At 42.7% G+C, this 72,089-nt stretch overlaps 1 protein-coding gene across 1 annotated transcript; it reads left to right on the top strand.

The window, feature by feature from the left end:
• Positions 1-29,477: 29,477 nt before the first annotated feature.
• LOC311230610 (CMP-N-acetylneuraminate-beta-galactosamide-alpha-2,3-sialyltransferase 1-like) lies at positions 29,478-63,165 on the top strand. The gene is made up of 7 exons (XM_084316939.1): positions 29,478-29,526; positions 34,821-35,077; positions 37,744-37,937; positions 56,587-56,772; positions 57,599-57,644; positions 59,079-59,198; positions 62,601-63,165. Exons 2-7 carry the CDS (start codon positions 34,832-34,834, stop codon positions 62,760-62,762), a joined length of 954 nt encoding a protein of 317 aa, XP_084173065.1. The 5' UTR covers positions 29,478-29,526; positions 34,821-34,831; the 3' UTR covers positions 62,763-63,165.
• Positions 63,166-72,089: the final 8,924 nt, after the last annotated feature.

Genomic DNA, 72,089 nt, shown 5'->3' with positions numbered 1-72,089 from the left:
ACCGTAGCCCTGCAGTGATATTACTACCACCCCAAATCACGCGTGCCTGCGACCACTGCCAATATTTCAGGAGTGGGAGGCACCAACATGATACCTGGCCTGGCGAAGGCGAGGCCGGGGAAGCCCGCACTGTGTGCCTCAAAGGTTTCGAGCCCCCCTGCTGACAACACTTAAGTTGACAGACGTAACACCAGGCTCAACCAACACAGCTTATGGTGTGGGAGCCGCTTGACAGCACAACATTCTCACGGACAGACCCAGGCTCAGCCATCAACTGGGTGTCAGCCCCTGTCCCCATGAGAAGCGAAAGGGGGGCCGCCCGCGCTTCAACGAAGGCACGCGGGCCGCAGCCAAAGGAAACAATCAGAGCCCACTTTTTCCGCTGGTGTTGGGGAAGGGAGTGATCGGAGAGCGGGCTGCTCGCGGCAGGACGGTGACGGCTTGTTTGTTCAAGCCGAACCCATCCTACATGGCCGATCCCTCGGCCGCCAAGGCTGTCGGGCTTGTGGACACCTGTCGAATCAACGCCCAGGATACCTCCGGCGGGGGAAAACATGGCCGCCTGTCGAGGGCCTCGTCATCGCCGCTGACGAGGCCGTGCTCTCTCTTCTTCTGGCTGCGCGGTGTGAGGCGGTGTAGGGCCTAGGACAATACCGCCCGCGCTCCAGCAGAAGACCAAAATCCCCTGCGGAGAGGGGAACCCTGAGCGGTTATAGCTTGCGGCTGGGTCAAAGCTAATAACGTCAACAACCTCGCGCAATGTGTCGACGTCGGCTGGCCCTCAAGGCCCCGCCACCAGACACAATTTTTTTTTAATAGAAAAAAACAGCAATTTGAACACAGTTCTAATCGCTGCCAATTCCATACCGTGGCGGTACAGGCTTTAACAGACCACCAGCCACTCGCCAGGCCGACCCACCCATGGCGTCGGCCGGGCGGGGCACTGTTTCAATATGTCAAAAACAAAGGACTGATGTTAACACGGAGCACCAGTGGTGGTTGCAAACAGCAACCTCCACTGTGGTGTGCACCATGAAAGGGTTAAATGAATAAAAGAACTAAACCACAAAATACTGTAGAATGAGCAAACCCATATACACAACGTTAAGGGGAGGCGGACCAGAGCGAACTAGTCCCGCCTTCATTCAAAATATTCACAACAGCACACCAGCCCTAGCTTAGCCCATTTACCAAAAAAGGTAAACAAAGCCCCCCCCCGCACTACTCCCCCAGTATACCGATTGACCGTCAGTATGAATGGTTGAGAGGAGAGAAAGCTGTAGCAAGACAGACCTTCTCATAGCAGAGTGACAGAACGGACCAATAGCCCACTACACAGGGCCCCCTCAGGGGGTGGGGGGCCTCGCGTTTAAAATCGCACAGGGCCTCACATTTCTCCCAGGCGGCCCTGCCCCTATACTACTACAGCCTAGCGTGAGGCGATGTGGAACCCAGATCAACAACCGCCTGCGCACAGACATGCAACATGTTTACCATGTCGGCTGGACCCATAGCCCCACTACCCGATGCCAATGTGGATAGGAACTAGCCAGCTGAGCCATAACCCGCCGTTAAGTCCCATCCTGCAGTAATATAGCTCTACTGCTACACCGCCGAGCTCACGCATCGGCCCCAGATGGGGGCACCGTTCCATAGACCCCGCCGGAACACAAGGTAACATACCTGGCTAAGCTACCTAGCCACGGCCTACCCTGTTGTCAACCCATTTACCCGAAAAAAGGTAAATAGGACTCAGCAAAAAAAAAAAAAAGAAAAAAACACAACAGCCACCGACTGACCTTCATTGATGAACCGGGCAAGAGGAGGGAGAAGTGACAACATCTCACGGCGGAGACATTAGAACAGCGTAGCAGTTAGTATGTAGCAGTAGTGGTAGCATGTGGCATTAGCGATAGCATGTAGCATAGCATTAGATGTTTAGCAGCACGCCCAAGACAGTTTGGAAACCGTTTTCTGCAGTGAACGTTCACCAAACCATCCTGCCCCCGGCGCCAACACACAACATGGTTGTGTAACAAAACAAACCAGCATTACTAACACTAATACCCATGCCTGAAGACACAGGGCCTACCTGGGTACAAGCTGGCCCGACAGCCAATCTTGTACAGCTGAACCTTGATCTGCTGTCATCAGACGAGGAACATCAACATAGGCCCGTCGTGTCGCCGAAAACATGCTTCGAAGATGCCAGGGGCCAGCAACCTCCGGTAAGCTTTCAACATTATGACTCTGATCTTTTTCATCCTGCTAGTTACGTATGGTGCACGCAGCCGATACGATGGAACGAAAATAGAGGAAGAGTGTTTGGTGACCAGAGTCATGGTTATATAGGCTACGCCTCCATAGGGGCGGGGCCCCATTCAGGTGTGGGTGCATGTAGTTGTTCGTTGGGATACAGTAGGTATCATAGGAGATAAGGGGTATCTCATAAGGCTCAGAGCGGGACGCGATAAGCAAATACGATATATAACTATAAATTTATGAGCTCAAAGTATGAGCTCACTGACTGAAATGTCCAACAAAAAGCATCAATTGTCAAATAATATTGATCACATTAACTAGACTAGATGTTTTTGAGGAAATTAGAAAGGGAACAACAACTTAACCCTTGTGTCTGATCAGATTCGTATTTGTTTGATAACTTTGCAGTGATTTTGTTTGTAGCCAACATAATATGTGGCATAATCTTTTAATTATCTTGTATTTTTTTTTTTACTCTTCATAAATTGTTTATTCCACTTCAGCCCGATCATAACCACCACATATTCGTTTTTGTGTCATATTTAACAACTCTTTTCAGAAAAGTGGGAGTATTTCATTACAAAAATAATATAAAAAATGGTTATGATCAGGGCTGAAGTTGAATAAAATATTTATGGAAAAGAAAGTGGGAAATTATTTCAACATAATCTTTTTATGGAGTTTTTCAATTTAGTCCCCTAATAAGAGTATAATACTTTAGTTTTCAGACACAAGGGTTAAATAACAATGGCAGAGGATTTGAATTTAAACACAGTGGAGCTTAGATGATCTACAGTTGTCCACGACTTATCCTCCAAGGCATCTGCTATATAATAATCTTCAGATTTACTTAAGTGTTATTAGTAGGTTACAGCAATAAGCATTAGTTTGCTCAGTCAATTATGGCCAATTCGTTTTATATTGTTTAATACAGTTAAATAAATAGATAAATGAAAAGCAATTTTTTTTGGATTCCCCCCCCCCCCCCCCCCCCCCCCACTGTACCGAAAATAATACCGAACTGTGTCTTCAAAACCGAGGTACGTACCGAACCGTGGATTTTGTGTACCGTTACACCCCTAATGTTTCTATAACTCTCTCCCATATAACTCTCTCCCATACCCTTAACACCAACCGCTGAAGTGCCCTTGAGCAAGGCACTAAACACCCAACTGCTCCAGTAGAGTTGCTCAGTGGCCAACAGTGTCAGACTGTGGTTGTACTGGGGCCTAACAAAATTAATAGTTTGTTTCAGGTTGGTTGTCAGTTTGGCCATGGGTAGGTAGGGAATTTATTTTATTTTATTTTTTTATTTTATTCTTTCCCACGGCGACTATGGATAGGGAATTTCTTTATTTAATTAAAATGTTCACAACAACATGGATGCATGTACTCTGCCAGCATGTTTAATATCCATAATACTAAATGTTTGACTAAGATTTCTATGAAACTTTATTAAAAAAAGAAAAAAAAAACAGATTTTTTTTTTTTTTATAATTTTTTCTAAAAACTCATAAAATATATTGGGTCGCACCTAAATCGGCAGGGTCGGTCGGCAACCTGAAACCAACTATTAATTTTGTTAGGCCTGGGCAGCTCCCAGGTGTGAATGGAACTCTGTGAATGTGAAGCAGGGCGTAGCTGAAAAAGAGCATCCGTGCTCAGCGAACCTACCCTGGGTAAATAAAGGTTAAAATAAAAAATAAAAAAAAATAAACACTGCAAGAACAGGCTGAAGCAGCAAGTCATTCAAGTAGATGCCGTCCATGGAAGAACAGTGTCCATGAGGGTAATTCCTTGTACTGTATGAACCAGGGAAACAGTGTGCTGGGGTACCCCAAGTTTGACTCTGGTTCGCTTGACTTAAGTTTGGGTCACTTCGGTTCCTTGAGATGCCTCCCTCCCGGCCTGGCGCATAATGAAGCCACTTCTTGACAGTTTCGCTGTAGTCCTGGTCGGTCAGCTTGGGGTCAAACTGTCGAGCAGCAGCTGATAGACACAAAAATAAAAAAGTGAGGAAGAGAGGTGAGATGATGTACGATGATAAGAGCACCCCTCACTTCACACGAGTGCGATTTTTTTTAATCACTCAATTACTCACTCTGTAGGTCTACAGTAACAAGCTACAGTCAGCATCCAGTTAAACTGGACAGGAAAGAGAATTAAGCAATCGCCTAGCCTGACACCATCTAGGCAATACAATGTGTATCCATGCACCTCTAAAGCTCACCAATTACGTTGTCCATTTCTTATAGGTTGCACTTTCATCACTTTATTCCAACATAACACTTTTTTTTTAAGTTTTTGCAACAGCATAATTATATTCTGAATCACCAGCATCACCAGCATCACCACCTCACTACCTAAACTTAACCTATGAAGTAGTTTGCAGGGGAGGAAGCTCACCAAACATGCAGGCTTGTAGTGTGGTGTGCTTGAATGGCTTCTTGCTTTCTGAACAACGCTTGTCTTTATTTCCAGCCCAGTTGAACCCACTGGCCAGGGCGTTGGTCATAGCAGTTTTCAACATCAGTCTGATCAGGTTCTCTGAATTGGTGCCTCTTACCAAAGCCAGGCGAGAAATCTAAATCAGAGAGAAGAAAATGAAGGCCCTGCGTTAGAAACAGCATAACATTTATTTTATGAACACAGAGCAACCAACTTGTTTATACACACACTTTATGCATGCACTGATATTCCAGCCCATGCCAGTCATTAGGTTTAACCACATTAACCCTCCTGTCCATATGTAAACGGTATATTTGAACAATTTCAAAACGTTTCATGAATAGCAGATATACAAGCTCTAACACGTTTTGAACTAGAAAGTGCTAAACACATTTTTCCCCTGAACAAGACCACACTGAAACGATCTACATTTGATAAATGAATGCAGTTCAATAAATTACCATCTTTTGACGGACTGATTGCTCCATCAGTAATGATTCTGCCTCATTGAAGTCTTGTTCACTGTCGATTGGCAGCTGGAAGGGGAGCATAGTGGTTGTGGTGGCCACCCCGTGTCCCCTGGTCCCACCAGATATGTTGCTGTGAAGTGCCACAGAACAACAAGTGACACTTTTGGAAATTGACATCCTGATTCGTTCCTATATAACCAGTATATTCTGAAATGCTGGTTCTGCTTAAAAAATGAAACTGAGCCTTTAATGTCTGCATAGAAGGTGTCTGTTGTCTGTGAGAGCAGGCCCCCGATGGGGAGTCAACCTGGGGAATGTGAGCAGAGGAGAGGAATCTGCAATGTTAACCCTCACAGAAGGGAAGGGAATTAAAGGTTGAGGTTGTGAAGTTTTAGAGAAACAGGGAGTCCTGAAACGATAGAGAGAATCTTAAAAACTATATAACAATTAAATGTTTAATGTGTACACTGTATACTATATATATATGTACTGTATTATACATGTATGTGTATCTGTATATATCTGTAGTATGTGTTGGGCTATGTACTATATAGCCAGCAGTCTCCCTCGTCTGCATCCCCTTGAGTTGGGGCGAGTGAGAACGAAGGGGGGCCCCTTCGGAATGCCATCTCTGAGCAGGGTGCTTTCCACAGCAGGTTGTCACACCCTGCGTAGAGTAGACAAGGATAGGTACAAGTATGTGCATATATATGTGTACACTGTATGCTATATATATATGTACTGTATTATACATGTATGTGTATCTGTATATATCTGTAGTATGTGTTGGGCTATGTACTATGTACTCATGCTGGAGGTGTGAGTTGCCTTCACTTCAATACTGCTTGGCCACTGAAGAATGTGAAAGACAACCTTGGAGCCTCTGGTCTCTGCTAAGTAACGGATGGGTATTTTCCAACACAAGGTAATCTGTTACTTCTCCAACAAAGAGGCATTCATGTTCTGAGGTAATGGGGTTTTCCTAGTAGAGTAGGATGGGAGGAGAGCCAGTCCCCACGTACCATGCATTGACTGGCTGGTGAAATGACATCACAGTGACAGCGCTGTATTTGGACCAATAAGCAAAAGAGATCTGGGGCCCTTTATAAAGGCCAACTGGCCAGATCACAGGCAGATTTTGGACTTTTTGAGACATTGGAAGATGGTGCTTGCAGACACCGGGCACAAGCCGTGCCAGATGAGATGTTTTGTTTTCTCTTTTGTAACTTGTCTTTTCTAATTAAAAATACCTCTTTATAAATTATCTTTTTGTATCCATTCTTCCGACCAGACGGACGGGTAAGCATTGAAATGTGTTTTGCATTGTAACTTCACCCTTTGCGTTCTGATTTATGATGTAAAGACTTTAGAAATCAGCCGACAACCACGCGGTCCCGTAATGTTTCTGATTTATGATGTAAAAACTTTAGAAGTGGGGCTTTATCCATACGGAGGCCTAAGGAGAAATATGTCAACCACGCGGTCCCGTAATGTTTCTGATTTATGATGTAAAAACTTTAGAAGTGGGGCTTTATCCATACGGAGGCCTAAGGAGAAATATGATTATGCATAAGGACTAAAGGTGGGTTCCGTATAACTGTGATTATCAAGTAATGCCATACAGTGGTAATACGGCCAACCTAGTAAGTTAAAGCAAAATAGAAAAATATACTCCGCAACTCCAATCAATCAACCGTATGACTGGGGGGGACGGAGGGGTGCATGTGTGTGAGCCTGGGTCGGCTGGGTTTAAGCCCTGAAGTTTTATAGACGCATTGAGTCCTAGACATCCCAGACGTCGCAGGACGCTGCTTGAAGCTGAGATGCGGACCAATGAGTTATGGGATTATCAATCTGACCTAGGCTTATGACTCGTACTTAACAGTTGCCCTCAGCCAACTCGGTCTTGATGAACATCTCTGGACAGATCCTTCACCACGACAAGTAATTCAGCAAGCATTGAATTCATCTTCTGGATGGTAAGGTCTTCAGAAGAAGAGTTAAAATCATTAAGTGAGAAATAAAAATAAGCAGCAAATCACACAAGGAATTACACCATGTCCAATAGACTTGCCTTTCATAAGCTGCCCGTCATCGCCGGCCATCTGTCTACGCTGTGAAACACCAGATGGGGTGTTGTGCCCTGAGCTGTATCCTGACATTGCTGTAGAAACAAAATCATAGTTATATATTTCACTATAGTTTGACTGCATTGGATCAAACTGGTGGTAGTTCCCTCTAAAATGGCATACCATTTTGTGCATGTTGTGAGAGACCAGGGGGACTGTAGTATTTCCCCGAGCTGCATCCCGACATCCCTGTAGAAACAAATCATTATATTTAAAAATACAAAATCTGACTTGTCAGTCAAATTAACATACATGTCATAATCACTAACACCGGTTCCTGACAGGCAGCAAGCGAGCGAACTGGAGACGAAATCGCACACGACACTGTCCTGATATGACGCAGCGCGTGTCCGAGTGTGTGTTACCTGGATTCTCGACCAATAAAAAGTGTTTAGGGGCGGGACTCGGCCGCGTAATCGCTCAACTAGAGACACAGCGAGCGAATATTTGAGGGGTGAACGACATCGCTGCTCAGTTCACTGTCGCTCGCGGCAGGTCAGGATAGTCTGATTGAAACGAATACATTTTAATCACTTTTTCTCGCTCGCTCGCGTCGCTCTATGTCAGGAAGGGGTGTAAGGAGTTGTATCCCCGTCTCTCAAAACACTGTTACTGAAAGAGTACAGTATCATACCACTACTTGCACTTTGTCGATCTTGCAGCTGCTGGACATGTGAGGCCTGCTGCTGCTGGTGGTACTGTACAATATCAAATCCTGGCATCTCGGCTGAAACACAGTAGGAAATACACAAAGTTATTAGCAAATGACGCTATTGTAATCCCCCATGTGAGAAAATGTTTGATTTCCATTCAGCTGATTTCACGTGCACTGCCAAATACTACTTTAATAAAAATATCAAAGACAATGCGAGACAATACAGATATTTTAAACATGCCAGAATATTATGTTATGAGATTGCTTGATAACTCACCATTATGTTGAGTTAGCGATTGCCGGTAGTTGCTAGTAACCAGATCTACAAAGGGGAAATGTAAAATAAGTTGCGACTCAAACATGGTGGAAATTGTGCTCAATATAAAAGCATTATGTACAACTACACATTTTTATTGTGACATTGCTTGCAAGTTGTGAAGGCTTTGAATTTTTGTAGTGGGCTGGCATGCACCATGATGCCAGCGACCTGCCAGCAAGCTCCTCACAAGAACACAGATATGGGTTCACTTACTGTTATTTGGATCAGGAGTCTGCAACAAATCTAAATAGCTGTAGATCATGCCACCATCCAAAGAATCTAAAAAAGGTAAGCCAGGGTGAGAATTGAAGATGCTGCAAATCATGTTTAAACAGTCATCTAGTTGGCATTTTAACATTCATAGCAACATACCATTCATTGTAGGCTCTTGGCCAACAACTGGAGGGTTGCCGGATCTTAGCGCCTTACGAGACCGGCTCGATTTTGGAGTCTGTCCTACAACATATTTTAGTTGGCATGTTATTCACAATGTATATATTTTGGGCCAACTATAGAATAACTGCAAGAAATGCAGAAGTCCAATCAAATTAAAATGCTCAATTTGTCGGTACATGGTCAGACTAATTTGTTTAACTGTTTATTATTATTATTATTATTATTATTATTATTATTATTATTATTATTATTATTATTATTATTATTATTATTATTATTATTATTATTATTATTATTATTATTATTATTATTATTATTATTATTATTATTATTATTATTATTATTATTATTATTATTAACTGTAGCAGTGATCATTTCCAAAGTGCCTATATAAAATAAATGCATTGCATCAATACCTGGGAAACCCCTTTGGCAAAACGTTTTCTTTTGGCGTCGCCACTCGAGTCATCAGAGTCCGAGTGCACATACTGCTGATTTGGCCTAAAAAAAAGTATATATATACACACATGTAATAAATGTAGTTATGATACTACGTTTATTAGTCAAGGCTAAAGTCTGAATACATAGGCCCTCAGGCCACTGTGTGTTATCCTTTTAGCACTACTTGCAACTACAACAGCAGTGCCATTATTTACAACACCCTAGGGAGAGTTGTCCCTTTAACAAAGTGAACACTGTACCTGGATCTTCTTTTCTGGCTGAGATCTCCTTCGTCCTCAGATTCAATTTCAGAGGTTGGACACATAGTTGAGGTGTACTTGGTCTCTCGTTTTTTGGCCTCATCATGGGTCTCTGGAAAGAGCACAGAGAAAATGACAATTAACATATCTGCAGTCCAGTGTTTAACGAAAAAATATATGTACCTCTTATCATATGTGCATCGTCACAATTTGCATCCTCACTTTTTGTGTATGTGTTGCACGAAATACTCACCACACGTAGTAAGCTCACGTACATCCTTATAGGTGATCCATTTATCATCTGGTTGCAGTCCATCTCGAAGGGCTTTTGTGAGCTTTATGTGTTTAGGGGGCCATAACACAGTCTGGTCTTTAGCATTAAACCAGCTCTCTAGAACTACTGCTGTCCCACCATTTGGGAACTGTACAACTGACCACAGCACCACCTCACCATTCATCTTCAAAGGGCTGAAATGAGAATTTACGGTACTAATAATGATCTCTCCTTACAAGCCATTCCCATACCGTCCTAAACCAGCCACAGGACCAAAGCAATATAATCCAGCCGAAAAGGGCTCTGTAGTCGTCGGTGTAGGTTATCCAGTGTACATATCCACACGGTTCTCGTCTAGGGCTCCTCGGATGGCGGCACAAGGTTAGGCCGCCCAGCCTGGATAAGCACACTAGCTCGGTACGATGAAACGTTGGTAATGCTGGTCACTGTAGAACGGTAGCCGCACGATACACTATACATAATAGACTAATACTTAATAATAGAATAGGTCGAACTCGACGATACAGCGTTAAACTCTGACACTTCAGCTATCAATTTGCACGCGGTCTCAAGGCTCTATTTTGGGGCAAAACGGGCCCACTTCACAGCACGTTGTATCGTGGTGAAGGCTTCAACTTATTGGGGTAACTAACTGCTGTATCCACCTGCAACGTATTTATACGTAAGGTGAATAATCTATAGTACCAGCCTTATTTCTGTCTGTAGTCGTCGGTGTAGGTTATCCAGTGTACATATCTACACGGTTCTCGTCTAGGGCTCCTCGGATGGCGGCACAAGGTTAGGCCGCCCAGCCTGGATAAGCACACTAGCTCAGTACGATGAAACGTTGGTAATGCTGGTCACTGTAGAACGGTAGCCGCACGATACACTATACATAATAGACTAATACTTAATAATAGAATAGGTCGAACTCGACGATACAGCGTTAAACTCTGACACTTCAGCTATCAATTTGCACGCGGTCTCAAGGCTCTATTTTGGGGCAAAACGGGCCCACTTCACAGCACGTTGTATCGTGGTGAAGGCTTCAACTTATTGGGGTAACTAACTGCTGTATCCACCTGCAACGTATTTATACGTAAGGTGAATAATCTATAGTACCAGCCTTATTTCTGTCTGTAGTCGTCGGTGTAGGTTATCCAGTGTACATATCCACACGGTTCTCGTCTAGGGCTCCTCGGATGGCGGCACAAGGTTAGGCCGCCCAGCCTGGATAAGCACACTAGCTCGGTACGATGAAACGTTGGTAATGCTGGTCACTGTAGAACGGTAGCCGCACGATACACTATACATAATAGACTAATACTTAATAATAGAATAGGTCGAACTCGACGATACAGCGTTAAACTCTGACACTTCAGCTATCAATTTGCACGCGGTCTCAAGGCTCTATTTTGGGGCAAAACGGGCCCACTTCACAGCACGTTGTATCGTGGTGAAGGCTTAAACTTATTGGGGTAACTAACTGCTGTATCCACCTGCAACGTATTTATACGTCTTAGCGGTGACTTTGAACTAGACATTGGGGGTATGGCCGTGGCGCCTAGGGGGGTCGCTGTCCAATAGGAGAACGAATATTATGGTCTGGCCTGTACTAGGTAAAGGGATATTCCGTGTATATGTACAAAGAATATACAAGGGATATCAGACGATATACAAATACTATACAATATATCTCAAGTAATAAATATATATATTCGGTTTAATCTGACCCTTTGTAACAGCCGCCTCCTAATTAGTCCGCACACATTGCATTTTTGAAGCATTTAAAGGAAAACTCCAACATTTTGTGAAATTAGCTTATTTGACATCTTCCCTGGAGTTATAAGAAGATACATACCTTTTTCGTCTCTCTGCATGCATTGGGCTTAGGGAACGCCTGGACAGTTAGCCTAGCTCAACTTCATCACTGGAAGTGGGGCAGACATCTAACCTAGTTCACTACAGTCAGGAAATATACTCCAAATACAATCAAAATACAACTCCCAAACGTTCCCGTAAACATGTTGTGACCTGTGTATTTACCACGTCTCCCAGTCACACAAGTCACACAAGTCTCCCAGTCACACAAGTCACACAAGTCTCCCAGTCACACAAGTCACACAAGTCTCCAAGTCACACAAGTCACACAAGTCACACAAGCCCAAGTCTCCAAGTCACACGAGTCACACAAGTCTCCAAGTCACACAAGCCCAAGTCTCCAAGTCACACGAGTCACACAAGTCTCCAAGTCACACAAGTCTCCCAGTCACACAAGTATCCAAGTCACATGAGTCACACAAGTCTCCAAGTCACACAAGTCTTCAAGTCACACAAGTCACACAAGTCCAAGTCTCCAAGTCACACGAGTCACACAAGTCTCCAAGTCACACAAGTCTCCAAGTCACACAAGTCACACAAGTCCAAGTCTCCAAGTCACACGAGTCACACAAGTCTCCAAGTCACACAAGTCACACAAGTCCAAGTCACACGAGTCACACGAGTCACACAAGTCTCCAAGTCACACAAGTCTCCCAGTCACACAAGTCTCCAAGTCACATGAGTCACACAAGTCTCCAAGTCACACAAGTCTCCAAGTCACACAAGTCACACAAGTCCAAGTCTCCAAGTCACACGAGTCACACAAGTCTCCAAGTCACACAAGTCTCCCAGTCACACAAGTCTCCAAGTCACATGAGTCACACAAGTCTCCAAGTCACGCAAGTCTCCAAGTCACACAAGTCACACAAGTCCAAGTCTCCAAGTCACACAAGTCTCCCAGTCACACAAGTCTCCAAGTCACATGAGTCAAACAAGTCTCCAAGTCACACAAGTCTCCAAGTCACACAAGTCACACAAGTCCAAGTCTCCAAGTCACACGAGTCACACAAGTCTCCAAGTCACACAAGTCACACAAGTCACACAAGTCACACAAGTCCAAGTCACACAAGTCACACAAGTCACACAAGTCTCCAAGTCACACAAGTCACACAAGTCTCCAAGTCACACAAGTCACACAAGTCACACAAGTCCAAGTCACACAAGTCACACAAGTCACACAAGTCTCCAAGTCACACAAGTCACACAAGTCTCCAAGTCACACAAGTCTCCCAGTCACACGAGACTCATGTGACTGGGAGACTTGTGTGACTTGTGTGACTGGGAGACGGGGTAAACACACAGGTCACAACATGTTTACAGGAACGTTTGGGAGTTGTATTTGGAGTATATTTCCTGACTGTAGTGAACTAGGCTAGATGTCTGCCCCACTTTCAGTGATGAAGTTAAGCTAGGCTAACGGTCCAGGCATTCCCTAAGCCCAAAGCATGCAGAGAGACGAAAAAGGTATGCATCTTCTTGTCCAACTCCAGGGAAGATGTTAAATAAGCTAATTTCACAAAATGTTGGAGTTTTCCTTTAAGCGTTTCAATTGGCCAGCCAAACATGTTATCTGTGTACATGTAATATTGTACTAATTGTGTATTTATTAATGAGGTAAGTTATGCCCCGAAATCCGACGTTAGAGTCAGTGTGTCAATATAGTTACTGCACTTTAGCTTTGTAGGGCAGTATGGTTATGCTGTTAAATGAAGTAGTGGTATTGCAATGGCACCATCTCCGTCTGGAGAGAGAAGACATTTGCGCTTGATATAGCGAAGTTTACCTATCCCTATATCTTCTTGCAAGCCACTGACCTTGTATGTACCAATGTATGATGATTCACAGGGATACATGTAGTATGGCTGTTTGTGTCTGTACTTTCTGTAAATTATATATACCTCTTCCTCTGATTTAAGAATATTCTCTACTAATGCAAATCCATCTCCAACCTCAATACAATTGTCTCCTTTCTTTGTGGACAAAGTAAACCGATGAGTGGAGACCTTCCTGTACTGTTGTGAAGAAGTAAACTGTGGGGGGACAGGCCCATCAGTGTGAATATTACGCAAAATTGGATCATCTGTGGGACATAGGGATCCAACATGTGGAATTTCAGACAACCTTTTCACTACCTGTTGTAGAGGCTGATGTGGCTTGCGTAGAAGATGCTTAATTTGTCCAAGATAGTTCTCAAAAGGGAATCCTGAGATATTATCTAGAGTGCCAAACTTCCTGTATTCCTCAGCCAAATGAATAAGCTGGTGTACATTGTACACAATTTCACCTCTTCCATACACTGTCCCAAAGTGTTCAACAAAAGAAACCATCAACTTGTGCGCAAAGGCCAACATTTCCTCAGAAATACTAGGGGACAGCAACAAGTACATTCCAACAGAAAACAACATGAAGTTGTCATACAGCTCACTGGGGAGGGAATCCTTCAAAACAACAGGACCCCAATACAACATGAAGGATCGCAACTCAGTAGCTTTCCAGCGATCTAACTCTGACAGTTCCCTTGGTTTACGGTTAAATTCACAAGGCATGTAGGGACGTAGCTTTAGCAGTTTACCTGAAATGGCTTGTACAGTTTTGGAAGGGACCCTTGTTGCCAAATTCTTCCCCTTTAACCATATATTAAGCAGTTTCCTTGTAACTCCGAGACAACAGAGATGCATGTAATCAGTTGGAAACATAGAAACCATCTTAACTAAACCTGTTAAAGGGCTCGTCCCATTGTGATGTGCCTCATCAACCATGTCTGAGAAACTGGAGTCTGTCCTAAGTCTGACTTTTGTTTCAGGATATGTCATTTTATTTCTCCATACACCCTCCTGAAAACACTTGTCACAACCAGAATAGCCATTAAATGCCTTGGTCTGCTTAATATAAGCTCTAGCCGGGGCATCACAAATGAAAGAAGAAATCTGTACATCAAATTGCTTGTCATTATAAATAATGCCATTAGACAGTACATTCTGAAGATCTTTGACAAACTGCTCTAGGTACTCAAAAACACTCTTTGGCTTGCTTAGACCACAAAAAATGCCAACAACAAATGGGGACTTTGTGTAGTCACATTTGAGACGTCCAAGTATGGGCCAAAACTGAAGTTTAGAACTTTTGAATAAAGGTAAACCATCTATATTAAACTGTAAATTAAGAGTTGTCAGAGTTGCCGGTAAAATCAAACATGCCAACCGTGAAAGCACCCCTTTGACTAAACCAAAATGATAGTATTCTCCCCCTTCAATCTTAGTGGTAGGCACATGTTTTTGTGTTCCTAGCAATGTTCTTCCATCTTTAGGAAGGGTGGGGTGAAACATCTTCAAAATGGACAGCAAAGATGATAGTGCAACCAGAGAGACTGAATAGGATGTTGCCCAATATTTTAAACTTGTCATGAGGAAATCTTCATTATGCTCATCACTGTCAAAGACATGTTCAGGTTCAATTTCGTCATCCCCAGCTATACTTTCAAAGTGTGCATTTGACTCACCTGGTGAGTCAATATTTTCACTTTGATCACTGATAGTTAGTGGTCTGTTTAGTGGCAAGTCTGAAGTTGATAAATCTAGTGGCAAGTCTGATCTAGTTGTTAAATCTAGTGGCAAGTCTGTCTTTGGTAAATCTAGCAGGCACTCAGTATAGGCTGTGACAGGATCTGTGTGTGTTCAGAGTGATGGTTTGTCCTTGAATTAGCAGCAACAATTAACTTATAATCAGTGAGGATAGCCTGCTCTGTCTCTCTCACTAATTTGTTGACTCTACGTCTTTTAGCTCGAGAATAAGATGACATAGTGATGAGGTGCTGTAGTCAATGTAATGGTACATACATTGTGCTATTTACTTGGCTAGAACAGGTCTTTGCTTCAATTGCTGCAACGTGCGGCTTCTTGAAACTGGTACGTGATTCTGGAAAAAGAAAGAAAAAAGGGGGGGTCCTGATTAATGTGCTGCATTGCAATGTGCAGGGTGAAACGCTTGCATAATTCTACATTTTGATCAATATCAAGAGAGTTCATTATTATATTATTGTTATATTGTTCATTAGAAAATACCGTGCATATAACCAAACGTCTAACTGTATACTATCTGTATGTCATGCATGTCCCTCCCTATGCCATAAATGTCATCATGTGTATGTCATAAATGTCACTATGAATTGAAAATGGGGGACCCTGATGTAAACGAGACAAAAACGTCTTTCTCTGGTCTGCATCCCCTTAACAATTGTGTGTATTGAGCCATATTGTATTGTACCCCTTCTGCAATCTGTTAAATAAAGTTTTCATTCATTCATTCAACATTAGCAGGACCAGTGGCACGCCAAACAGCCTGCAAACTACCTGGCGTTCTATCGCCATGCTCTAAGACAAACTCTAACCTTAACCAACTTAGAAAGAGTGCCTAAGCTTAAAGGGGAGATGAAGCATATAGCGATATAAACATAGTCATAGCATCAAATTAGTATTTAGATAAGCCACAGAAAAAAATCACGTTATAAAAATAAGTAGTTTCTAAGAAAAAACGATTTGTTATGTGAAGCGCTTTATCAACATGGGCGCCGCCATTTTGTTTGGTGACATCACCGTCGCGGTGCATTTAGCTAGCTGGCTACCTAGCCGCAGCCAGGATTCAAAGCCAACTAGCCGGCTAACCCAGCTCGCTAAATACTGCATGTAGCTAGCAGAACTGTAAAATTAGTTTGAACAGCCAGGAGCAATACAAAAAGAAACACGCGGTCCCGTTGTCTGGTAGGCAACGTTGCATTTACGGATCCACGTGTTTACTAGGCCAGCTAGCGCGTGCTTCCTTGACTACTTCCTGTTCACCCAATAAGCATGCTTTTGATTGGCTGAGTCGCACAACGTCATTCAGTACCAACGCACGCAATTGGACCACGCAATTTCTGTTCGTTTGGCGCTAGAATATATTTACATCGAAATAACTTAAACAACCGTACGATTCCACTTGCACACTCTCCAGAGTTATATTAAGCACACGCTAACGAATATTCATGAATATTTATCTTAGTTGACGTATATATATATTTACCTACCAAACTGCAGCATAAGCACATGCACAACGCCGTCAAGATCCACTGGTCACACTCACAATAACGTTATTTTTCACAGAACACAGTTAAGATAAAAGTAATAGCCAAAACTTACTGTAAAGCACTCAGTAGAATCAAATCCGGGGGATCCAGACGTGCTGTTCTGTTGCCATGCAGTTCACATTGAGAGAGTGCTCAGCTGCATGCTGGGACGTACCATATCTGTTTAAATTGGGGGGGGGGGATTCGGATCGGTCCAACGTAATGACGACAAACAGCATACGTTGAACAGCATACGTTGATTCAACATTTATTAGATATTGGCATTTCAATCATTAAAATGCAACCACAAAACAATATTGATTCAATGACATGTTTTCAACATTAGTCAATTGCTTCAGCGGTTAATGGGTGATTCACCATCAATCGTCGACCTTAACCAAAAATCAAGCATTTTGACCATAAATCAAAATTGAATTAACACCTTTTGCTATCTGGGTATACACCCATGAACACAACATTTGTTGAAAACAGGGAAATCTCTGGTAGTAGTGAGAAGTCAAAACTACACTGGTTTGGTCTTGAGGTCTAAGACATTTGTTTCTCCTATTCTTTGTTCGCCACGTGTAATTGTGTAATAATACATGTATAACACTGTAACGCACAATCATGTTATATACATTTTTGTTTTCAGAATATTTATGCTGCAGTCATGTCACATAAATATGTGCAAGCCATTCTGAAAAAGGTGTGTTCACACCAAAACGTCATGATATGATTTCAGGCTGCCAATAAATTTGGAAAAAACTGGAGTGCGTGCCTGAACATTGTTTCCCTATTTTTATGTCACATAAATAACAAATGTAAATTGAATCTCTCTGAATTCTTTATGAAATCACCCATAGAACACTATAGAACCTCTTGCACCCCATGCAATTCGGGTTCCGCACCCATCATTCAACAGAATCAGCAAACTGTATGTTCTTAGAAAAAGTTAAATACTCACTGGACACACATTTCTGTGTTGGTGCCGTCTTCGTTGATTTGAAGCGGGCATTTGATACTGTCAACCACCAGGTTACATTGTCCAAACTTAGACATTTAAATTTCTCTGAAAGAGCTCTCTTGTGGATGAAATCATATCTATCCAGTAGAAAGCAATGTGTTTGTGTTGATGGTGTCAAATCTCCCTACCTTGACTGTTATACAGGCCTTCCACAGGGTTCAAGTCTTGGGCCAACACTGTTCTCATTATTTATCAATGACCTACCTGATGCATGCCAAAACACCAATGTCCAAATGTATGCTGATGACTGTGTACTTGTGAAGTGCCACAGAACAACAGTGACCCTTTTGGAAATTGACATCCTGTTCGTCCCTTATAACCAGTATATTCTTTATAGACTTTAAAACTAAACTCTGGTTGGAAGATAGTGAAATGATTGTTCTGCTTAAAAAATAATTGCCTGGTCTGCATAAGAGGTGTCTGTGAGAGCAGGCCTGCAGTAGGGAGTTAACCCTAAAGAATGTGACCCTGAGATGCAGCAGGAGAGGAGAGTAAACTGTAATGTTAACCCTTACAGGGAGGAAGCAGAACAGACATGCATTTATGTTCTGAGGTGATGGGGCCCCAGAGGAGAGTAAAGGCTGAGGTTGTGAAATTTTAAAGGAAACAACCGTCATGTATACAGAGTCTTGAAACGATAGAGAGAATCTTAAAAACTATATAACAATTAAATGTTAAATGTTTACAGTAAAGTTTTCATAATGTCATGCTTATAATTAACTGTCAGTAGAGAATAATACTAAATGATGTGTAAACTGTTTTTCTGGAGGAGGGCATCTCTGAAGATTCTCTGCTATAACCTCTAAGGAGTCTTGATAAGAAATCTTATGGATGGCCTCGCCCGGTACTGCCTGGTACCACATGGTTACCACAGGCAAACCCTTTGTTTGTTCTGAAAAATGGAGGGACTTTCTCTTACTTAAAAACACTAGGTAACTAAAGGTAACGCGAGTAAAAGGAGGAGGAGAGTCCATCCTGACTACGTATTGTATTTTGGTTTGCTAAGCGAAATGACATCCCTGTGACATCACTGTTTTTAGACCAATCGGAATATGATACAGGATCAATATAAAAATTACTATTGCCCATTCAAGAGGCAGACTTTTTTGAGAGATTTGAAGATGTTGCTTGCAGACACCAGGCACAAGCCGTGTTAGGCCTTTGAGATCTTAAGAGAAGAGATGTTTTTGTTTTATACTTATTTTAACTGAGTTGGACATTTCCAATGAAGTCTCTTTTGTAACTTGCTTTTTCTAAATAAAACAGCTTTTTCTAATATATCTTTTTGTATCCATTCTTCTGACCAGACGGACGGGTAAGCATTGAAATGTTGTTTGCATTGTAACTTTACCCTTTGCGTTCTGATTTATGATGAAAAGACTTTAGAAGTGTGGCTTTACCCATACGGAGGCCTAAGGAGAAAAATGTATATGTATATGGACTAAAGGTGGGTTCTGTATAAATGTGATTATCAAGTAAAGCCATACAGTGGTAATACGTGTAACCGAATAAGTGAAATGGATATCCTATGAATAGGAAAAGTCCTTCTCAGTGCAAAATAAAATAAAAATACTCCGCAACTCCAATCAATCAACCGCATGACTGGAGGGGACGGAGGGGTGCGTGTGTGGGCTTGGGTCGGCTGGGTTTAACCCCTGCAGTTTGTAGACGCATTGAGTCCTGGACATCACAGACGTCGCAGGACGCTGCTTGAAGTTGAGATGCGGACCAATGAGTTATGGGGTTATCAATCTGACCGAGGCTTATGCCGGCACTTATCAGTACTCTTTACATCTGCAAAATCAATACAAGATGCCTCTGCAACTCTGACATCTGCAATGACCCATGTTCAAGACTGGCTAACAAAATCATGTCTTTCACTTAACACCAAGAAACAAAGGACATTGCAGTCCCTGATGTCCCTCTGGAATTTGTAGAGCTGCTGAATGAAAATGGAGGAAAACTAGGCTCACAGTCCACTGTGATATATATAAAGAAGCCATGACTGCCTATAACAAAGAAATAGAAGTGGCAAGAAAGCAATACTTTTCTAAGATTATCACAGAGAATGCTGGACACTCTAGAATATTATTCTCAGCCATCGACCAGCTACTCAACACTGCCCCCACCCCTCCGCAGTCCTCAAAATGTGAAGAACTAGCATTATTCTTCAATACAAAAATTACTTAAATTAGAGCCAGCATTAGTCCTGATGCAAACACATATACCATCTGCAAACCCTGCAAAAAAATAACCATAGGAAAACTGTTGAAGTCAGAGGTTCTAGGTAGGATTGTTATTAACTGTCTAACTGCATATATAACTGTTTCCACTAGAGGGCGCTCTAGGCGGAGCCATTCGGGACACCACCAGGTGGCGAGTATAAATAGGGATGTCTCCTCCTACTCGACCTCTCTCCACCACCTACCTCTCACCTCACAGAGAAGGACTCATGTGTTACTGCTCATACCATGTGAATAAATAAACCATGCCAGTTAAAGGCTGAAGATAGAAACCATGCCTCTTGACCACATTATTGTCGCCCTATAGCCTGATTCTGTCAACAAAAATGCACTTGCATTACATCAACTGAGCTCTATAAAACTGTCATGGAATGTACCTCCTCCTGTCACAATTCTCCTGTTCAGCCTGGCCACGTCCCCCCGCCAATTCAGAGACCCTTCCCTGTTATGTTCTGGTTACTGACTACGGTCGGGAACCACCCACCATTCTGTCATCTGTCACCTGGCTACTGTCACTTGTCTTTCCTGTCATTTAGTGTTGTCACTTAGGGGTTTGGTTCCTGATTGGCTGTCACAGGGGTGTGTGTGGAATGTTGGTATTTGGTGTCTATTTAACCTTCTTTCCTTCTGCTTGTTATTCGTCAGGTCTTCACTATAGGCGTTCGGAGATAACGCGGGCGGTTCCAGTTCTGGACCACCACTAAGCTCCCTTATCTTATTCGCTCTTCATCTTGCCCCTCGGCATAGTATCCTAGTATTACTCTTGTGTTCTTTACTATTAAAGTCGAACCTGTTCAAGAGTATACCATCTCCGTCTCTGTGATTGCCTAACACAATTGGAACTCACCTACCTCCATCCTGACACTTCCCTGCACCCCCCTTTCCCTCAGCCTCTCTTGGACAGCTCCCCTCTCATTCTGCTCCCATCCCTAAGCATGTGCCGCCATCTAGTGGACGTCTCCCATTACTGCCGCTGTTGGTGGCTATTCATGTTTGTATTATCAATATGTCCTTAATGTTTAATGTAATTTCTGTCATGTTGTTCATGTTGCCCTCTCTGTTTCCTGGTCTGGTCTAGTGTGTTGTCTCTTGTATTTGTATGTATTATTATTCAGTCCTGTCTTGTATTTGGTGTCACTTTGTTTGTCAGCTTGTGTCTTCGCCCATGTGTGTCTCGTTGTTAATTAGTCTCCCTATATATGCTGTGCTTCCCTGTTACTCCCCTGTCGGTTCGTTATCTATGTTGATTTTGTTTCCTGTATCCTGTGAACCTGTCTTTTTTAATCTGTTTGCTGCCTTGTGAACGATTTTTCGTTGAACTACACCCTGTCATGTCCTGCCTGTCTCTCTCTCTCGTCCTGTTCTGCATATTGGGTCCACACCACCACCGAACTGTAACACCTCCACTTCCTGCATTGACCCTATAGGCCTACCCACAGCATTTTTAAAGCAAATATTCAAGAGTATTTCAAGTCATATGCTAAAGATTATGAATACATAGCTTCTGAGAGGCATTTTCCCAGGTGCATTCAAAACAGCCATTGTAAAACCCTTACTAAAGAAACCCAAACTAGATTGTAATGTACTGACCAACTATAGGCCGATATCCAATCTTCCATTCATCAGCAAGATACTGGAAAGAAAATTCTCAATACAAATAAACTCCTTTCTCAAAGAAAACAACATCATGGAGGAATTTCAATCAGGCTTCAGAACATACTACAGCACTAAAACTGCTCTTACTAAAAATAATTAGTGACCTCAGACTAAACTAATATGCAAATAAAGTCTCAATTCTCATCCTTTTAGATTTAAGCGCAGCATTGAACATAATATAATGATATCCTAATAAATCCTTCATGCAGACATCCAATAAACACACACGTTGATTCTGCACAAATTCCTCTACAGGTCCTCTACATGGTCACACTGACCGGTAATCCAATACTTACAAAACACTACACTCTAAAATGTTACCTGCATGAAACCATATTCAACTACTTGGGGAGACTGGGGTAAGTTAAGCAAAGGGGTAAGTTGAGCCACAATCACAATTACAATTATATTGAGTTTTGCTTCATAGAGGTAATGGACAAAATTACAATTGAACTTGTCAATTGTGGTGAGAATTGGCAAATAGTTTGACACAAACTTCCTGCAGGTATTTACAGTAACCTCTTAAGCCTGAGCCATATTTTCAAAAAAATCTCCCTAAAAGTGCATACCTAAGTAGATGGAAGATTGCTCCACCTCTTCAAGGTCCATTTACATGTTATTGGTATCTAGGGACATCTATGGACCTCAGGGAATGTATTCCAAGTGTCAGAAATATTGTGTCTGTTACTAGGCTTGAGTAAATTGTGATAAACAAAGGAGAATATCAATTATTATTAGTTATATTTGTTTACATCTTTGACGGTGAATCAATGAATGAATCCTTCAAATATTGGTAAACATTTGATATGAACGTACTCCTGTTGTTACTGTTCTATTCATCTATAGAGCCCCCCCTCTCTGCTGAGGCTAGCTCTATTGATAAGATAGCTGACTCACTCCGTTATTATTCCGATGTTATTATTCCGCCATCATACAAAGCATACTCACCTCTTCAATCACAGTCTGGTACGGTTCTGCACAAAAACTCTCCATTCAAAAACTTCAGTGCATCATTAACAAGGCCTCCAAAATCATAGGATGTGACCTTCCCTCCCTGGACTCCATCTTCACCTCCCACACAACCACCCGTGCCATAAAAATTGCTAAGGACCCCTCACACCCAGCACACTCCCTGTTTCAGCCCCTGCCCTCAGGTAGGCGCTTCAAGTCCATCCCCTCAAAAACCACCCGCTTCAAGGACAGCTTCTTCCCAACCGCCATTTGGACCCTGAACTCCCTTGGCCCCCCTCTTCCCCTCCCCCCTTACACCAACCAAGCTCCTGACCTGATGGACTACTAGACTATTCTGTGTGTTTATGGGTTGTGATGTGTTGTGTTGTGCTGTGCTGTATTTATGTATTTATCGTGTCATGTTGTGCTGTATTATGTATCCATTTGTATCTATGTTCCAGTTTATGTAATGTAGAGCTATTACACTCTGTACCGACCAAGAATACCACCAACCTGGTTGTGTGTCAATAAAGGAATCTTGTACCTTGTATCTTGTTGAACTGATTGTTATCGGTGACTTGATATGGGTGCTATGGGTGACTTGAATCAAAGGACTAAACCAGTCTCAACTAGAAAATTGTTGGAAAGTTTATAGCCCTAGGAAACCTTATGAAAACGACTATATTTTTCGCAAATTTTCTGTATTGCTCTGTTCAAGCCATTCAAATCTACGGGAGCATGCAGGACTTAATAACAAGAGTAGCAGAGAATACAGGAAGGATCAGCTTGTAGCAGAGAATACAGGAAGGCACTGGCCAACATCTTCCACCTATTGGTTTTCACAAGGGTGAATTACTTATGAATAGTGACTTTCAAACAAATGTCAAATCAGGGAAAGTAAAACATACATCATATAATCCCATGAACACAACATTTGTTAAAAACAGGGACAATCTCTGGTAGTAGTGAGAAGTCAAAATTCACCAGGTGTAATTGTGTAATAAATAGATGTATAACACTGTAACGCACAATCATGTTATATACATCTTTGACAATTAAATACATTCTAACTCTTGATACATAAAAAGTAGTGCACTGGCCAGAAAAGCAGCTTGTTAGAGCAGCTCCTCCTCTCTCCCCACCTTTACCTTTTTTAATCTTATTTATTTTCGATTATACTCTCTTTTTTCGCTACTTTAATTTTGTAACAGTACATTGTTTTTGCTAAGGCTAAAAACGTCCATGAAGTTAGACAGCTAAGAGTTAGTTTAAGGTAGGTTTAGTCGGAAACAATGGAACAACACAACGACGACGACGCCAACAACAATAGAGCCGGCAACACTACGAGAGAGATATATGAACACACAGAATACAGGGCCAACACAATAAATTACAGTTGATTGTACACACTTGTTTAAGTCATTTACAATATGGAATTATAGATAGATAGATATGGTAGAATTGGTAGAATAAAATGGTAGAACAGGGAAATGCTTGGTTCTGTATGAGCCCCCTGAGAATGGGGGTTGGGTTAGGGTTGCCATTGTGTTGTCATTGAACATCATGATGAATGAATGAATGAATGAATGAATGAATGAATGAATGAATGAATGAATGAATGAATGAATGAATGAATGAATGAATGAATGAAATGAATGAATGAATGAATGAATGAATGAATGAATGAATGAATGAATGAATTAATGAATGAAAACTTTATTTAACAGATTGCAGAATGGGTACAATACAGTACGGCTCAATACATACAATTGTTAAGGGGATGCAGACCTGAGAAAGACGTTTGTCTTGTTTCCATCAGGGTCCCCCATTTTCAATTCATATAGACATTTATGACATACACAACATACATGACATTTATGGCATAGGGACATATAGGTATTTAGTACTGATACATTTGTGACATAAGCGGTATTCAAATATACAGTACTGTTACCCCTAGATCCTGACAGAGTATATACATATGATGGGGAGGGGACTGTACATTAGGAGGGGGTGGGTGGGTGGGTGGGAGGGAAATATACATACGGCGGGGAGGGAATATATACATGCGGTGGGGAGGAGACTGTCTATTAGGAGGTGGTGGGGGTTTTGGGCATTTACGGTGGCCAGTTTCGAATTGCAGCCTCCAGTAGGTGCTCTTTAAGAGCGGTTTTGAATGTGGGCAGGGATTCACATTCCTTTACGGCTTTGGGTAGGGCGTTCCACATTGTTGTGGCATAATTGCGAAACGTGTTTAGTCCCTTGTTTGAGCCGAATCTGGGTTTAACATGATTTGTTGAGCTTCCTCTGGTGTAGTGGTTGTGGTATTCACTGACCTTTGGGAAGTATTTTGACATGTACATGGTCACCCCGGTCGTATAGTGTATCTTGTAGACCAGGCCCATTGCAAGTTGCTGTACTCTGTCGTCTACTCTAAGCCATCCTAGGTTGTCAAAGTGGGCAGGAAGAGGTGGGTTCTGGGGTTCAGGTCAAGTAGTAGTCTGACCAGTTTGTTTTGTGATGTTTGTAATTTTGTTTTAAGCGCCTTTGAGGTGCTTTGGTACCATGAGGTGCACGCATAGTCAAAGTACCCTTGAATGAGTGCTCCTGCCAGAGTATTCAGGGTATTCTTGTTTACCAGAGAGGAGATCCGGTACAAGAATCTAGTTAGTTGGTTGACTTTTTTTATTACATTGGATGCCATTTTGTCACAGGAAAGATTTGCCTCTAGGATGGAACCCAGGTAGGTAATTTCGTCTTTCCTTGTGACAATATTGTCACCCACTGTAACTGAGAAGCCGTCGGTCTTGCTGAGTTTGTTATTTGAACCGAAGAGAATGGACTCTGTTTTGCCCATGTGTAATGATAGTTTGTTATCAGCGAGCCATATGCAGATTTTGCCTAGTTTCGTGCTGAGGGTTTTTTCAACCTGCAACTTGTTCTTGTCAGAGACCAGCAGGGCTGAGTCGTCCGCAAACAGGAACAAGTTGCAGTCACAGGCTGACGACATGTCATTTGGATAAATTAGGAAGAGTAGCGGTCCTAGTATGCTTCCTTGTGGAACACCACAGCTCACTGTGAGGGGGGGGGGATAGAGTACCGTTTACCTCTACCATCTGTTCTCTCCCCTCCAGGTAGGATTGCATCCAGCTCACTGATAAGCTATTCAAAACCAATTGCTTTTAGCTTGTCCATTAGAATGGAGTGATTGACAGTGTCGAAGGCCTTTTGTAGGTCCAGCATGACCATGCCGCAGTATTTGCCCGCGTCCACCTCTTGTTTGATGTGGTCGTTCAAATAGAGGAGGCATGTGTCAGTGGAGTGGGACGTTCTGAAGCCAGATTGGAATTCGTAGATTCGATTTTTTTCCGCCAGGTACTTTTCGACCTGTTCGTAGACTATTTTCTCCATGACTTTCGAGATGGAGGTAAGAATAGAAACAGGGCGGTAGTTGCCTGGGTCTAATTTGCTGCCCTTTTTGTGCAGAGGGGTCACTCTCGCAATTTTGAAGTCCTTGGGGACGTGCCCCTGTTTTATAGAGAGGTTTATTATGTGTGTGATGACTGGGGTGATGGCGGCTGCTGCGTCTCTGAGGAATTTGGAGGGGATGTTGTCATGGCCAGTGGCCTTGTTAGGTTGGAGGGCGCTAAATTTTTTGAGTACCTCATCGGTTGTTACCATTTCAAGTTTGAAGTCGTCTTTGTGGACCCCTAGGTTTTTGTAGTATGCTACTATGTGTTCTACCCCATAATGCCCTGAGTGGGAGGGTAGTTTGTTTACCAGTGTTGTGGCTATGTTTGTGAAAAAGATGTTTAAGTAATTGGCTACATCCAGCTTGTCTGTGATGAGCGTGTTGTCCGTCTTTATGTTTATGTTTGAGAATCTGGTTTTAAGTTTTTTACTGCAGCCTAGTTGATTATTGAGTAATTTCCAAAGTTTGCGGGGTTTGTTTTTGTTTTCCTCAGTTTTGTCGTTGATGAAATTTCTTTTTGCGGTTCTGATCATGGTGTCTACGTCATTTCTTAGTCTGTTTCTTTGAATTTTTAGTTCAACCACGTGGGCTTGGAGTTCACTGTTTGAGCTTTTGGAAAGCTTTGTCTGACTTTTATGAAGTTCAGAGCATTTTTTGTCTCTGGTTTTCATAGCGGCCAGTATTTCAGTGTGCATCCATGCCTCAGCGCGATTTTTAACCCTGGTGGTTCTTATGGGTGCCATGTTGTTGAGTATTGCTGTGAATTTTGTTTTGAATCCAAGCCATGTTTCTTCAACCTGTGTACCACTGAGTTCATCTGACCAGTCCAAGCTCCCCAGTTCTAGGTTAAAGGCCTCTCTAGAGTAAGTTTTGAGGTCTCTAGATGTGACTGTTTTGTGACAGCCGGCCTTCTGTTTTAGCTTTTTGCGGGTACAGAAAATCATATAATGATCACTTAACCCGCATGCTATCACCCCTTTATTGGAGATCATTGACTTGTCAGAGGTCAAAATGAGGTCAATGGTGGTTTGTGTCGAATCGCATACCCTTGTGGGTTGGGTGATTAGCTGGCTGAAACCGTGCAGATCAGAAAATCTACTGAAGGCCTTGAAGACGGGTGCTGCTTTACGCAGCATATCCGTGTTCCAGTCCCCAATAAGAATTTGTTCTACCCCCTCCACCCCAGCTAAACACCCATCAAGTGTGTCATAAAAGCCACTCTGTTCTGGTGGTCTATAGATTGTGCCTACTAGTACTGGTTTCGCCCTGTCTAATAAGATTTAAATCCAAACAGTTTCAATTTCCTCATGGTTAAGGTCAGTACGGTTGATGTATTTGGTATCCTTGTGTATATACACACAGACGCCACCTCCATACTGGTTCCTATCCCTCCTGACTATTGAGTAGTTTTCAATTTCAATCTCTGGATCCTGTACAGATGAGTCTAATTTTGTTTCTGTGAAACACAATATGTTAGCCTTACCGTTTAAAAACAACTGTTTGATTTCAGTCAGTTTAGGTCTCAGGCTATTTGTATTAAGATGAAATATGTGAAGTCAATCAGCATCATGATGGCCTGATGCTCTCAGACTGAAGGTGTCAAGAGGGGGGGGGGGGGGGGGTTATACATTGCTTTCTGGGTAAAGTAGTCATTAACCTCTTAGCAAGCGCCCCCAAAATTGGCCATATTAGTTTTCGTTTTTGAGGACTGCATACTTTTTTTGCAAACCAAAACAACATTTTATACTTATAGCACATGCATGAGCCTGGTCTCTTTTGAAAGATGACATTCGAAACTTTCTGATTCCGAACATTCACTTTTAGTGCTAATGTAATAGAGTTACATAGGTCTGAACTTGAGTTGTAGAAAAACTTGTTACTCAAGTTTTTCTGTAGTAGTTAGTAATCCAGAGGTAGTATTTCCCCAGAAGGTGGTATGGCTTACAAATCCAGACTGAGCCATAGCCTGAAGCCTTATGTAGTACATATCCAAATTTCATAAGGTTTCCATTCAGAAATGAGTGATTATGAGTGATTTTGGTAAACTGTGTACAAAGAAAAACTCAGTTTTCCCATAGACTTCAATTCATTCGGCTGTTTTGCTCTTCCTGTTATCGTGTTTTTCGTGTTTTTTTTCTTTTTTTTTTAGATCCCCATGTGGGGTATCATTGGAAAGCCACACTCATTGGCTACAACGATCCACAATCATTTTCGAGATCGGATCTAGATTGACGGAACTACTGCAGCCTGAGTCAGGAGTGGTATTTTGCGCAATACCGTGTACTTTGCACAAGCCTCAAATACCGGCATGTAACTCGAGAATCGCTGAATGGATTTTGTCACCTGAAAGGGCTATCCACAGGCAACAAATGGGGATTTTATTCGATATATATATTGTATTGCAAAATATGCACACCCGAGCCACTAGGGGTCGCCAAAGTGTCGATTGCTAAAAGTCCGAAAAACGTCCCATATGTGGGACGTCGCATTCGGAATGGCTAAGAAATGGCTTTGGTATTTTGGAAACCCTGTTGCTCAGGAATGAGTGGTGTGGTATCAGTATGATCCATAAGACATAGATTGAAAAGTATCCGTCGAAATTGTATTTGAAGCTTGCTCCATATGACCCTAAAGTCTGTGCCTGGTCACATATAATTAATTATGAATATATATTTATACCTCCTCATATTGTACTTGGCATCTGTAATTGTGCTCTGTCTCTCTTTATTCTTATTTTTAACTAAACTAAGTTTTATGAACTATCTGAAGTTGACCTCCCATCTTTTACTGGGGTACATTGAACAATCAGAAACTAAAAAGCATTACAGCATTACATAACAGTAATAGTATACGTTCCCTTTTTTGCTTATGAGCAAATGATAGAATAGAATAGAAATACTTTTATTATCCCAAGGGAAATGTGACACTGCAAATCGCTCACATTAAACATTTAGACAGAACAAGTCACGAATAAGAATAACAAAACAAATAGCCTAAGAATAAGAATAGAATAAAATAGGATAAAAATAGAATAAAATATACAGTAAATAAATACAGTAAAAATATACTGAAGTCTACAGTAGGTGTAATATTGCACAGTGCTGTTTCAAAAGTAAGAGTCCAGGAAGATGGTAACTGTCACTCTGTGCTCAGTGATGCAGTGAGGCATAGTGATGCATTGTATAGTGATGTATTGTATATTACTTAAGAGCGTCAGAAACTTAGTTTAGTTATTAAAAATAAGAAGTGATTGTGACATGTGAGAAAATTCCTGAAGACATTCCTACACATCAATCAATCAGATTTATGCAACTACATGGTTACTACTCTACTCTGGTTACGACTCTACTCTACGTGTTCAACTCGTTTGTACGCTCCTGGCGGCCCTCCACAACACAGGAATGAGGGTGGGACCGTTGGTCATGTGCATACGTGTAACTTTGGTTTGTCCCTTTTTGAAAAGGCAGTAAATAATTACACTAGTAGCTACTCCTCCACTGCAGCTGCCTCGTCGCCTGTCCTCCACCCAGAAGGGCATCACCAGGTAGGAAAACATTTTCATATTCTCAGAATGGAATATTCAACTAAAACACAATAAACGTTAATCCAAAAATAGACAAACAAACAAATAGTCAAACACACCAAAATGCAAATGTAAGGTTATTCACTATATCTTATCTTATCTTATCTTATCTTGTCTTATCTTATATCAAGTAGGCTACATTTATCACACTTGTTTTCAATACTTCTAAATGGACATGCAAGCTATACAGTTTGGCAATAGCCTAAAACGCAGAGGAGGCTGCTATTGCCTTGCTCTGGGACTTTTCAATAAAAAATTACGGTCAAACTAGAAATAACTTTTTTTATCTTGTTTTAAATATATATATATATATATACGTATATATTATGTGCGTCATATACCTTTTATATATGTCTTTTTTGCAATCCGGGGACAGGGTTACAGAAAGTAAGTGAGTGACGTTATTATGATATAATAGTGCTGCTACACCTGGATGGTGATGTTAGGAGTAGCATATTAGCTGGACCTTTATTATAGTCATTCAAGATTCAAGAGATGTATTTGTCACATTCATACACAAGACATGTAGTGAAATGAAGGTGGCCATGCCCGCCTTGATTATGCAAAAAAAGACCAATAATAATAGAATAAAATAGAATAGATAATAAAATAGACATGATAAAAAGTACTAAGATAAAATACAATACAATGCTAAGCTTACGAATGAAAGGTAATGAGTCCTATATACACTACTATACAATATACTATACAATATACAGTTATACTATATAACTAGGAGATTGTGTGATCCTACACACAGGAGAACAGGGGTTAGATATATATATATATATATATATATATATATATATATATATATATATATATATATATATATATATATATATATATATATATATATATATATAAAGACTAGAAGTCTTTATTTGTCATGCAGTTTTTAACACACACACGCAAGATGGGCGACGCACAGGAACACACACACACATGCACTGAGTCACCGATGAAATGTCTCTCTGCACTTTTCCCATCCCGTTGTCCTTCCCCCCAAGGGCAGCCGGGAGCAGATAGGGCGTCAACGTGAGCCAAGTGCTCCTGTCCGTCTTCATCAAGGACGCCACAGCGGCAGCGATCTGTTGTGCATGTTTTTCCATTGGGTTTATCTTATCGGGGGGGAAACCCTTGCGAGCACGGGGAGAACATGCAAACTCCACACAGAAAGGCCTGGGAGATACCCCACCTGGGTACCTGGCATCATGGAAACCTGGTCCCCAAGCGGGAATCGAACCCTGGACGTTCTTGCTGTGAGGCGACAGTGTTAACCACTACACCACCGTGCCGCTATAAATATATAGAGTATAGAGGTCCAGATAAGAGTCCTAATACCAAGACAGGTGAAACAACACTCAGACCAGGAGTGGCAGGGCAGGGGCGGGCTAGGGGGTGGCTACTTGGGCTCAAGCCCCGAATGTTTTCTGAAAAGCCCTGAATCTATTTTCAAAAAAAAATTTAAAATGTTGGACAATTAATCATTGTTACATGAAAATATGTTTGCACCAGATTTAGCAGAAGCTAATTTCCATCTGTAGCCTATCCAGCTGCTAACTGTATTTGAGTGAGTTAAGTCTTGGTGTTATGGTAGACTCAGACCTAAGCTTTAAATCACAATCAACAAGTTGACAAAAACGTAATTCTTCCACCTTAGAAACATAGCTAAAGTACGGCCATTTATAAATCAAAAGGACGCTGAAAACCAGATCCATGCCGTTATCTCAAGCCGACTCGACTACTGTAATGCACTCCTTACCAACCTCCCGAAAAAATACGATAACTATTTTATTGCAATGCACTATTGCATTATTTTATTCTATTTTACTAACTATTTTATCGAGTTAACCCTAGATCTTAGATCCTAATATGAAAAACGATGTGATTTAATGTTCTATGTCTTACCTTGACTTTGTCTATTTTACTGCTATCTATTTTATGCTTTATGTCTGCACTTTATGCATTGCTCTTGATCTGCCAATGTTGTGCTCATTTTATGCCTGTCTTTTTGTACTGCTGTGAAGCACTTTGAGCTGCAATTCTTGTATGAAAGGTGCTATACAAACACAGTGTATTATTATTATTATTATTATTATTATTATTATTATTATTATTATTATTATTATTATTATTATTATTATTATTATTATTATTATTATTATTATTATTATTATTATTATTATTATTATTATTATTATTATTATTATTATTATTATTATTATTATTATTATTATTATTATTATTATTATTATTATTATTATTATTATTATTATTATTATTATTATTATTATTATAAATTATTATAGCTTGCTTCATTAATTAAAGGGTGTGAATGTAAGTCTTCTCTAGTGCCTTTTGTCCGCTTTAAGGTGGTGGTATAAGTTAAAGGTTGTGGTGTCGAAGTAAAAAAAATCCTATCTGGGCTAAGCCCCGGATCTCCTACAATCCTAAATCCGCCCCTGTGGCAGGGGTGCAGGCCTCTTATCCTGGCTCAGTGATGATGAGATGTGTCTCAGGTGTCTAGACTGGCCCAGGTAGGCAGGCTGAGGGGGAAGCGGGAATATGGAGGGACCCATATATGGTAGCGGGGAGGGACCTGCTGATAGACAGGGGAGAGAAATGCCGCGTTCACGTTACGTGGGAAGAAGCGGAAGAACCAGCTTCCGACTGGGAAAAACCATTCACGTCAGCCTCCTAGTGGTAATTCCTACTAGGACATATGGGATTTTTTTATAGACCCCGATATCTCCCACTTCGCGTCACGAATTGCTGAAGTATGGATGTGGGCGTTTCATCGAGTCAACGCGTGAAGGCTTCCTAGTTGTAGCAACGCGATGTGCTCTGGTTCTTCCGCTTCTTCCCACGTAACGTGAACGCGGCAAAAGGCCCTGGCTGTGGCTGTGTAACACCATCAAAATGTCACAAATCAGGTTTTCAGGGGAGCTTATGTGTTATTGAGAGGAGCCAAGCTCCCTGGGGCTCCACTTTAGGTCGCATTCTTTCTTGCTCAGACCTATTTAAAATAATATTCTCGTTATTCAGATTGGGATGGTTGGTCCTGAGAGGTCCTCCCTCATTTATCAACAATTCTTAGAAAGTGTTCTATCTTTGTTCTTAAGCACATAATTTAGAATGTGTGTACGCACAAAAAAAACTGGATTTATCACACGTGCGTACACAGGTCGTACGCACACCTGTCTTGATAAATATCACTTTGATCCTACGCTGCAGCTCGTGCACGGTTTTACGTATTTGCATACCAGAACCCCCCCGATTATCCATATATGGTAATGGACACCCCCATGGGATGTGAAATAATGGACTGACCCGAGCGAACTCTGAGAGATTGTTCACAGAGGCGCTGCCGAACCAAGAAGACACAACCGGACAACCCGTGTGTTATGGGATAATAAATAAAATGCTGGCGGACTTGTACATGGTGAGATATCAACCACTCCCTAAAAGACCATTGCTGTAATTCTGCCTGGACAGCTCAAAATACTAATAAAGACCGTTCGTTAACCACTGTCTGTTTGGCGCATTGGTGTGTCATTATTATAACCATGATGGAATATGGATTGGCTACCGGGTATAATATGATGTGTGTAGAGGCATATGATACAATCTATTTTGTTGTCGGTATTAGGTAGCCTATATGAATTACATATAATAGCAGCCAGCCCATAGCCTACATTATGCAACAGTAACTTGCACATTATATAATAGCACATGACACAGCCCTGCGAACCCTGCACAATAAACTAACTTGATCATTAATCTAGCTGTTGTATCTTTACGCTTATGAAAACATTAAATAATATGTATATAGGCCGTCGCTTTGCATTAATTCTCAAATGGTATTTAATGGCTATCCGACTCCTCGCTATCATCGCGGACGGACCAGTATACCTTATATCATATCATATTCATATCATAGCCCACCCAGCATGTAATACGTTCTTTGTTAGAACTCAACTCGTTATTATTTTGCGCATAGATTGCAGAAATACGGGAACGTTTTGATTTAGGCTTTGACATTGTAAAACGAAATAAGTGAAATTCTGTAAGCAGAATACAAGTCATGATACCACCCACACGATATAGAGATAGACAGAGCATGTATTTTCATTCATTTAAGACACATTTATTGCAAGGGTTTTGTAATACACATACACTCAACAAATAACCTCTGTTCTCCTTGCAATGTGTTTTTTATTTTTTCTTATACAGTAGGAAGGGGGAAGAACACCATATCGTGGCCCACGATTCGTGGGTGTTCATATGACTTGTATTCTGCTTACAGCTTCGGGGTTCCACTTATTACGTTTAACAATGGCAAAGCCTTTTAAATATAATCAAAACGTTCCCGTATTTCTGCATCTATGCGCAAAATAATAACGAGTTGAGTTATACGCGGAGCGCAGTCAGTGCTTATTTCTGCGTTGTAAACATATTCTACCACCGGGCGCCAGCTACGCATGCTCCGAGCTGTGCGTAGATATAAGCACAAAGTCAAGCACAAGTTCAAATTGATAAGTCCCACACTTTGCTTAGAAATGATCGTACGCACAGGTTAAGCACATATCTGTGCGTACGCAACGTTGATAAATGAGGGCCCTGGAATGGGGGTGGGTTTAGGGGAAATGGTGTCTTTTACCATTATTTTTTTAATGTTTATATATATTTTATTTGTTTTTAAATCTTTTTATTTTTCATGAGGTTTCACATTCAATCGACAGCTTTGTATATAATGTTTTTCTATTTTTATAATTTGTATATATATAAATTATTATAATTGTTCCTGTTCTCTTCTCTTGTGACCCCAAATGTTATTGTTATTGTCTGTTCATCATTATCATTCTTCTTCTTCTTCTTCTTCTTCTTCTTCTTCTTCTTCTTCTTCTTCTTCTTCTTCTTCTTCTTCTTCTTCTTCTTCTTCTTCTTCTTCTTCTTCTTCTTCTTCTTCTTCTTCTTCTTCTTCTTCTTCTTCTTCTTCTTCTTCTTCTTCTTCTTCTTCTTCTTCTTCTTCTTCTTCTTCTTCTTCTTCTTCTTCTTCTTCTTCTTCTTCTTCTTCTTCTTCTTCTTCTTCTTCTTCTTCTTATTATTATTATTAAATAAATTTGACTGCTTCAATTATTCTTTACATTATTTATTATTGTGTTTTGGTATGTCTTGTTGTATGTTATGTAAAAAAGAAATTAAAAAATATTTGGTAAAAAAATATATATATATATTCTCACTATCCACAGACTGCTCTGCTATGAAGCCCACAGCCAAGATGAATGTCAAATACATAAGAGTCTTACTTACTGCCAGTCTGCTGAGCCTCGCCATCACCGCCTACGTGTTCTTGGGAGGACAATATTCTGAGATTCTGGACGGAACCACATGTTGTGCCTGTCATACATGCATAACAAATGACAACGAGACACGTTTAAAAAAATCTATTGATCCCTTTTTGACAAGAGAAAACAAGCATTCGGGGAACGCCCACGTGTGGTGGAAGGTAAGCGACACGTCTTTTGTACAGATACCCCTGTGAGTCAGTCTCATCTCTATCCTCATATCTCTATACCCCTGTGAGTCAGTCTTACCTCTATCCTCATATCTCTATACCCCTGTGAGTCAGTCTTACCTCTATCCTCATATCTATATACCCCTGTGAGTCAGTCTTACCTCTATCCTCGTTATGTTCACTCAGGTGTGAATATATCTTAAATTATGGCTATGGGTCTAATACACACGTCGCTTATCAATGAGTTCCTTGCAGTCAACATGTACGAAACGGATTGTTTTTTCATCTGTACATTTCCGTTTTATACCATTTTGAATACGAGTATAGTTTTGGTGATTTCTAGTAATTCCAGAGAAAGACGCGATAATAGCCCTTTAGTGGAATACACAAAACACGTTTTTTGATTTATGAATCGTTTTCAAATAAATGCTAGATTATCGAGAGTATATGTGTCCTCATGCACGATACAGAAGCGGTCTGAAAAATCGCTTATCCGTGCATTGGTCGGCGCCAACGGCACGCACATACACACACACACACACAGACACGGTGTGATCGCTGTGAAAGAAACATCTTATTAACCCAAGATTGATAACATAGAGTCCTTACCTCACATCTGATGTCCTGCAAAAAGATTAATCCAATTCCTGATCGCCATTCCAAATATTGATCGCGTTTATTGATCCAACGTTATATATCCAAAACACATAATCCACGCTGCTCAGAGTGTCCCCAGTCAATGTGGTATACGATACTGGATGCCCGAGAAGGAAAACCTGGACCGGACTTTTTTTTTTGATGCACAGTCCCAGCCAATCCAATCCAATGATGTGCAATACCATCCGGGAGACGATAGGCGGCGGTATTTGCCCTTTTGGGAGCTCAGACCCATTCCCAACGATAACATCAGGTTGGATGGATGAAAATGAATGGATATCGCTAATAAAAGAAATAACGATTAAAACCCGACTATACTCGTGATTGACGCTCAAGCATCGGTGAGTTAACCCGACTATACTCGTGACTGGCGTCCAATGAGTTAACTAAAGCAAATCAAAAGTACACAACGAAACTTGTGTGCAGGTGAGAAAGGAAACCATACAGGGCTGATACAAAGTCCTCACCTATATAAAAAAAACACACAAGTAAGATTGCTAATTAAATAATGTTCAAGAATATAATTATAATAATAAAAGTTTGAAATTATTGAGAGAAGATGATGAGTTGGCAATATGCCCTCAGAGGTGATCCGGGATTTACTCATTTTGATCTAAACAATGTTGTAATGTAGGCTAATCATGGATTCATTACAAAATAGTTTTGACCCCCTCCCCCCCTCCTACACACTCTGTGTATTGAAGCCACATGTCTTCTGAGTGAAAGACCCCAGGCGGTCAGGGTGGGGGGTCAGACCTCCAACACCATCACCCTGAGCATCGGGTCCCCCCAGGGCTGTGTTCTAAGCCCCCTGCTGTACTCACTCTACACACACGACTGTGCGGCCAAGTTCAGCTCCAACTCCATTGTGAAGTTTGCCGACGACACAGTGGTGGTGGGGCTGATCTCGGACAACGACGAGAAGGCCTACCGAGAGGAGGTTGAGGTACTGGAACGTTGGTGCCAGGACAACAGCCTGCTCCTGAACATTGGTAAAACGAAGGAGCTGATCGTGGATTATAGGAGAGGACAGCAGGAGACACACACACCACTGACGATTAACGGGGCTACCGTGGACAGGGTGAGCAGCTTCAAGTACCTGGGGGTCCACATCTCAGAGGACCTGACATGGTCAACACACATAGACACAGTAGTAAAGAAAGCGAAGCAGCGCCTCTACCACCTGAGACAGTTAAGGAAGTTCAGAGTATCGGGGAAGATACTCCAGTCCTTCTACTCAGGAGCTGTAGAGAGCATCTTGACCGGAAACATCACTGCCTGGTATGGGAACAGCACGGCACAGGACAAGAAGGCCCTACAGAGAGTGTTGCGCTCAGCCGAGCGTACCACGGGTATTGCGCTACCCCCCCTGCAGGCTCTATACAACAAGAGGTGCAAATCCAGAGCCTGCAGGATAATGAAAGACCCCCACCACCCCAATAACAGCCTGTTCCAGCTGCTGAGGTCAGGCAGACGCCTGCGAACTCCAGCTACTAGGACGGAGAGGCTTAGGCTAAGCTTCTTCCCCCAGGCCATCAGAGCCTTGAACAATGAACATTGAGAGACACAGAAACTGAACTATCCACACACAAGCACATACACGACACGCACGCTGAGCACGCTCACACACTAGCAGCCACTTTAACACTCATGCCGCACACATGCACACTTATGGCCAGAGGAAAGGCCACTTAAAGTAGTATAACATCAGGAACAGTGTATTGCACTACTAAAGCTACCTAGCATGTCCTATATGCTCTGTAAATACTAATGTACAGATACCGAGATGGCACACCATGTACCTGTTTATTGCACTGTTTTATTGGATTCTATTAATATGTTGTACCACTGTATTTTATTGGATTCTATTATATGTTGTACCACTGTATTGCACATCGTCGCGGGCAAGACCAGCCGCATTTCATTGTATACCTGTATGCCGTGACAATTAAAACTCTTGACTTGACTTGACTTGACTTGTCTTGTTTGGTTTGTGTCAGCGTTTACAGGCTGACAGACACGATGTTTCCTACGAAGCCGCTGTGGAAAAGCTGTTCAACTTCTTCCCAAACAATTTGACCTTCATGGATTCAAGCCCCCGGCGCTGCAGGACGTGTGCCGTGGTCGGTAATTCAGGGAACCTGATTAAATCACACTATGGAGCCATCATTGACATTCATGACGTCGTCATAAGGTAAACCATAGACATGTGGTTCCCAAGGTGTGGGCTGTTTTGATTTGATTTGAGTGAAGGTTATTTCAAATATGCAACATAACAAACAAACATCAAGTACATATATAGCCTTAAGCCGTTCAAATAATAAATGTATATAAAAAATTAAAGATAAAAAAAGAACAAAGAACAAACAAAAAAGTCAAACACATTTCTTTTGTGTCATTTACAAAAAAAAAGGAACCAAATAGAATGCCTCACAGAGATCTCAGCTGGTATGTTGACAGTCAGGTACTGTGCCTGATTGAGGAGCCTCAAGCACTAAACAAAAGGTCGGTGCAATTGGATATTAGACCTGCAATTAGACCTTGAACTCAATGCTCTAAAGACAGTGGAGATGGTAGTGGACTTCCGGAGGAAAGCAGCCCCGCCCCCTCCCATCATACGATGCCTTGAATTCATGAAGATTTTCTATCTTCTAGCATGTCTCCACGGTGAACGTAGAATAAAGAAAACTGTAGAAATACTTGATGAATTGAAGTTATAGGACATTTGGCTTAACCCTTTTACTACCACACTACAGAAGGTTAACCTTTCACTTGGTTGTGAAAGGGTTAAACCTTTGTCGTGTGGCAGTGAAAGGGTTAACGTTAGGTTATGACTATAACCAAGTTCTGTTAACACTAGTGGACGCTCAGCGTCTCATTGCATATATCTCGCTTCAGCATATATACAATGAATACATTTCAAAATGTACCTTTAAATGCCAGCATTCATCTGGCCACACCCCCATCCGCTTACCTATATAAGCAGGGGTGGTGCCACACAATCTCCTTCCCAACAAATTTCACCCCAATGAAAAATCAAGGGCCGCAGCAGCATCTAGACGCTGAGCGTCCACTAGTGTTAACAGAACTTGGTTATAGTCATAACCTAACGTTCTGTATCACACTAGCTCCCGCTCAGCGTCTCATTGCATAATAGGAGCTGAGCGGGAGCTAGAAGCTCGACAAATACACCCCGCTGAAGGCCCCCCACAACCATCAGAACAGGGAGGGCCGAGCCCCCCCGACCCCCCCTAATGGAGGGCACCCCCCCTATTAGAGGTTTCCCGGGAGGGCGACGGACCCGACCGTGCGAAGAGGCACTCAAGCAACTCAACGCACAGGGTGAGCAGACCGTGGCCTGACCCCACGACTACACACACGCACAACCCGCATGCCACCCGGGAACGAACGGAGGGAACAACCTCGTTACTGCCCCCTAGAATCACGGGGTCAAGGGTAAACCCAACCCCGTGGCAAGGCCGTAGCAGCGGAGCGCGAAGGAAGACCCAGACCCACCAAAGGGACTGGACCCCCTGGAACGGGGGCCCGGAGAAGTCCATGATGCCAGCATCAAGACCCCACCAGGTGGGCACTTAGTGACCCCGCCCCCCACATCGCCAGCGTATTCGGACAAAGGCCCCTCAGCCGAGCGGGCCCTGTCCCCCCAATAGTACACCGCCTGGCACACTGACCCTGCAGAACAGGCAGTCAGCATGGCCGTAAGCACACAAAAAAGGTTAACCAACGGAAGCAGGCAGCGCACCGGGGAAAAGACAGGCGCCAGAGGAGACAGCTGAACACAGCCGCCCCGGCGGAAGGGGCGTAAGCTGGCGGTGTTGCATGACCAAGCCTCCATTAAAAAAAACCCACCCAGAGGGGTTGAGGCAGAAAAGGCTGACACGATTGGCAGACGTCATGAACGTGCAGGGGCACCCTCAACCGGTGAACCCGGGAGTTGACACTGCTCCAACACACCAGGGAATCAACCACCTTGGTGTTACTCAATGCGGTGGTTGTTCCTATAACCCCTCAAGAAAAAACTCCAAAACACACCTGCGGGTATACACCGGCTATACCGCAGTACAAGTGTTTCAGTTTTCAAAAAAGGGTTAACCCAGGCCTACGGGTCGACGAAACATTACTTCGGACCGGGCCCGGCGATACGGGAAGCACAGGGTCACCAGAGGAGGTCAAAGACCACCCCAACAGGCCCCTCTTCGCCATGCGTGAGAGAGGAACGAAAAAGAATGGAGAACCAGCCCCAAGCACACCGTACTTGGTATTCCCAGGCGGTCTCCCAACCAAATACTAACCAGGACCAACCTGTGTAGCGGCCGAGATCTGACGAGATCGAGCGTGTACAGGTTGGCATGGCCGTAAGCCATTACGACAGTGCTGAGTAAAAAACGTACCCAACCAGGGTCTCCATAGTGCTTAACCCTGTGACGGACCGACCTGGTATTTTTCCCCCTGAAAAAAACCCAAGTCCCTCAGGGTACCAGAACAGCAGATCTGCATCCCCGGCGGACAACGGGTTCAACTGATCCGGACCAGCGTGACCAGAACCAGTCCCGTGCCCTAACCACGCCGACATGCCTACTCCAGGAGAAGGGGCAGATATGCGTGTTGATCTTAAACATGAAAAGAAGGCACCACCCAGACGTTCGGGCGAACCGCGCCCGGTGGCCCACCCCCAGGGCGTGAGACCCCTCTACATATGTTCAGATCCATTCCGTCATCATCCCCCAGATATGAACGAGAATCCGTCGATAACCAAACCAGGTCGTCGGATTTGGTCGTCGGAAGAGGAAAAACCTCCATCCCAGTTGCTTTATAAAAACGCCGCTTTAACCTCAAGCAACCAAGGCGTGCCAGTCAGTCGCCTGTTTACAGAACACCCCGAGCTAGCACTATACATGCGTCGGGACACACCCACATCAATGAACAGGCTGTTTAGACCTGTCATTGAATCCCCAAGGCGCCCAGGGGAACAACAAGAGGGGTGTGACACTTCCTAACTCCAACTCCAGGAAGCACCAACAGTATGTATCCCAGTCTACACAGCCGGGGGTAAAATATTTTCACATTTTTACATCCCACCACCCTCCCATAGGAAGGAGACGGGAATCCCCAGAGAGACTTCCCACGCGAGCTGTACAGATTGAAAAGAATATATTGCACCTTGAGCCATGAAAAAAATTGGTTTTAGGGCTCTCCGGGGAGGAGGCACTGAACCCATACACACTCAATAATCGAATTGAATCGAATACATACACAATAGAATAGGACTCCTTCTTGAGGGTCCACTCACCTTGACAATCTGAGGAGGAGGCTCTGTACTCTGAAGGAGGCTCCCTCACATGGAAGGAGGAGTCCCAACTCACAGAAGGCCCGAATAGGAGCTTGGTGAGGAGGAGCCCTGACCACCCCCCCAAAACAGATCCATCACATGGACCTGAACAGCACACGGAAGTCCTACCAACAGAGACGCGCACAGTGACGTACTCTATGGCGGGGGAATTTCTGCGGTGCACACGCCCAATATTCCAGGCCGTGGGACCAGGAAACTCCCTCCCACCCCTCCCCCCCTCACCCTGTAACGTGCCGAACCGCAACGTGACAGGAACCTTGAAGGACAGGGGGTTTACCCCTGACCAACAGAAAAAAGGGGGCAGGAAAGGTTACCAGTTCACCCCTTTACGACCCCACACCCATGATACGATGTAATGACAAAAAGAGAGTATGACACAGTCATAGTCAGCTCCATGAAGCGTCTGACAGCTTCACACAGCGCATGAGCTAACCTGCTATCTGATTTTTACTAAGGAAAAAACACAGAATAGAGAGGGCTCTTCAAGAGCCCCGGTACCAAACTTACACATGTGCTTCTGTGGCCAGTCCAACCCAGTTGTAGGTCACATGACACACACAACCCATCATCACCTACAAAAAATGGCAAAAACACTCTACAGAGGAACGCCGTTTTTCATAATGAGAGAATACATAATTCTCGATTAGTATCGGCCACAGGCCTTGCTAAGCACACACGAAAGCGACCAAACAATCTTTTCTTTTAGGAAAATAAAGTTTCTCCAGCAGTTTTAGCACAACCTCAGCAATCAAGCTAAGAGTTACATCGTATCCCTACCACACAGTGACACAATGTAGTGCAACAACATGTCTGATAGGAGGATGAAGAAGTCCCCAGGGAACCGGGGGGAAACACAATCCTCCTACTTTACCCTTAATACGGCCAGTTAAAACAGGAAAACCTGTTAATATGTGAACACACTGTTCATTGTCATTACAGGCTGAGAAAAGAATCATTCTTTACTCATTTGTCACTAAGCATAGCTTTATAGGTCAGTTAACCCTCTTAGTTGTGAGTACACGGTACATATAAACACACATGATGTTTCTCAACACAACAAACCAGATCATTTTCACATCTGTAACAACAACCCGATTTGCATGGAGAAGCTAAATACCAGTGACAAGACAATTCACACATAACTCGCGTCGTATCCTAAATGTAGTGCAGCAACACTCGTTTTGGAAAACATCGTTATTTACAAAACATTTAGAAGGGAAAGCCAGAAGAAGTGTATAAGGTCTGGCCAAACCTTGCCTACCCGGAGCGTAGATCAACGAAGTGCAGTCTCAAGGCACCGTAGTAAACACAGCCGTTCTGTGTTGCCGACCCGGCCGCGTGAATATTTTAGGCAACCAACTTGTGTAAAGCGTTTCTCTGATTGGCCAATACGCCCATGTGACCACGGCAGCGCGAGAGAGCGGCAGCGCGGAAATAGGCTGTCTATTGCCTCGCGCTGCAGCGCGGAAATAGGCTGTCTATTGCCATTCTCTAAGTCAAACTCTAACCTTAACCAGCTCCTTAACAGCGCCTAAACTTAACCCTTCTAACCTTAAGCAACTCCGAAACAATGCCTAACCTTAACCAACTCCGAAACAATGCCTAAACTTAACCGGAGAAATGAATGCACGTTAAAAAATATTGCCATTCTCTAAGTCAAACTCTAACCTTAACCAGCTCCTTAACAGCGCCTAAACTTAACCCTTCTAACCTTAAGCAACTCCGAAACAATGCCTAACCTTAACCAACTCCGAAACAATGCCTTTTTTTTTTTTGATCCACTTTTTCTCCCATTTTTCCATATTTTCTCCCATCCCAATTTCGTATCATCCAATTCAACCCTCCCCTGTCACGAACGCTGTTTCTTGCCTCCCACAAGCCGGCTGCAATGTGGACTAAGTCATACATAGCACAAGTCCCCTCCGGTACTTGAGGTAACAGCAGTCGCATCTTTTCACCTGCGCAGCTCGATCTCTCAGTGTCGAGGAGTAACGCGTGGGAGGCTCACGCTGCCCCCGACACTTCCTGATTCTACTGCGCAGGCGCACCAACCGACTTGTAGGAGTCGCTTGTTCACAACGTTCGATCCCCACCCTTCAGTTTTCCCTCCCCGTAATACGGCCAATGTGTATTACTGCGGACGACCAGCCAAACTGAAAAACAATGTGGAGAGCTGGATTCGAACACGCGAATCCTAGCGTCTCCACACTGGTGGCGAGTGCCTTGTCCACTACACCACCTAGCCGCCCCCTCCGAAACAATGCCTAAACTTAACCGGCGAAATGAAACGGCGAAAGAATGCGAATGCACGTTAAAAACAAATTGAAGGGAATCAAACTCGCCAGCAACGAGCCGTAGGATCCACAGCCATGCAGTCTTGCCAATTGAGCTATTTCTGGATACTGAATAAGGGGCGGTTACTGGCATATAATGAGCTCCGCTCTGCCGCTCCGCGGCCGAGCTACGCTCAGCCGCTACGCTCTGCTGCAGCCGCGTCGCCGCGGGGGCGTGGCGAGACGCAAGTTGGGCGTGGTTAGACACAAGTTGGTTGCCTTTAATATTTAGGCGACCCGGCCAGCGTCGGCGCTCCAACCCGTCGCTATGGTCCCCTTTGTTGATGCAGGCCTCGCCGTCCTGGCCCAGGGCAGGTTCGACAAACATCCTCTGTCAAAGATGACGTCGTAGTCAAGAGTGTTTAAAACATGTTATAATCAAAGCACGTTCAACAGAGTAGCATTAAGCTAACGGCCGCTCCAACCGTCGGTCGCTACCGCCCCTGCCCGCGAGACGCCGAGCGAATGGCGCATGCGACCAGAGGGGAGCTTCGAATCCCCCCCTGCCTCTCCCCGTGAGGGAGAGGGGAGTTGAGAACCGCGGCGGCGAGCGAGGGGCCGGAGCCAACCCGCGCTGGGCCTCGGCCGATAGCAGCAAGCTAACGTTTCCTAGCCTAGCCAGGTAGGCCACCTACTCACCTAGTAATCACAGCAGGCTAGCGCCGCAGCTAACAGCTGACTGGCTAACAGTAGGCCACCACTAGCACGTAAGCTAAGCAGCGATAGCAGCAAGCTAACGTTTCCTAGCCTAACCTAGATAGGCCACCTAGTGATCACAGCAGGCTAGCGCCGCAGCTAACAGCTGACTGGCTAACAGTAGGCCACCACTAGCACGTAAGCTAAGCAGAACCACAAAACAGTCACATCTAGAGACCTCAAAACCTACTCTAGCGAGGCCTTCAACCTTGAACTGGAGAGTCTGGACTGGTCAGATGAACTCAATGGTACACTGGTTGACGAAACATGGCTTGGTTTCAAAACCAAATTCTCAGCAATACTAAACGACATGGCCCCCCTAAGAACCACCAGGGTAAAAAATCGCGCTGAGCCGTGGATGCACTCCGAAATACTGGCCGCTATGAAAACCAGAGACAAAAAATGCTCTGAGTTTCGTAAAAGTCAGTCAAAGCTTACTAAAAGCACGAGCAGTGAACTCCAAGCCCACGTGACTGAACTCAAACTAGAAAGAAACAGACTAAGAAACGACGTAAACTCCATGATCAAAACTGCAAAAAAGAATTTCATCAATGACAAAACTGAGGAAAACAAAAACAAACCACGTGAACTTTGGAAATTACTCAATAATCAACTAGGATGCAGCAAAAAACTTAAAACCAGATTCTCAAACATAAACATAAAAACTGACAACACGCTCATCACAGACAAGCTGGATGTAGCCAATTACTTAAACATTTTCTTCACAAACATAGCCACAACACTGGTAAACAAACTACCCTCCCACTCAGGGCTTTATGGGGTAGAACACATAGTAGCTTACTACAAAAACCTAGGGGTCCGCAAGGACGACTTCAAGCTGGAAATGGTAACAACAGATGAGGTACTCAATAAACTGAGCGCCCTCCAACCTAACAAGGCCACTGGCCATGACAACATCCCCTCCAAATTCCTCAGAGACTCAGCAGCCGCCATCACACCAATCATCACACACATAATAAACCTCTCCATAAAACAGGGACACGTCCCCAAGGACTTCAAAATTGCGAGGGTGACCCCTCTGCACAAAAAGGGCAGCAAATTAGACCCAGGCAACTACCGCCCTGTTTCTATTCTCACCTCCATCTCGAAAGTCATGGAAAAAATAGTCTACGAACAGGTCGAAAAATACCTAGCGGAAAAAAATCTAATCTACGAATTCCAATCTGGCTTCAGAACATCCCACTCCACTGACACATGCCTTCTCTATTTGAATGACCACATCAAACAAGAGGTGGACGCAGGCAAATACTGCGGCATGGTCATGCTGGACCTACAAAAGGCCTTTGACACGGTCAATCACTCCATTCTGATTGACAAGCTAAAAGCAATTGGTTTTGATAGTCTATCAGTGAGCTGGATGCAATCCTACCTTGAGGGGAGGGAACAGATGGTGGAGGTAAACGGTACCCTATCCCCCCCCCTCACAGTGAGCTGTGGTGTTCCACAAGGAAGCATACTAGGACCGCTACTGTTCCTAATTTATGCAAATGACATGTCGTCAGCTTGTGACTGCAACTTGTTCCTGTTTGCGGACGACTCAGCCCTGCTGGTCTCTGACAAGAACAAGTTACAGGTTGAAAAAACCCTCAGCTCGGAACTAGGCAGAATCTGCATATGGCTCGCTGATAACAAACTATCATTACACATGGGCAAAACAGAGTCCATTCTCTTCGGTTCAAATAACAAACTCAGCAAGACCGACGGCTTCTCAGTTACAGTGGGTGACAATATTGTCACAAGGAAAGATGAAATTACCTACCTGGGTTCCATCCTAGAGGCTAATCTCTCCTGTGACAAAATGGCATCCAATGTAATAAAAAAAGTCAACCAACGAACTCGATTCTTGTACCGGATCTCCTCTCTGGTAAACAAGAACACCCTGAAGACTCTGGCAGGAGCACTCATTCAGGGGTACTACGACTATGCTTGCACCTCATGGTACCAAAGCACCTCAAAGGCGCTAAAAACAAAATTACAAACATCTCAAAACAAACTGGTCAGACTACTGCTTGACCTTACTCCTAGAACCCACCTCACCCCTGCCCACTTCGACAACCTAGGATGGCTTAGAGTAGACGACAGAGTACAACAACTTGCAATGGGTCTGGTCTACAAGATACACTACACGACCAAGGTACCCATGTACATGTCAAAATACTTCCCAAAGGTCAGTGAATACCACGATCACAACACCAGAGGGAGCTCCACAAATCATGTTAAACCCAGATTCGGCTCAAATAAGGGACTAAACACGTTTCGCAATTATGCCACATCAATGTGGAACGCCCTACCCAAAGCTGTAAAGGAATGTGGATCACTACCCACTTTCAAAACCTCTCTCAAGGGACACCTACGGGAGACTGCAATTCAACACTGGCCCCTGTAAATATCCTAACCCAACCCCCTCCAATGTACAGTCATTTACCTAGTATGGTTTTGTCAATAGTTCAATGTACAATTGTGTTTGTTTGTACAGTGTCTCCTCCCCCCCCCCCCTCAATGTACAGTGTTACTTGTTTATACAGTGTGCCCCCCGCCCCCCCCCCCCCTCCCAACCACCTCCAATGTAAATTACCCAGTATGGTTGTCAATATCCCAATGTACCCAACCCCCCCCACCCAACCTCCTCCAATGTACAGTTTCTACGTCAAATGTATATACTCCCTTTTCTTGACTCCTTCTGTATCACAAACAGTACTGTATTTGCAAATCTGGTATGTCATAAATGTATAGATGTAGCAGTACTGACTATCTGTATGTCATGTATGTCATATATGTCTATATGAATTGAAAATGGGGGACCCTGATGGAAACAAGACAAACGTCTTTCTCAGGTCTGCATCCCCTTAACAATTGTATGTATTGAGCCGTACTGTATTGTACCCATTCTGCAATCTGTTAAATAAAGTTTTCATTCATTCATTCATTCAGCTATCACCTGCACTTGTACACAATGATATAACACTCACCCAGACAGGCCGCCGTTCTGAAACCCTCCTCACTTTTTAAGAGAAAAGAGAAACAAGATGTTAACACAGTTTTACAACTGTGATTTTACCAACACCCGACGGAGCCAGCACAATACCCAACTGGCCTGTGTAGCTGACTTTGAACACAGATCTTCCGCTAATGAACATCTATGCCCATATCTCCTCATGAGGGAATACTCTCATTTGGATATGAAAGATGGGGCCTAACACGGTGACAGAGAGACATCCACTCGTCCAGAAAACACAGGGATCACCAGTGTTAATGGTCGTGGCCCACTAGTTAAACTATAATGGACTTCAGATCAAGGTCTTCTGCTGCTGCCTAAGAGGCTGAACAAAAGACCTTAATCTGGGGCCGGTGTTCGTAAACATTGTCAGTTAGCCCCCATAGCACTAACAGACAAGTGGAGCCGCAAGCAAAACAGTACTCACCCAACCTGAAACCCACCGCTTCTCACAACAGCGGCGCGTCCTACAGTTCAGCTGTGTCCTGAAAGGTTTCACCCCAACCAACACAGCAAAAAACTGCAGTTGAGAGGCATGCAGCGGCGTGCTCCCAATACGAAAACCGGTGGAGGATTTTAGAATGATCACCATCTTCCAGACACTCCAGTGACGAAGACAATATCGCCGTATTTTCTCGAAAATAGTGAGAGAGAAAATAAAGATATGATGTCAACGTATCTCCTTGTTCTTCCTTTCCTCGTAAACATTGCTCTTCCAGCCAATATTTTTCTCCACGTCAAGTGGGCATATGAGCAACACGTTGCTTGTGATGAAATTTGAGAAGGAGATGAGTGTGTGGCACCACCCCTGCTTATATAGGTAAGCGGATGGGGGTGTGGCCAGATGAATGCTGGCATTTAAAGGTACATTTAGAAATTTATTCAGTGTATATATGCTGAAGCGAGATATATGCAATGAGACGCTGAGCGGGAGCTAGTGTGATACAGAACTTCTGTATTGTCGCAGTGAAAGGGTTACCCATTTGCTAGTGTGGTATAGTGAAAGGGTTAACAGCAAAACTATATAAAACCATCCGTTTACAACTTCTACAGTTTTCATTCATATAAATATATATATGTAACGGTTATGACAACGTCACCTCAAACTTCGATGTCCCGAGTGGGAGTCGAACCCCGGTCTCCCACACCGCGGGCAGCAACACAGACCGCTATACCAAGAGGTGAATTCACTTCTAAGTAATGGGTCTATGCGTCTTTTGAGGATGTGAGAGTGAGTTTAACCCATAGCACCAGTACTCACCCCAGCCCTTCTTGACTGCGCTTCACGATACCATCCGTTACACTCACCCTCTCAAACTCACTCCACTCCACCCAAGGCATCCAGGTCAATCGGCACCATTGTAACGGTCGTGACAACGTCACCTCAAACTTCGATGCCCCGAGTGGGAGTCCAACCCCAGTCTCCCACACCGCGGGCAGCAACACAGACCGCTATACCAAGAGGTGAATTAACTTCTAAGTAGGGATGTCCCGATTGCGTTTTTTTGCTCCCGATCCGATCCCGGTCATGTGATTTTGACTATCTGCCGATACCGATCTTTCCTGATCCGATCTTTCACATTAGTAACCAATTTGACAAATTTTTGTCAGAAACTGGCGAAGCGAGACAAAGCCCCTCCGTTCACATCCCCAGCAGCAGTAGCAACAACAACAAAAACAACAACAACCATTCTTAAATCATGACCACGTCAACTAGATTAGAATAATTTTAAATCGTAGTTCAGTTTCACAACAAGAGATGAAAAAAACTTTTTTTCTGAATGTCTATTCTTCTGATAGCAGGTGTTTAATAATCAAACATCCCCACTTTCTAGTCTTGCACAAGGACCAATCAGCATGGGTATGGGCGGGTGCATTTTCCATTGATGGGGATTTGATTGGCTGTTTTTAAATAAAGTGCGGCCGCAGGATTATTATCGTTAACGTTAGTTCGGCCAGAGAAACAAATATACTAATTAAAATAGTTGGACCTGCGAGATTTGTACTTTGTAGGTCTGCATTTTAAATGTAAGGAGTAAAAAGTATGTTTTTTTCCTCTGAAATGTAATTGAGTAAAAGTATACAAACATAATAATACTAGAGTAAAGTACAAATCCCCCAAAAACAGTACTTAAGTATTGTAACGAAGTACAATTACTCAAGTACTTTACACCCCTGGCAGTTGGTGAGTATAGTTTCTATGGCACACCGTCTATGGCAGGTCCTCGGAAATGTGGACTCCCAGGAATTTGAAGCTGGAGACACGCTCAACCTGTCCTGTTGATGTGGACGGGGGGGTGTGCGCTGGCTTCCTGAAGTCCACGATGAGCTCCTTGGTTTTCTTGGTGTTGAGGGCCAGGTTGTTGAGGATTGGAGTTTGAGGCGTATGCCACGCACATTTTCACAGAAATACACTCAATATCTGCAGGGACATGCACAGGACTTTAGAGGGGCAGTTGCTCAAAGGCTGAAAAGGGCACTATACCTGTGTGTTTTAACTGAGCGTGCATAGCGCGCAAGCTCGATTTTTAAGGGCCCTTTTCGGGCGGGGGTCCCCCTTTTTATGCTTTTTGGGGGGTTTTGGTGATCAAATATTGAATATTGAACTATAATAATCAGTGCAGGAGCTCACTTATCCTTGAAAGACACTTTTATCACTGACTTAAAAGGCCCATACATCTCCATAAATGTTCAGGGGGGAGGGAATAAGTGCTTACCCTACAGACCCCAAGAAGTGCTGTATATTCTGTATTGTTTAATATAAATATAGATATTGTTCAACCAGCTAATGGGTCTGTATCTTTCCCAATACAAATAAACCATACTATACTTTTTCAGGAATACAGTCACACTATCATTCTAATATTCATTCTAACATTCTAATTAATGAGATAATAACGGGTTATACATGCAAAATGGACAATTACAGAATAGAACACTGGAACTGGAAATATTTAAATGGGGACTGACTTTGCATATAGACTATATAGGCATTTACAGCTGTTCCAATGTAAATTCCGCCCGCTCTGAAGTTGGATTCGGTGTGGACGCGCCTCTGGTCTGTCCCCGGCAATTCGTGCATTAGTCGTGCTCAGTGCTATCCACACGTAAGTGGGGGAGAGTGTGAGGGGTTGGAGGTTGGCAGGGAGGGCAGCCTTTCTGGGCGCCTCCTGGTCGTCCATGTCAAATCTGGTATAAAAGTTATTGAGCTCATCCGGGAGGGAGGGGTCAGTGGTTGGGAGTGAGTTGTTCGGTGGGTTTGTGATCTGTGATGGCCTGGATGCTCTCTGCCACATGCGTTCGTGCATTGGAACCCGTGCTGCAGCTCAGAGTCTGCCCCGTCAGGCCACATTTTAAATGTTCAAACTGAGGGCTTCACACTTTGGCGGCATGAACAAAGAGAGGTGGTCAAATATTCCCAGATGGGGGAGGGGGACAGATTTGTATGCATCAGCTGTATTGGTGTAAACATGGTCTAATGTCTTGTCTCTTCTTGTGGGGCAAGAGACATGATGGTAACATTTGGGAGAACAGACTTTAGGTTGGTGTGCGTTCAATTGTTTGCTTATGTCCGTATAAAGTTCCTTCATTGCTAGCATAGCATTTGCATCAGGAGGTATGTATGCTGCAGTCACAATTGTAGCTGTAAATTCCCTGGGTTGATAGAATGGTCTGCATTCACTCATGGGAGATTCCAAGTTAGCAGAGTAGTGACTCACAATGGTGGTGGTGTTTGTGCACCAAGTTTTGTTTACATAAATACACAAAACTGCACCTGGATTTACCGGAGCTGTCAGCTGTTCTGTCCACCCTGTGTAGAGAGTATGGCCTGGTAGCTCAAAAACAGTCATGAATCCTGCTATTTAACCAGCTTTCCGTACAAATCACGACATTGTAGTCCATAGTCCATTTATGATTGATGATCCGCAACTAGGGATCGCTCCCGATCCGATCCCGATCATGTGTTTTTGAGTATCTGCCGATACCGATCTTGCCCGATCCGATCTTTCACACATTTTTGTCAGAAACTGGCGAAGCGAGACAAGCCCCTCTGTTGCCTCAATAGCCCCTCGAGCGTGGTGGCTCACATTACATTCACCCTGAGCGCCTTAGAATGTGCTTCATACGAGAAATGTTCAAAGTTTCAATCTGTTTGCACATTAGTATACATTCACAGTGTTCGACTTATGTAATGATTTGCTCCATTTTGGTCTGAAACGCAGACAATAATCCTCACAAAGCGAATGTTGACGTTATCCAGACAAACGTTAACTTCATTAAAGCGAGGCATTGCAATCAATACAGCTGTTTGGCAAAGCACCATAGATTGGTCGTGTTGAACGCAGCTCTGTTCTTTCCTCCACGCGGAACGTCCGCCTTGCAAACATTGCAACTGGCTATTGGACTGGTATCGGTTTCAATAAAAAAATGCTTCCAAACTTCTGACATTGTGTCTAGCTGCTCCGAGTCATCAGGTGGACATAACCTGCCGGTGTTGCGGGAGCGACGCGTTGTGAGCTTGTAGGTCTGCTATTTTCGGCATATGTCACTGTCGTGCGACGGTGTAAATCAAAAGAAATTAGTTTGTTTTGGCAAATTCTTCTGCTCTGTGCAACAATAAATAAATGAATGATGATATGTAATTTAAAACCAAAACTAAGGCCTCATTATGAGTTTAAGATGTGAAATGGTCATGTTTGTTGAATACATTTTTCTTTACTCCAGATTTATTCCCCCCGATCCCGATCTTCTGAAAATCATGTGATCGGATCGGGACATCCCTATCCGCAACCGCAGTTCATCCATTTTGTTTGCCAGAGACCGCACGTTAGCTAGGAAGAGGCTGGGTAACGCAGGGTTATGGGGAGCTAAGGTTAGCCTAGCTTGCAGTCCTCCGTGCATACCCCTCTTATGTTTACGCTCACAGCGGGGGGTTTGATTGATTGAATTGATTGATTGAAAATTTTATTAACAGATTGCAGAATGGGTACAATACAGTACAGCTCAATACACACAATTGTTAAGGGGATGCAGACCAGATAAATACTTTCGTCTTGTTTACATCAGGGTCCCCCATTTTCAATTCATCATAACATATATGACATACATGACATAGAGATAGACAGTACTGCTACATCTATACATTTATGACATACCAGATTTACAAATACAGTAGTGTTTGTGATACAAAAAGAGTTTAAAAAAGTATATACATTTGACGAAGAAACTGTACATTGGAGGAGGTGGGGGGGGGGGGGGGGGGTTGGGTAGGTGGGGTGGGGTGGGGGGGGGGGGGGGGGGTGGGTAGGTGGGTGGGGGTAACTGTACATTGGATTATCGACGAAACCTTACTTGGTCCCAAGAAGAAGGTCTTGTGTATTACTGGGTTAGGACATTATTTTTACAGGGGCCAGTTTCAAATTGCAGTCTCCCATAGGTACTCCTTGAGAGTGGTTTTAAAAGTGGGTAGTGATGCACATTCCTTTACAGCTGTGGGTAGGGCGTTCCACATTGATGTGGCATAATTGCGAAACGTGTTTAGTCCCTTGTTTGAGCCGAATCTGGGTTTAACATGATTTGTGGAGCTCCCTCTGGTGTTGTGTTCGTGGTATTCACTGACCTTTGGGAAGTGTATTGACATGTACATGGGTACCTTAGTCGTGTAGTGTATCTTGTAGACCAGGCCCATTGCAAGTTGCTGTACTCTGTCGTCTACTCTAAGCCATCCTAGGTTGTCAAAGTGGGCAGGGGTGAGGTGGGTTCTAGGAGTAAGGTCATGCAGTAGTCTGACCAGTTTGTTTTGTGATGTTTGTAATTTTGTTTTTAGTGCCTTTGAGGTGCTTTGGTACCATGAGGTCTATACTTTACATTATGACGTATCTCTCTCTGTACTTTACATCATAACGTATCTCTCTCTGTACTTTACATTATGATGTATCTCTCTCTATTTTACATTATAACGTATCTCTCTCTGTACTTTACATTATGATGTATCTCTTTCTATACTTTACATTATGATCTCATCTCAAGTCAAGTCAAGTCAAGAGTTTTATTTGTCACGGCATACGGATATACAATGAAATGCGGGTGGTCTTGCCCGCAACGATGTGCAATTGGTACAACATATAATATATAATAGAATCCAATACAAAAAAAAATTGCAATAAAATTGTGCAATAACAGGTAGTAGGTAACAATAAATTTGTGCAATGACGGGTAACAGTTGACAGTTAACAGTAGTAGTAATAGTAGTGCAATACACTGTTACTGTTGCTAATACTAATTTAAAGTGGCCTTTCCTTTTGGCAATAAGTGAGGGTGCGTGCGGCCTGAGTGTGTGCCCGCTCATGCTAAAGTGTTACAGTGGTACTCAATGTTCATTGTTCAGGACTCTGATGGCCTGGGGGAAGAAGCTGAGCCTAAGCCGCTCTGTCCTAGTAGCTGGGGTTCGCAGGCGTTTGCCTGACCTCAGCAGCTGGAACAGGCTGTTATTGGGGTGGTGAGGGTCTTTCATTATCCTGCAGGCTCTGGATTTGCACCTCTTGTTGTATAGAACCTGCAGGGGAGGTAGTGCAATACCCGTGGTACGCTCGGCTGAGCGCACCACTCTCTGTATGGCCTTCTTGTCTTGTGCCGTGCTGTTTCCATACCAGGCAGTGATGTTTCCGGTCAAGATGCTCTCTACAGCTCCTGAGTAGAAGGACTGGAGTATCTTCCCTGATACTCTGAACTTCCTTAACTGTCTCAGGTGGTAGAGGCGCTGTTTCGCCTTCTTTACTACTGTGTCTATGTGTGTTGACCATGTCAGATCCTCTGAGATGTGGACCCCCAGGTACTTAAAGCTGCTCACCCTGTCCACGGTAGCCCCGTTAATCATCAGTGGTGTGTGTGTCTCCTGCTGTCCTCTCCTATAATCCACGATCAGCTCCTTGGTTTTACCAATGTTCAGGAGCAGGCTGTTGTCCTGGCACCAGCGTTCCAGTACCTCAACCTCCTCCCGGTAGGCCTTCTCGTCGTTGTCCGAGATCAGCCCCACCACCACCGTGTCGTCGGCGAACTTCACTATGGAGTTGGAGCTGAACTTGGCCACACAGTCGTGTGTGTAGAGTGAGTACAGCAGGGGGCTTAGAACACAGCCCTGGGGGGACCCGATGCTCAGGGTGATGGTGTTGGAGGTCTGACCCCCCACCCTGACCGCCTGGGGTCTTTCACTCAGAAAGTCCAGTACCCAGGCGCTCAGGGCGGAGCTCAGACCCAGCTCGATCAGCTTGTCCACCAGTCTGGTGGGGACTATGGTGTTGAACGCTGAGCTGTAGTCAATGAACAACAGTCTTACATAGCCCCCCTTCTGACGGTCAAGGTGGGAGAGGGTGCTGTGCAGTACCTGGGAGACCGCGTCGTCAGTGGACCTGTTTGTCCTGTATGCAAATTGCATAGGGTCCATATCACTGGGGAGGGAGGCACAAATGTGGTCCTTGACCAGCCTCTCAAAACATTTCATGACCACAGAGGTGAGTGCCACCGGTCTGTAGTCATTTGGACATGTTGGGGAGGGTTTCTTCGGTACAGGGATGATGGTAGACATCTTGAAGCAGGCAGGGACCACCAACTCCGCCAGGGATTGATTGAATATGGCGGTGAACACAGGGGCTAGCTGGTTGGCACAGGACTTAAGTATGCGTCCTGTTATTCCATCTGGGCCAGCAGCCTTCCTGGTGTTCACCTGCATAAATGCTCTTCTCACACTGTGTACCGTCAATGAGAGAGCGTCCCCGCCCCCCCGCGGATGCCCCCCCCCCCTCCACAACAGCCGGCGCACCAGTGACGTCACTAGCCGTTGGGCTAGCAGTGCCACTGTTTGCACCAAACCGAGCGTAAAAGGTGTTGAGCTTGTCCGCAAGGGAGGCGTCGTCGCTCCCCATTGAGGGGGCACTGACTTTGTAATCAGTTATAGCCCTCAGTCCCTGCCATAATCCTCTTGTGTCATTCTGTGCCATTTGTGCCTCCATCTTGTCGGCATACGTCCTCTTAGCAAGTTTGACAGCCTTGCGCAGAGTGTAGACTGTTGTCTTGTACTCTTCCATGTTTCCTGACTCTCTGCCCCGGTTATAAGCAGTGGTGCGAGAGTTCAGGGCTGCTCTGATGGTACTGTCCACCCATGGTTTCTGGTTTGGGAACACCCTCGCCTTCTTTGTGGGGATGATAGTATCAGCCAGTGTTGTTATGAATGACACTACAGCGTCTGTGAAATCGCTGACGTCACTATTACTCCTCCTGAACATTCCCCAGTCGGCGTCATCCAGTGCGTCTTGAAACATGGCCTCTGATTGGTCGTCCCATTTTTTTACCTCACGTGACACGACGGCGTCACGTGATCTCTGTTTATACGCTGGGACCAAGAAGATGGCGGCGTGATCCGATGTGTTTGTTGCTCCCGCTAATGGTGGAGCCGGTACAGCCTTGTATCCGGCTCTAAACGGGGTGTAGCAGTGGTCGAGTGTATTTCCTCCCCTTGTGGAGCAGACGATGTGCTGGAAGAAAGACGGCATGACTTTCTTCAGATTTTCCTGATTGAAATCCCGGGCTATGATCATGGCTGCGTCCGGATGCTTGATCTGGTGCGCGTTCAGATGGTCGTGTAGTTCCCCTAGCGCCCTGTCGACATTCGCCTGGGGATGGATGTACACTGCCGTCATTATCACTGCAGTGAATTCGCGCGGCAGATGGAAGGGGCGACATTGGATCGTGATGTGTTCCATGTCGGGAGAGCATGAACGGGAGAGTATCTTCACTTCCCCGGGGCTAGTCCAGCCGTTGTTGGTCATAAGGCATAGCCCCCCGCCGATGCTCTTCCCGGAGGCTTCTGTACGATCCGCTCTGAAGATGGTGAAGGAGTCGGAGGGAGAGATGCTGTGATCGGGAGTCACTGGTTTCAGCCAGGTCTCGGTGAAACACAGGATATTGCATTCCCTCATCTCTCGCTGGAATCGGACCTGTGCACGTAAATCATCCATCTTACTCTCTAGTGAACGGGCATTCGCTAGGAAGATGGATGGAATAGCCGGACGGTAAGCAGATTTCCTTAATCTTAATCTGATCCCGCTCCTCTTCCCCCTGTGTCTTCTCTTTGTCTTGCGTCCTTCTTTGTCTGCCGGCGCGTTGTCTTTGTCTCGCCTGATCTCCGATGGCCATTCTTGGCATGATAAAGTGTCTCTAAACTCCCCTTTGAGTCCGGAGTTTAGGTCAATAAGTGACTGACGGTCGTATGACGTCCCCGCCAGTGATGCTTCGATAAAAAAAGTTATAAAAACAAACATAATAACTATAAATGTGCACATTCGTTGCTGAGCAAAACCCATGGCGACTGACTCGGGGACTGACTTTACATTAAGACATATCTCTCTCTCTCTCACTCTTTGTACTTTAGAATGAACCGGGGTTCATCAAATGTCAAGGGATACGAATCGGATGTTGGAAACAAGACAACACTTCACATGATGTATCCTGAGAGTGCCATTGATTTGGACGAGAACACCCATCTTGTGTTCGTTGCGTTCAAGGTGACGGACCTCCGATGGCTCGTCAGTGCCTTCACCACGGGACACATTACAAGGTGAGAGTCTATGGGTGTATCATTTGCATTATCAACAAATCACATCAACTGGAGTGAAGGATTGGAAACCAAATAAATCTACCCTTCAGTTTACTGAGCGACAGTGGCTCAGGAGGTACTGTAGAACGGGCATTTCGTAATCAGAAGGTTCCGGGTTCGATTAGTTAGTCAAGAGTTATGGCGGATGACTCCCCGGGGTACAAGGCCAGGTTACCCCAAAAGAGCTCCCAGAATCATGTTATCCGTAGACCTTTATACCTGACCAAAGGGGTGTTATAACACAGTTATAATACATCTTCTTATACAGTACAGATGCTAGTGAGCCAAATTTCTGCATGAAACAAGCGGGAGGGAGATTACACGGCTACCACACATGATACATAATACTTATGATGCAAAACAGAGGGGCGTGGTCCTGATCAGTGATTGGTGCATTGAGTAAAATTATTTCAGTGGGCGCCTATTGGCACCAGAGTGCTCCAATAGGACAAAGCAAGCCACTGAAGCCAGAATGAGATATAACGCATTTTGCAAAAGAAACACACACACACACACACACACACACACACACACACACACACACACACACACACACACACACACACACACACACACACACACACACACACACACACACACACACACACACACACACACACACACACACACACACACACACACACACACACACACACACACACACACACACACACACACACACACACACACACACACACACACACACACACACACACACACACACACATTATGTTTTCCATTCAAATCCCTTTACAATGAAATGTTCTTGTATCATTTCATCCAACAGAACGTACCGACCCGTGAAAGCAAAGATAAAGGCTAACAAGGACTTGGTGAGTCAAACAGAAACAGGTCTTCCATTTTGACCAATAAGTCACAAATAATTACTGTAACTGTGCTGTAGTGGGTAAAGGGTTCAAAGTAGTGCTCTCAGGCGATACAAAAATGTTATCTAATTAATTACAGGATTTGTAATTAATTTATATAATTAATCGCATTTTAATCGCATAACCATTTTAGGCCTGATATTCTCTATAATCATCATTTCAAATTGCATGTTGGCAGAATTCAATACTGTATCTACAAAACCTTCTATTTAATCATCTTCCATTTATTAATTTGCTTAGATTTTTCATGTCTGGTCAATTTTAGCATGGTGTTATTCACAGTCAAAGATTAAAAAAAATTGAATTGATATTCTCATCTTGTTCATTACAATTTACTCAAGCCTAGTAGACACAGTATTTCTGACAGTGGGAATACATTCCCTGAGATCCATAGATGTCCCTAGAATCAGATACCAAGAACATGCAAATGAGCCATTAAAAAAAAATTCTGTAAATGTTTATTCTACGTTTTTACGGTTCTTATGGAATGAATGAGATAAAACAAAAATAAATTTATACAAATGTATACATTTTTTTTTGTATTATTAATTTTGAGTTAATTTTTATAACGCGTAATTAATTAATGTACTTAACGTGATAAACTGACAGCCCTAATTAAAAGTATATAAAAGGTAAAAAAATATATAGATTATTATAGTCGGTTATTGCACTTTTTAATTACTGAATAGAGAGCCTATTAGGATGCTAGATCCTAATGTGAAACACTATGCTTATGGAAGATCAATCAGCATGGATTGTCTGTAAACTTTAATACATGGCAGTTTGGTTTGTTAGAACAGACTGTAATCTTATGCTTATGGCAGATCAATCAGCATGGATTGTCTGTAAACTTTAATACATGGCAGTTTGGTTTGTTAGAACAGACTGTAATCTTCACTTGCTTATGGCAGATCAATCAGCATGGATTGTCTGTAAACTTTCACTTGCTTATGGCAGATCAATCAGCATGGATTGTCTGTAAACTTTATGCATTGTTGTCACTTGCCATATCTTGCTATGCTCGCTCATGCCTGTATTTTTTATGTCTGTTCTATTTTATAATTTTTATTTTATTTTATTTTATTTTTATTTTACTATTTTTAAACTGAATCATTTTAAACTATTTTTACTATTTGTGTTACTGAAAAGTGTAAGCGGAGAGCCTATTGGGATGCTAGATCCTAATGTGAAACACTGTGATTCTACCTGTCTATCTTTTTATGCTCGCTTATGCCTGTATTTTTTACTGTTGTGAAGCACTTTGAACTGCAACCTCTGTATGAAAAGTGCTATACAAATAAAGTTATTATTATTATTATTATAGATATATCAGTCCAATGACATTTCCATAGGTTAACTGTTGATTCATAACCCACACAGATTTCGATCCTCCATCCTGCATTCATCAGATATGTTCATGAAATATGGATGAGAAAGAGCGGCACCTATCCATCTACTGGCATCCTGGCTGTGATTCTTAGCATGCACATCTGTGATGAGGTAAATATATTATATTATATATAGAGACCTGTACTGTGTAACCTTGTCATGAAGAAACATCACTTCTTCAGCAAATTGAATGGTGTAGTTTGGACCGGATTGAGCTGAATAAGAGGAAACCCTCCCATCAGTGGCCACACAGAGGGACTTAAAATATATTTGTGGCAAATCATTAGTAAAATAGAAAAATAAAATCTAATACAAAGGTTAAGTCCATGCTCCATTCATGTAACATTGGGCCTCATTCACCAATACTCTCTTTTTTTTTCTACTTTTTCTCCGCATTTTTCTATTTTCCTCCCTTCCCCAATTTCGTATTGTCCAATTCTACTCTCCACTGTCTCGAACGTTGGTTGGCCATGCCTCCCACAAGCCGGCTGCAATGTGGATGAAGCCTTGCATCACGTGTCCCCTCCGGTACTCGAAGAGGCAGCCGTCGCATCTTTTCACCTGCACCGCGCGATCTCTCAGCGGCGAGGGTCTGCGTGGGAGGGACACGCCGCCCCCGTCGCTTCCTGATTCTACTGCGCAGGCGCACCAACCGACCTGTAGGAGTCGCTGTCCACAATGTCCGATCCCCACCCACCAGCTTCCCACCCCCTAATACTGCCAATTGTATTAGTATGAACGACCAGCCAAGCTGGTAGCAACGCCGAGAGCTGGGCTCGAACCCAGCATATCCTGCGTTGGTGGCGAGCGCTTTGCCCACTGCGCCACCTAGCCGCCTCACCAATACTCGCTTATTATTTTTATTATATTCTTTCAGACATTTCTGTTAAGAGAAAAATAAGAAAAACCACACCACATTCATCAACCCGTTCTTAACGTCCAAATCTGTTCTTACCCAGGTGTGTTGGGTGTTCTTAAACTCAAATGCGCGTTCACGCTCAATTAATTTGCACGCCCCGGCTGCTCCTTATAAGGCCGATGAGGCGTGTGCAAAACAGCTTGAGAGGTTCGGCAATTGCATGCTGATCCATTCAACAGGAAGCGATTTGCGAGTTGCGACTGATTTCAAAATAAGATTAGATTCAAATATATTGTTATTATAGAGCACAAGTACAATACACCATCCAACCAGAGTGAATAGATGCTCCAGAAATAAATAAATATAAATAAACGGCTTAGCGCACACCAGGGGCGGATTTAGGATTGTAGGCGATCCGGGGCTTAGCCCAGATGCCCCCCCCCCCCCCCCCCCTTTTTTTTTTCTTTTTTTTTTTTTTTTTTCTTTTTTTTTTGTGCAGGCAAGGGGTGACGACAGATTTATTTTGAATTTAATGAACCTGTACGTGCAATTTCCTGCAATATAGAGCCTTCAATCTTGACCAATAAAGCTGCTCTTTTCACTATAAAACTCAGTTAACCATAACGTAGTTATGGTTAGATTTATATATTGGGGGGGGATATATCATATTTTTCATATAATCAAAAAGTGGTGGAGCAAGATCATACCTTTGCTCCCCCAAGTTCAATAGTGGGAGAGCAGAGATGCTCCGAATGCTCTTATGGCCAGGCGTCTATGATTCACTGATACAAAGTAAAATAGTGCAGTGCAATAAAATAGTTAGTAAAATAGAATAAAATAATGCAATAGTGCATTGCAATAAAATAGTTATCATCGTATTTTTTCGGGAGGCCGGTAAGGAGTGCATTACAGTAGTCGAGTTGGCTTGAGATAAAGGCATGGATCTGGTTTTCAGCGTCCTTTTGATTTATAAATGGCCGTACTTTAGCTATGTTTCTAAGGTGGAAGAATTAAGTTTTTGTCAACTTGTTGATTGTGATTTAAAGCTTAGGTCTGAGTCTACCATAACACCAAGACTTAACTCACTCAAATACAGTTAGCAGCTGGATAGACCACAGATGGAAATTAGCTTCTGCTAAATCTGGTGCAAACATATTTTCATGTAACAATGATGAATTGTAAAAAAAAATAAAAAATAAAAAGAAATCATTTTTTTTTATTTTTTTTTTATTTTTTTTTATTTTTTTTTTAAATAGATTCGGGGCTTTTCAGAATACATCCAGGGCTTGATCCCAGGTAGCCACCCCCTAGCTCCGCCCCTGGCACACACGTCCGAGCGCACACACACACGTCTCACGACTCAGTGCATGCATGTGTGTGTTCCTGTGGGTTGCCCATCGCATTTGTGTGTGTGTGTGTTAATCTGATGACAAATAAAGACTTATACGTATTGTATATATGCTAAATTAATCATTCCAGCAATGTAGGCTTTTTCAATACTGAACGACTGTGGCGTCTGTTGTGTCTGAGTTGATGCTCCAGAGTATCTCAATCTGAAACGGTTAAGCAGCCACTCATCTGGCTCTGCAAATAGATATAGTCGATATGCGTTCTATGTGCACAGCCTGGGCGGCCAGAGCATCTAACTGTTCTACAGCAATATATAATCCATTTCAGAAGCAGAACGCCAATAATTATTGAAAAGTTCTGGGATTTTAACCTCTTAAGCCCAGAGCCCTATTTTCTGAAAATCCGCCTAAAATACATACCTAAGTAAATGGAATATTGCTCCACTTCTACAAGGTCCATTTGCATGTTCTTGGTATCTAGAGACATCTAAGGACATCAGTGAATGTATTCCCAGTGTCATAAATATTGTGTCTATTACTAGGCTTGCTGAAATTGTGATGAAACCAAGGAGAATATGAATTGTGATTTTTTTTTGCATCTTTGACAGTAAATAACACCATGCTAAAAATGACCAGACATAAGAAACTGCCACTGATCTCGTTCAGTATACTTCTTGAGATCACATGTACAAAAATTCTAAGGAAATGTATAAAGGGAAGATGATTAAACAGAAGGTTTTGTAGATACAGTACTGAATTCTGCCATCCGGACCCATGCAATTTTTTATATTATTATAGAATATAGGATATGAGGCCTATAAATTACCTTATTATAGCCAACTTGCACACTGGATCGGGCCAAATCTACTCTTTCCAATGGCAGAGTTCAATTTGGATTTAGTATCACCAGGCGTGCATGAAGAACAGAGAATGAAATCTACTGTATGTACAGTCGGTTTTTTATTTTTGCAACAGCTATGCCATTGTTAAACTGATTTCAAATCGGATGGTTGCTAAATGTTCAAAATAGGGGAGACAAACTAACTGCGCTCCAATATATGCCAATGACATTCAGTTTTGTGGTATATAATACAGAGTAATAAGAGAAATAAAATAAATAAGAGTTTCTTATCTGGGTAAGAGTGCTCTCGGCCACTCTTAGAATGTGGTCTTGCCTATAGGAGAAAAGCAAAAATAAGAAAACATTGCTGAATCTCAACAAAATAAGAACAAATGCTAGTTAAGAATGAAATCTGTTCTTATATCGCTTCAAGAATGAGGCCCATTGTCTGTCTTTCCTCCCAGGTCGATGTGTTCGGATTTGGGGCAGACAAAGATGGAAACTGGAGCCACTATTGGGAAGAACTGAAAAACAAAAAACTGAAAACTGGACAACATGATGGAATGTCTGAGTATAAACTTATTGTGGAACTATCTAACAAACAAAAAATACATTTCTTTAGATGATATTGAGAAATTATTATAGCGTATTATACAACGGCATGCAAATTTCTCGATTCTGATTTACACGTATGTATAGGGCACAATCCACGCTCCTGGTCCCAGGACCCGCCCACAACCGAATCACATCACTCCGCCGTGCAGATTCTTCGGAGAAAACAAGATGGCGGACAATAATCTTTTTATTTATTTTTTTTTTTTTTAGCTTTTTTCCCGGCCCTTTTTTGAGGGCACTCCATCCACCCCCCCCCCCCCTCTTCGGGGGACAACTTTATTATTTATTATACGTTTTAATTATTTACAGTACAAAATTAAATAAAAAGTGTAGTAAAATAAGAAAAATATTAAAAAAATATATATTTCATTGCCCTCTCGGAGGGGGGGAACTCAGACTAGATATTGACAAACAAATTACAACTAAGGACAATGAAGGACAAGAACGAATACACATGACAAGGGAAAGGGGGGGGGCAGAGAGGGGAGTAATTAAAGTAGAGGGGGATTGAGAGAAGGGTGGGTTATGGAGTGGATGGCTCACAGGTCAATCTCCTATGATTGGGAGCCTAGATTATCCACAAGCAATTTCCAGATGTTATTAAATTGTGAGACTTCGATGTGATCCACGGTTGAGATTGTTTCCTGTGATATGTAATTTGAGAGAAGGCCTAACCATTGGCCAGTATTCACCTTTTTTCTTGTCTTCCAGTTTAAGAGGATGGTTTTCTTGGCAACAGCTAGAGAAACGAGTAGGGGTTTGGTGTTCTGGACTAATAAATTGATAGCAGTAGTATCCCCAAGTAGGCAGAGGGAGGGGGAGAGAGGAATGCTGCAGCTCATGACCCAGGATAGTGTATTGATGACAGAATTCCAGAAGTCTAGAACAGGTGGGCAGAGCCAGGTGGCATGGAAATAGTTGTCTGGGGTGTTGAGGGTGCAATGGGAGCATACATCTGTGCTTGCAAATCCCATTTGAAACATCCTGTGCTGTGTGATATGTACTCTGTGTAACACCTTATATTGGATTAATTGAAGGTTAGTGTTGTTAGTCATTGTGAATGTGTTGGTGCAAATTTGTTCCCAGGATACGGCATTGGGAGAGAAAGCCATGTCCTGTTCCCATTTTGTGAAGGGGAGATGGAATGTAGTGTCTGCGTTTGCCAGTATTTTGTATATTTTTGAAAATATTTCCCTCTGTGATGTTATTTTATTCATTGCTAATATAATTGGAGGTGGTTCAAGATCATTCTGTGTAGTGTTAATTTTTTATTTCAAAATTGATTTCAGCTGTAGAAATTGGAAGTGTTGGTCTGTCCCAATGCCGTATCCTTCAGTAAAATCTTGATAAGTGATTAGGCTGTTGTCTGTGAAGATGTGGTGAAGATGAGTAATGCCTTTTTGTTTCCAAGCTGGGAAGCATATGGGTGATTTGCCGAGTTGAAAGTCAGGGTTGTGCCAGATTGGTGTGTATTTACAGGGGGTTAGTGTGTTACCAGTGATTTTGTTGGCTTTCCACCAGGCTGTCAGAGTTGTGGAAATGACTGTATTCCTAAAACAAGAGTGATGTTTTATGCTTGTGCTAAAGAATGGCAGATCTTGTGGTGAGATTTCCATGCACATCCCAGGGGTTGTATTGTTGGGTAGGGTGAATCCATTTGTAGATGTATATTAATTGGTTGGCCAGATAATAGTTGAGAAAGTTAGGTGCTTCAAGTCCTCCTTGTTTTTTGTTTTTTTGAAGGGTGGTTAACTTAATTCTTGCTTTTTTATTCTTCCAGTAAAACTTAGTAATGGTGGAGTCCAGGGAGTTGAACCAATTGGTGGTAGGCTGGGTTGGGATCATAGTGAATAGATAATTTATTTTTGGGAGAATTGACATTTTGACAGTTGATATTCTACCTATTAGTGATAGTGGTAAGTTTAGCCATCTTTGTGTGTCGTCTTCTATTGTTTTTAACAGTGGGATGAAATTGAGTTGAAATAACTCTGACAGTCTGGGTGAAATGTTGATTCCTAGATATCTGATATTCCCTGAGGGGAAGGGGAAGGATGGGCTCTGAGCTGCAGGACTCCTATCACCCCCCCACAATGGCAAGATGATTGACTTTGACCAATTTATAGCGTAGTCTGATATTTTAGAGAAGGAGTCTATGAGTTTGGTAGTTGCTTGTAGTGAATTGGTTGGTTCCTGTAGGTATAACAACACATCGTCTGCATAGAGGCTGATCTTATGGTGAGTATTGTGTGTAATAAAATAATCATTTTGTCTGATTGCTGCTGCGAGAGGTTCAATAAAAAGGGCAAAAAGAGAGGGGGAGAGTGGACATCCCTGCCTGGTTCCCCTGTGAAGTGTGAAGCTTTGTGATGTTAGTCCGTTAGTAGTAACAGTGGCCCTGGGTGACGTGTATAGTGTTTTAATCCAATGAATAAACGACTCTCCGAAACCAAATTTTCGTAATGTCCAGAATAAAAATGAACAGTTTACTCTATCAAAAGCTTTTTCTGCATCTAGTGAGGTGATTATTACATCAAGGTTTTGTTGTTTGATTATATTCATTAGATGGAATAATCTGTGCATGTTATTTGACCCGAGGCGTCCTTTAATAAATCCTGTTTGGTCGGGGTGAATTAGGGTGGATATGACTGTTTCCAGTCTGGTGGTTAGCGCTTTAGTTATTATTTTAATATTTGTGTTGATCAGTGAGAGGGGGCGGTAGCTAGAGGGTAGGGTTGGGTCTTTGTCCGGCTTGAGCAGTAGTGAGATGAGTGCTGTGTTCATGTGTGGGGGGATTCTGGAGGTATGTTTTATTTCATTAGCCATCCTTATGAATAGTGGCGATATTGTTGACCAGAAATGTTTGAAGAATTCAGCAGGGAAGCCGTCGGGTCCTGGGGATTTATTGTTGGGCATCTGAAGTAATGCTTTGTGGAATTCAGTTAAGGTTAATGGTTTGTCCAGTGATTGTGCATGCTCTTTGGATATTTGGGGAAGATTTATAGCATCGAGGAAGGCGTCCATATCAGCAGTGCTTGGATTAATGTCAGGTGTGTATAATTTATAGGGATGTCCCGATCCGATCACGTGATCGGGATCGGCGCCGATCACGTGCTTTTCAGAGGATCGGGATCGGGAAAAAAATGTAAATAAAAATCGGCAGTCAAAAAAGATTTTTTTTTTTTTTATTCAACAAACATGACCATGTTCATGTCTTAAACTCATACGGAGGCCTTAGTTTTGGTTTCAAATTACATATAATATATCATTAATGTATTTATTGTCACACAGAGCAGAATAATTGTCCACAACAAACACATTCCCTTTAATTTACACCGTTGCAACAAACACATTCCCTTTCATTTACATCACAACAACACGCCGCTCCCGAAACACGGTTATCCACTGACTTGAGCAGCTAGAGGTTTGGAACTAAGCATTTTAAAATAGAAAGTCAAGCCAGTCCAACAGCAATTGCAATGTTTGCAAGGAGGACATTCCGTGTGGAGGAAAAACTCATGAAGCAGCAGGCTGGAGGCGGACTTTTCAGACTAACTTTTCACCTGGATAACGTCAATTGTTTGCTGTGACTGAGGATTATCGTCGGCGTTTCAGACCGTAAGTCGAACACTGAATGTATACTAATGTGCAAACATATATTGAAACTTTTAATATTTCTCATGAAGCACATTTCTCAGGGTGAATGTCATAACAAGAGCCGCCGCGCTCGCGCCCCCCTCGAGGGACTATAGGCAACAGAGGGGCTTGTCTTGCTCCGCCAGTTTCTGACAAAAATGCGTCAAAATTGATTACTAATGTGAAAGATCGGATCGGGAACGATCGGGATCGGTAGATATTTAACATTGCATGATCGGGATCGGATCGGGAGCAAAAAAAGGCGATCGGGACATCCCTAATAATTTACTATACATTTTTTTAAATGTGTCGTTGATCTCTTGAGGTGCTCTCAGCGTCTTCCCTGCTGAGTCCTTTACTGCAAGTATAATTGATTTATCTTTATTTTTTTTTAGTTGGTTGGCTAGATATTTTCCAGATTTATTGTTGTGTTTAAAGTGGTCCTGTCTTAATCTCTCTGTATCAAAAATTACAAGCGCCTGTATTTGCATGTGTGTGTATGCATATGGTTGTGTCTGCGCGTTTGGTGTAGATATATTGGGGGGGAGAAGGGAAAGAGGGAGGAACATTTAAAGTTGTTGTTGAACAGGGAGGAGGAGACACTAAGGGAAGGGTACAGACAAACAAGACAACAAGCAACATTAAGACAGCACATAACCGGAGCCCATTGCTCCGTTCTATCATTTTGGCAACTTGTCAGCTAGCCATGTGTCCCGTGAAGATAATAATCAATAATGATATCATTATAAAAAGGAGAAAAGAAAGAGAAAAAAATATATATAATAATAAAGGAAATAAAAGAGAAAGAAAGAACAAATTTAAGAAATATATATATATACATAAACAAATAAGCAAGGAAGTAGAGAGATATATAGGCTATATCAATTAGCAGTCCAATAGGGATAGGGGAGAGCAGATGTAGAGTCATTGTTCATATCTGTGTTATTGGGGAGAGATTTACTTACTATCTTGGAGGCGCTTAAGGTTCATGTTTTAGTTTCACCACTAGAAGGTGCCAAATGATACAACCTTGTCTTCAATTGTCTTCTTATTTATGTCCAATGTCCATCATCACCATCATCATCCCTGTAATTCTCATCATCGCCATAGTCATCACCACCATCATTACCACAATCGCCATCATCACATTAATCATCATCACCATCATATCCCCATCACCATTGTTATCATCATCACCATCATAATCATAATCATCATCATCATCATCATCATCATCATCATCATCATCATCATCATCATCATCATCATCATCATCACCACAACCATCATTCCCACCTATGAGAGTATATGAGGGGAAGATGGGCAGTATGGAGAGAGAGAGAGAGAGAGAGAGAGAGAGAGAGAGAGAGAGAGAGAGAGAGAGAGAGAGAGAGAGAGAGAGAGAGAGAGAGAGAGAGAGAGTGTGTTTGAATGTATGTTTTATTTCATTAGCCATCCTTATGAATAGTGGCGATATTGTTGACCAGAAATGTTTGAAGAATTCAGTAGGGAAGCCGTCGGGTCCTGGGGATTTATTGTTGGGCATCTGAAGTAATGCTTTGTGGAATTCAGGTTAATGGTTTGTCCAGTGATTGTGCATGCTCTTTGGATATTTGGGGAAGATTTATAGCATCGAGGAAGGCGTCCATATCAGCAGTGCTTGAATTAATGTCAGTGTGTATAATTTATAGGGATGTCCCGATCCGATCACGTGATCGGGATCGGCGCCGATCACGTGCTTTTCAGAAAATGCGTCAAAATTGATTACTAATGTTAAAGATCGGATCGGGAACGATCGGGATCGGTAGATATTTAACATTGCATGATCGGGATCGGATCGGGAGCAAAAAAAGGCGATCGGGACATCCCTAATAATTTACTATAATTTTTTTTAAATGTGTCGTTGATCTCTTGAGGTGCTCTCAGCGTCTTCCCTGCTGAGTCCTTTACTGCAAGTATAATTGATTTCTCTTTATTTTTTTTTCTTGGTTGGCTAGATATTTTCCAGATTTATTGTTGTGTTTAAAGTGGTCCTGTCTTAATCTCTCTGTATCAAAATTTTATTTTTTTATTTTGTATTTCATTAAGCTGAAATTGTAATTTGCGTAAATCCCTAAAAATGTATTCATTGGGGTCATTAACATATGCATTATTTAATTCCTCTATTTTTTGTTTCAGATTATTTTCAAATTGGAGATATTTTTTTTTCTTATGTGATGAATATGATATGATGTTTCCTCTCAATACTGCTTTGGCCGTTTCCCATAGTAATGTGGATGACATTTCTGGAGAGTCGTTCGTTTCCATCAAGGATGTCCACTCTTTCTTGAAATATGTGTCGAATTCAGGGTCTTCCAGCAGTGATGTGTTGAAGCGCCATCTCTGGGAAGGTGGTTTGGGGTGATTAGTATTTAGAGTGAGGGAAACAGGTGCATGGTCACTGATTGTAATGGGATGGATTTTAGAATCACAGATGTCTGGTTGGATTGAATTGCTGGTAAGAAAGAAATCAATTCGAGAGAGAGACTTATGGACATGTGAGAAATGTGTATACTCTTTAGAGGAGGGATGGCTTGTGCGCCAGCTGTCGCCAAGACCAAAATCCGTCATATATTGTTTCAGTGTGTCAGTGGAATGCCAATTTCTTGATTTGCTTGTTCTGTCAATAGTGGGATTAATAACTGTGTTGAAGTCACCTCCAATTATGATAGTTGAGTTGGAGTGATTACTTAGTGCTGAGAAGAAAGAGTGAAAAAAAGTGGGGTCATCAGCATTAGGACCGTAAATACTGGCAATGGTCATGTTGTGATTAAAAACAGAGCAGTTGACAATGATGAAACGACCCTCTGGGTCTGAAAATGTGAAATTGTGAGTGAGTGGCAGTCGTTTATTAATTAAAATGGAAACTCCTCTTTGCTTTGAATTATATGTTGCTGAGAAGGTTTGAGGGAAATGTACAGATTAAAATTTTTGATGGTCGGATTCTGCTTGGTGGGTTTCCTGTAATAGACAGATGTCTGCCTCTAGTTCCACTAGGTGGTTCATGATTTTAATTAATTTAGCCTGTGAGCCAGCCCCTCGAATATTCCATGTTATAAATTTAATAGGAAGCATTTAGTGTTTGTGTGTATATACAGTATGTGTGTATGGTCGCGCACGAGAGTGTGCATATATATGCGCATACAAGCGCCTGTATTTGCATGTGTGTGTATGCATATGGTTGTGTCTGCGCGTTTGGTGTAGATATATTGGGGGGGAGAAGGGAAAGAGGGAGGAACATTTAAAGTTGTTGTTGAACAGGGAGGAGGAGACACTAAGGGAAGGGTACAGACAAACAAGACAACAAGCAACATTAAGACAGCACATAACCGGAGCCCATTGCTCCGTTCTATCATTTTGGCAACTTGTCAGCTAGCCATGTGTCCCGTGAAGATAATAATCAATAATGATATCATTATAAAAAGGAGAAAAGAAAGAGAAAAAAATATATATAATAATAAAGGAAATAAAAGAGAAAGAAAGAACAAATTTAAGAAATATATATATATACATAAACAAATAAGCAAGGAAGTAGAGAGATATATAGGCTATATCAATTAGCAGTCCAATAGGGATAGGGGAGAGCAGATGTAGAGTCATTGTTCATATCTGTGTTATTGGGGAGAGATTTACTTACTATCTTGGAGGCGCTTAAGGTTCATGTTTTAGTTTCACCACTAGAAGGTGCCAAATGATACAACCTTGTCTTCAATTGTCTTCTTATTTATGTCCAATGTCCATCATCACCATCATCATCCCTGTAATTCTCATCATCGCCATAGTCATCACCACCATCATTACCACAATCGCCATCATCACATTAATCATCATCACCATCATATCCCCATCACCATTGTTATCATCATCACCATCATAATCATAATCATCATCATCATCATCATCATCATCATCATCATCATCATCATCATCATCATCATCATCATCATCATCATCATCACCACAACCATCATTCCCACCTATGAGAGTATATGAGGGGAAGATGGGCAGTATGGAGAGAGAGAGAGAGAGAGAGAGAGAGAGAGAGAGAGAGAGAGAGAGAGAGAGAGAGAGAGAGAGAGAGAGAGAGTGTGTTTGAATGTATGTTTTATTTCATTAGCCATCCTTATGAATAGTGGCGATATTGTTGACCAGAAATGTTTGAAGAATTCAGCAGGGAAGCCGTCGGGTCCTGGGGATTTATTGTTGGGCATCTGAAGTAATGCTTTGTGGAATTCAGGTTAATGGTTTGTCCAGTGATTGTGCATGCTCTTTGGATATTTGGGGAAGATTTATAGCATCGAGGAAGGCGTCCATATCAGCAGTGCTTGAATTAATGTCAGTGTGTATAATTTATAGGGATGTCCCGATCCGATCACGTGATCGGGATCGGCGCCGATCACGTGCTTTTCAGAAAATGCGTCAAAATTGATTACTAATGTTAAAGATCGGATCGGGAACGATCGGGATCGGTAGATATTTAACATTGCATGATCGGGATCGGATCGGGAGCAAAAAAAGGCGATCGGGACATCCCTAATAATTTACTATAATTTTTTTTAAATGTGTCGTTGATCTCTTGAGGTGCTCTCAGCGTCTTCCCTGCTGAGTCCTTTACTGCAAGTATAATTGATTTCTCTTTATTTTTTTTTCTTGGTTGGCTAGATATTTTCCAGATTTATTGTTGTGTTTAAAGTGGTCCTGTCTTAATCTCTCTGTATCAAAATTTTATTTTTTTATTTTGTATTTCATTAAGCTGAAATTGTAATTTGCGTAAATCCCTAAAAATGTATTCATTGGGGTCATTAACATATGCATTATTTAATTCCTCTATTTTTTGTTTCAGATTATTTTCAAATTGGAGATATTTTTTTTTCTTATGTGATGAATATGATATGATGTTTCCTCTCAATACTGCTTTGGCCGTTTCCCATAGTAATGTGGATGACATTTCTGGAGAGTCGTTCGTTTCCATCAAGGATGTCCACTCTTTCTTGAAATATGTGTCGAATTCAGGGTCTTCCAGCAGTGATGTGTTGAAGCGCCATCTCTGGGAAGGTGGTTTGGGGTGATTAGTATTTAGAGTGAGGGAAACAGGTGCATGGTCACTGATTGTAATGGGATGGATTTTAGAATCACAGATGTCTGGTTGGATTGAATTGCTGGTAAGAAAGAAATCAATTCGAGAGAGAGACTTATGGACATGTGAGAAATGTGTATACTCTTTAGAGGAGGGATGGCTTGTGCGCCAGCTGTCGCCAAGACCAAAATCCGTCATATATTGTTTCAGTGTGTCAGTGGAATGCCAATTTCTTGATTTGCTTGTTCTGTCAATAGTGGGATTAATAACTGTGTTGAAGTCACCTCCAATTATGATAGTTGAGTTGGAGTGATTACTTAGTGCTGAGAAGAAAGAGTGAAAAAAAGTGGGGTCATCAGCATTAGGACCGTAAATACTGGCAATGGTCATGTTGTGATTAAAAACAGAGCAGTTGACAATGATGAAACGACCCTCTGGGTCTGAAAATGTGAAATTGTGAGTGAGTGGCAGTCGTTTATTAATTAAAATGGAAACTCCTCTTTGCTTTGAATTATATGTTGCTGAGAAGGTTTGAGGGAAATGTACAGATTAAAATTTTTGATGGTCGGATTCTGCTTGGTGGGTTTCC

The sequence above is a fragment of the Notolepis coatsorum genome, assembly GCF_963971535.1.
Source record: "Notolepis coatsorum genome assembly, chromosome: 6".
Lineage (NCBI taxonomy): Eukaryota > Metazoa > Chordata > Actinopteri > Aulopiformes > Paralepididae > Notolepis > Notolepis coatsorum.
This window is presented reverse-complemented; position numbering and strand designations above follow the sequence as displayed.

Excerpts from the sequence above, each read along its gene's own strand:
- LOC311230610 (XM_084316939.1), top strand. The coding sequence starts at position 34,832 with ATGAAGCCCACAGCCAAGATGAATGTCAAATACATAAGAGTCTTACTT. Across the intron at positions 35,078-37,743 it reads ACGCCCACGTGTGGTGGAAG|CGTTTACAGGCTGACAGACA; the intron begins GTAAGCGACACG and ends GGTTTGTGTCAG. Across the intron at positions 56,773-57,598 it reads ACCACGGGACACATTACAAG|AACGTACCGACCCGTGAAAG; the intron begins GTGAGAGTCTAT and ends TTCATCCAACAG.